The 72,089-nt window shown below is 43.9% G+C and overlaps 1 pseudogene; it reads right to left on the bottom strand.

The window, feature by feature from the left end:
- Positions 1-19,790: 19,790 nt before the first annotated feature.
- LOC130034893 (uncharacterized) lies at positions 19,791-19,869 on the bottom strand (annotated as a pseudogene).
- Between the last annotated feature and the right edge of the window lie 52,220 nt (positions 19,870-72,089).

A 72,089-nucleotide genomic window follows, 5' to 3' on the forward strand; every position in this document is an offset into this window, starting at 1 on the left:
TTTGGAAAGAAAGAGTAATAAAGCTTCTGAATAGGAGCTTTTTTTTTTTAACAACTTCTATAGCTGTATTTTTTTAAACAAATTTTTTATCCTACAGATAGGAATTTGAACTGGAAATTGAAATAATAATGTGTTTCTATGATTTGAGAGTCAAAATGTAACCCCTAAAAGCAATGCTTCAGGCTTCCTTCCCCCTCTATTCTCCATTCCTTCCCTAAACCTCAAGGAAACTTGAACATGTCCCTCTGGCTGTTCTCGGTGGCCCCCTGCCATGTAAAGATTTGGAGAGTTCCTCTGCCTTTGACTGCCTTAGGAAACATAGAGGCTGTTCATGTAAACTATCTGCGAATCAGTTTGCTTCAAGGTTTATCCATTGTTTTCTGCTGTGTAATATGCCACACCATATATGTTAATGGATTTAAATTGCCACTGTTCATTTGATCATAAATCCATAGCCTGAAAATCTCATTAAGGTTGAAGAAAAAAAGAAAATATATGATCAATGAAATAGTCTTTGACAATAGATGCTAAGAAAACACTTGACTTGTTCTGACAAGTTATGATAAAATAACTCTCAATAAAATAACTCAATTAAAATAACTCTCAATAAAATGGGGATAGAAAGCACAAGCCTCGGTGTAAAATTTACAGCTAATGATAGAATGGTGAAAACCGACAGCTTTTGCTTTAGGAACCAGGACTAAGACAAGTTCGTCCATCATTACCAGTTCTATTTAACTTTATATAAAAGGGCTTAGCTAGATGATATAATAATACTTTCAGAAAGTCCTTAAGACGTCATTAAAACATTATTAAAGGAGGCCAGAGCAATAATATAGTGGTAGCGTATTTGCCTTGTATACTGTTGACCCAGGTTTAACCCTTGGCATCCCATATGGTCCCCTGAGCCTATCAGGAGTAGTTCCTGAGTGCACAGCCAGAAGTTACTCACATACCTGAGCATCATTAGGTATGCCCCCTCAAAACAAAACAAAATGATATTACAATGGGGGGCAGGGCACACAGCATAGCTATTGGACAGCAGGGTGTTTGCCTTGCACGTGGCAAACACGGGTTCCACCATGGCATCCCAAATGGTCCTCTAAGCACCACCAGGAGTGGTTCCTGAGTGCAGAGCCAGGAGTAACCCTTGAGCATCACTGGGTATGTGGTATGGCCCCCAAACAATCAAATTGAAAAAATACCATATGATCCCCTGTACCAACCAGGAATGATTCCTGAGCACAGAGCCAGGAGTAATCCCCGAGCACTGCTGATGGGGCACTACAACATGAGATATTAAAGGTCATGAATATAGCTCAACGGTAAAGCCTCCATACTTTGCATAGATCTGTTTGATACATGGGTTTGATCCCTAGCAACACAACAAAAACAAAAAACCCTGGGTTTGATCTTTAGCAATGACAACAACAACAACAATTTTTTTTTAAAAAAAGTAAGATTAGACACACAATAAGGTCAGCAAAATGGCTGGTTACACCATCAATATGCAAAAATTTCTTGCATTCCTATATGCAAATATTGAGCAACAAGAAGAAATTAATTCCATCGACAGTTATATCTCAAAAATGAAATTCTTATGAAAAAGTTTAACAAGAAAGGTGATATATCCACGTAATAATAACTATAAGAAACTGTTAAAAACAAAACAAGAAAACAGAACAAGGGCCACAGAGACAGTACAGCACATAGGGCACTTGCTTTGGGGATTGGGTTCAATTCCCAATATCCATGTGAGCAGCCTAAGTCTGCAAGAAGTGATCCCTGAGTCCCTGAGCACAGAGTACCTCCGGATGTGCTCCACCACAAAAAAACTCAAGAAACAAGCAAACAAGCAAAAAAAAACCAGAATAAGATATTAAGATATTAAGAATAACAGATAATAACATATTAGATATAAGGTATTAAGGTATTAAGATATTAAGAATAACAGATAATAACAGATAACAGGGCTGGAGCGATAGCACAGCGGGTAGGGCGTCTGCCTTGCATGCAGCCAACATGGCCGACCCGAGTTCGATTCCTCCGCCCCTCTCGGAGAGCCCGGCAAGCTACTGAGAGTATTCGATATGCCAGACACAGTAACAACAAAGTCTCTAATGGAGACGTTACTGGGCCCGCTCGAGCAAATCGATGATCAATGGGAGGGCCTTATTTAGGACTCTATTGCTTATAGATAACAGAATAAGATATGAGAAAAGACATGTCATGTACAGGGATGGGAAGAATATAATTAAAATAACCATTTTACCAAAACACATTACAGCAATCACAATGAAAATTCCAATGGTATTTTTCAGGGAAGGAGAATAAAAAATTTTAAGATTTATGCTGTGCTACGAAACCAAGTCTCTGTTCTGGCTTTGAGATACAAAAAAGGAAAGTTAGAAGACAGGCTGCTCACTTGAGTGTATGAATGGACTTGACTTGAATGAAGGAATCTCACTAAGACATGTTTCCACTTCCTGGAGACATTCTAAGGGTTATGCCCAATGGCAGGAGGGTGATTTGTGCCATCCACTGACTTGGAAAATCTCTGTGATTCAAGGTAACTGGAAAAGAGCATCTAAAAGCAATTTGGCAGTAGACAATTTCAACATGTTCTACAAATTCAGAATTTCTCAAGTCATGTCAGGCCAGAAATTAACATCCTTCACTAGTCATGATCTTAGAGCCCAAAACTTTCAAGGTGAAGACCTGGTTCTGCTATAGGTTCTTCCAAATGCCTGTGGAATTTTTTTTGGCTAAAACTCTTAAAGCAAAATAAAAATCAAAACTGCCTTAGCCATGGGCCTGCAATATGAATGAGACATTGGAGGCTGAGATCTCTGAAACCATCATATTTCAAGATACTTGAGAGTGAATATTTTCCGAATAATATTTCAAAAAAAAATTTCAAAACACTTGCAGAATTTGCAGATGCGCTGGCATCTGGGTATTGCTCATCTTCCTTCTTGAGCGCATCCCAGTAAACAGCAAAGAGAGAGAATGAAAACTCCATAGTCAGGCTTTGAGTTCAGCCAAAATGGACACCCCAGACCAACCCAAGCTGCTTCCTTCAGCGAAAAGCCAAACCAAACCCAAATGCTCATTTTCAAAGTTTGTTACTAACTAAACCAAAGCATGTCCAAAAGCCCAGCAAACCTACTTTGAAAAAAAAAAAGAATTGGACTGGGACAAATGTTTAAAAATGAAAATAAAAACCATACCTGGAACGAAAACAAAGCCTAAAAGTGCTCTCCAAATTGGCCAACTCTTTGACTTGGTTCAGGTATCTGCTAAATCTAAGGTCATAGTCTGTGTTAGTGATAGAATTCCGCCAAAGAAAGCCAGTTTTCCTAATAGCAGTTCTGTGACTTACCCTTTTATTCCATTTGCTCTCTCAATACCTTGGAGGGAGGTTTCTCTGTGTCCCTCTCTTACCGGGGACAAAACAAAGATTCAGAGGAGTGAGGAACTCAGTGTCTGACCAGTGAAGTCTTCGGATGTCGCTGACCAGCTTCTCCAGCCCCCTGGGGGACAGAATCAGACAGTTGTGTATTCCTTCACAGAAACTTGGGGACACTTCCACCCTAGGTGGGATCTGAAATGATATTTTTATTACCCAGCCATTGATGTGGGTTTTTACATTTGGCTGCTAAGGAACTAACACCTTATAATTTTGTAGCAAGTGTTTAAACAGATTTGGCACCTCTGGAAGACCCCAGAGCTGCCACAAACAAGGCCCCAGATCCTACTCTGAAGCTCCCAAGAATCCTTGACCCCATGGCTCTACCTCTGTCCCATTACCTGACCATGGTCAGCCCCTTTCCACCACTTTCTGAGAAGGGCTTTAGGAGGACTGTGGTGGGGTCCTTGCCATGATCTTGGATGATGCTACTCAAATCTCTCTTATGGCCTATTGATCTCAGCTGGGTTCAGGTGGTCCCTCTTAGAGGGGTGATCCCAGAAGGTTTCTAAATCCTGGCACTGTGGAGCCTCCAATGCTACTGGTTCCGAGGAACTCCAGTGTGTCGCTATTTCTGTGTCTTCCAAGGCCACCGTCTTCATGTCACTGTCATTGTCATTGTCCTCCCTAGTCATGATCTTAGAGCCCAAAACTTTCAAGGTGAAGACCTGGTTCTGCTATAGGTTCTTCCAAATGCCTGTGGAATTTTTTTTGGCTAAAACTCTTGATTTGCTCAAGCGGGCCCAGTAACGTCTCCATTGGAGACTTTGTTGTTACTGTGTTTGGCATATTGAATACATCACGGGTAGCTTGCCAGGCTCTGCCGTGCGGGCGAGAGACTCTCGGTAGCTTGCCGGGCTCTCCGAGAGGGGCGGAGGAATCGAACTCGGGTTGGCCATGTTGGCTGCGTGCAAGGCAAATGCCCTACCACTATGCTATCGCTCCAGCCCACCGTCTTCATGAGTGATGACAACTGTGCTTTATTCACTTTGCAGAAATAGAGTGTTTTCTGGGCAGCATTGCCACCAAGGGAACACAACTTCCGGTGATAGCACAGTGGACTGTGTGAGCATTACATCCAGGCATGGGCATGGTTTCCGATCATTGAAACAATGACATCAACAGAGAAAAGGCAAAGGAAGGGGAGGGGAAGAAATAAAATCATTGAAAAGTGAACTCTTAATGTTGGTGGAGCTTTATTTGCACTCGCTTTTGTGAATGTGAAATAAATTGTTGGGTCTAAAATAGACTGTCCAAATTATACTGTCACATTACAATGTAAACTGATGTTTCTACTCATAGAAATCAGAAAGTCAAGGGGGTCTCTTTTATGCCATTCAGGAGGCAGCTTGATTCTCTTCAGTGGTTTATGATTTGGGTTCCTCTAAGTCATCGTGCTTTCTTTTGTTGGAAGGAGAAAACTGGGGGATCACACAGTAATACTTGGTGCATAGTCAAGTCCAGAAGTGGGACACTCACTCCCCTTCCTCTCACAGCCAGTTGGCTGAAATTCAACCACTTGACAGCAAGGAAGCTGAGAAAGATAATCCCTTGGCATGGTCAAAGAGAAGGGGGAAGAATTTTGCTGAGCAGCTCTTTGTCTAAGTCACCTTATAGATTGACGAGATCTCCTGCAATCATTTGTTCTTTTATACTGGAAGGGCAGCAAAAGGAGACCCAGGGAGATTTCAAAATGATTACTGGCCATGTGACTGAAACAAATGTGAATTTGAATATTAAAGTGACTAGCCTAACTTAAAGAATCCATCTAGGAGGCCGGAGCGATAGCACAGCGGGTAGGGTGTTTGCTTTGCAAGCGGCTGAGCCGGGTTCGATTCCCAGTATCCTGAGCACTGCCAGGAGTAATTCCTGAGTGCAAAGCCAGTAGTAACCCCTGTGCATCACCGGGTGTGACCAAAAAAAAAAAAAAAAGAATCCAACTAATCTATCCTGAGAAAATCATCCTAAATAAATCTTTCACATAAAAATACTCGTGTGTATGTGTAAATTAGTCAACATAAAGGGGATTCAGAGGAGAAAGGTAAATGGAAATTTAGATATGTCTATCTCTTTAATAATGATAATTCATTGACTAGGTCATGGTCCTCCCATTGTTCATCAATTTGCTCGAGTGGACCCAGTAACGTCTACATTGTGAGACTTGTTACTGTGTTTGGCATATCGAATACGTCACGGAGAGCTTGCCAGGCTTTGCCATGCGGGCGAAATACTCTCGGTAGCTTGCCAGGCTCTCCGAGAGGGGCAGAGGAATTGAACCAGGCTCGGCCGGGCCGGCTGCATGCAAGGCAAATGCCCTACTGCTGTGCTATCGGATTAGGTAATAATCTAAAATTTGTTTAGGCTAAATAGAAAAGGTAGGACATAAAATTGTGCATACAATATAATAGCTGCTGTGTAACACTAAAAAAATAAGAAGGAAGGAAGGGAGGGAGGGAGGGAGGGAGGGAGGGAGGGAGAAAGGAAGGAAGGAAGGAAGGAAGGAAGGAAGGAAGGAAGGAAGGAAGGAAAATGAATTTATTGATCTCAATGAGTCATTTTAAATTAAAAAGAGAGATTGGGAAGAGACCAAAATAATAGCAATAGTTGTCCTTAAATTGGAAACCTTCAAGAGAGTCATTCCTACTGAATCTTAATTTTCTCCAGTGTTTAGCTGTTTCTAGGAAAGCAGGCATTGTTGTATAATAACCGAATAAAGTGGGACTCAAATTCTCTGTCAGAGAGGCACCCACCTCCTTCCTTCCCAGTCCTAAGCCAGCCCTTCCTCCATGCTCTCATGCGCCTCAGGGCTGCTCTGGGTCCTTTCTCCCTGGTCAATGAAATGCTGATATTTTTACTCATCACTCACCCTCAGGGATCCCAGGATCCTCTTCTTACTTGGTCAGGAAAGAGCTGAGAGGCCTTCTTGCTTAGAGGTCTCTCTAATTCCACTACTTCCCTATAGAGTTTCCTGCTGGATTTTTTATTGTAAGAATTTGTTCACGAACCCCATCTTTGCTCCCATCAATTCCTCTTCAACTGCCCGGTGCGTGTGTTGCCAGGGCAGGTATTAATGTATGTGTATAATATATCAGTGCTGACTATCAATGCGTATATGCATGATGCAAACATACAGCCTTGAACTGAAAGCTGCCAGAGATTGAACAGAAGATCTGCAAATAGAAAATGTTTCTATTTTGTATTCTAATTAATGAGTGATTCATGTTAAGATCTTACAGCCTGGCCAGAGACATGGTAGTACAAGGCTTAAGGTGTTGGCCTTGCACGCAGCTAACACTGGGGGTTGATCCCAGATACCACATATGCTTCCCTGAGTCCCACCCAGAATGATCTCTGAGCACAGAGCCAGGAACAAAGTCTGAGCACCGCTGGGTGTGCTCCACCCCTTCAAAAACATGAGATCTCGGGGCTTTGATTTGTTATCATTATTTATGAGCAAATAGGAAGATAGAGCTGAGAACAAAAGGGTGAGAAGGAACCTACGGAGGGCTTATAAGTGTGTGAAGACCTGAGTGTCTGGGAGAAAACTATAAGTCAGGGAGACTGAGGTGGAAAATGGAGGAAATGAAAGGGAGTGGAGCCATGAAAGGGTTAGATCATGCCAAGCTTGAAGATCTCAGCAAGGAGATTGCATTTACTTTTAATTATAAAGGAAAAAACACTAAGACATTTTATGCAGAGAAGTCAAATGATCTGAACAATATATACATTTATACTTTTTATACTTTTGCTGTTTGAGTTATACCTGGTGATGCTCAGGAATTACTCCGGGCTCTGCACTCAGGGATCACTCCTGGAAGGGCTCCAGGGATCATTTGGCCAGGGATCAAATCAAACCCTGCTATGTGCAAGTCAAGCACCTAACCCACTGTATTTTTGCTTTGGCCCTTCGAATTATATTTTGAGGAGAAAAATGGTCTCAGGGCGACTGTTATGGAGGACATGCAGGACAGGTTGGTGGAGAAGTTGGAAAGACAAGAATAGGAGATGGCAGAGGTGATTGAGGTTAGCAAGAGAGAAAATTCTAGAGGCCTGGAGGGATGGCTGCAGTGTGTGGATGAACGAATTTGGAGCCGAGGAGTTACACTTTTGCGGCTTCCTGATGAATTGGATCAGAGCAAGAGGGAGTTCCAGGGGAAGAATCTGCGGTGTCTGGCTTAGGTAGATGAGGTGTCTGTCGGATCTGGAATAAAATACCAAGGGGATGACAGACGTGGGGAGCCCCATTATGCTATGTTTAGCGTGAGCTAATGCATTCATTGGTGTTTTCTAGGAAGGAACACAGCCAGTCCTGTGGTGGAGTGGCTGCAATTTCAGTTGGCCATTAAATTCAGGACCAGGTTCCTAGTCTCTCGTCATATCAGTGTCACTTGAAGAGAACCTCGTTGAAAACTGGACTGTAGACTCCTGAGAGATGGTCACGGAACCGGCACCACAGAACAGACATAAAGGACCCACCAAGAGAGGTGATAGCGACCTCCCTGCTGTACTCACCCTCACCCCCACCCCTCTGGCCATCCCAAGAGAGCCAAGAAACCCCAGCACATGAGCTGGAAGAGGACCACTGCCTCACGGGGACTAGCCCTCATCGCCACCCCCATTTCCATATTGGGCCTCAGTCAAAAAAAAAAGTCTTTGGGCCCCCAGAACCCTTTCTTCTGCATTGGAAGTTCCCACAGATTTCGGGGGAATCTGTAACCGTTTTGTGAGCAATCTGTTTACCCTCGAGCAACTTTGTCACAAAATAGAGTATTTTTGCATTCTTGTTGAAACCACTGATGGGTCCGCCCCTGCCCACCCCTTCCCCCGAAACACACACTCCCACCCCACCAATCACACATGTAACTGTTGCAGAATGAATGCCAAACCCAGCAACCGGTTATCTCTGAAATAATTTCCATCCAACCTGGGGCCAAGGCGCTGGGGGAGTGAGCTGGAGAAGGTACATCTGAGAGGCTCACTTTCAGATGCTACTTTTCAGAAATCTGAGAGTAGCTCTGTGTTCTTGATAACCGAGCACCGCGGAAGGCATGTACGTCCCTTTGGACACACGGGGGCTGACTGCTCTGCCCAGCGTGGCTCAAAGCAACTCTTGCCTGTAGTTTGGACTCAGGGAGACCCAGAAAGCTCCCTGCCCCCACTTTGCACTGGGTTGAGATTCTGTGTATTTCAGATCGGTGTGACCCATCTGTTTCTGAATTCATTTACCCCAACGCATCATGATATTTGTTTTGTGAGAGATATTCAGTGACTGCAAAGTCATTTTCAAGTTGTTCACGAAGAAAGGCCTTCGTTGTCTTGGGTACAACGTGAATAACTAGTTTGGTGAAAATACCTTGGCCCATCCACTTAGTAGAGAAGGTGAAACGGTGGTGAAGAGGTGTTTAATCGTGCTGTATTTTTGCTAAATCCGAGTTGAGAGGAATGGGGGGGGGGTGGTCCCTGGAGAGACCCATTCCCCCAGGCCTCCTTCTCAGAATGGGGGACCAACAGCAGAGGTGGTGTGAAGGGCACGTGGAGGAAAGGGACAGTGTTAGCAGCTGAGGGCAATCCACTGAGAATCTCCCCTCTAGCCTCACAAGCTCCCAGATATGCAATTGCTCCTCCAATTGTCACGAACATGCACCTCATTTCAGAAAGGAGTAGGTTTGGAGGCCACCAGACTGGTGACAGGCAGGAAGGGCTGCGTCTTCTGGAATGACAAGCTGGATACCAAGCCAGGCCCCCTTCTCAGGCAGGCAGGCCTCGAATGGCCCAAAGAACACAGGAGCCAACACAGCTGAGGAAGGTGACCGCAGACAAAGAGAACCCCTGGGGTGCCCTGGGCTCTGTGTTAGAGCCACACTCAGGGTTCAGCACTCTGAGGGGAAGGGACATGGGTGCTGACGTGGGTGCTTGTCATTTCCACCACGGTGACAGGGTTTGTGGTCATCTGTCCTTCCCGTCCGTGGTTACGACCTTCTGCTGCCCTTCTTCTTTGGCTGCAGCCACAGGCAAAGGGACCAGGGTCCAGCTCCTGTCACCCGGGAGTGCACAGCAGCTTGAGGCAAAGGCGTGTGGAAACCCTGAAGCTGAGGCAGACGCAGGCACCATCTGGGAACAATTAGAGGCGGACTTTTATCCCGAAGCCTCTATAAACCATCCATCAGGGCGGGAGGGAATAAAAAACACACACAACCTTCTTTCCCTTTTTATTTATTTATTCTCGGCTTTGTTTATAGTGACAGTGGTCACAGTTTCCCTGAAAGGAAATCACTGAAAATTACAGGGTGTTTGGTTGGACTTCTTAAAAATTAATTTCCTCTCGTTTTGCATGAATTTGATTTGCTCTCGTTCCCTTCCACTAACTCGTGCTTTTAGTGAAAAATTTCTTTTGATTTGTTCTTAATGTGGAAAATGTTGGCAGTTCCACATGGCATTGGAAAAAAAAATCCGAGGAATACAAATCAGGTAGTTTTCTGAGGGGACCCCACGTCTGGGGGTGTGGGGGGAGGTATGGATCCAACCCCACGCCTGAGCCCTCTCCGCAAGTCCACCAAAGTCTCTGACCCCAAGGTTTGCTTTGTTTCTTGCTCTTCTCACTGCTCCCTTCTCCCGTTTCTAGTCAAATGATCTTTCCTAAAGAACAAACCCTGTTGGGTGTACAAGGCTTCTTCCTGACTCTGTGCCCAGGAATCAATCCTGCTGGTACTCACAGAACCCAATGTGGTACCGAGGCTCAAACTGCGGCTGGCGCATGCAAGGCAAGTTCCTTACCCCTGTGCTTTCCCTTCAGCCAAGGGCATCCCCTTTAAAGGCCTCCGTTCTGCAAAAACCCACCCTGGGCCCTGAACAGGAAATTCTCCCTTCTGAAATGGAACCCAAGAAACTTATTCCTGAGCTGGGAATATGGGAGAAATGTTCCACAGGCTAGAGGAATTAGGTCTTCCAGGATGCAAATCGATCCCTGCATCTTACATGAAAATGAAACTCCTATTAATGGGGTTTTCAAGGACTAGGGCATCTAAAGCCAGTGCCAGGCACTGTGGCAAGAACTTCCAGAGGGCATTCTGGGAACCTACTTCTAGCCCCAGTCCTGCTGTATTCTGACTCAGGTGACTGTGGACAGGGCACTTTGCTCTTCACAGCTTGTTTTCCTAAGGGATATCGACATCATCTTGCTTCTGTTTGCACTGTGTGTGTGTGGGGGGGGGGGGGGGGGAGGCATTGGAGGGGTGTGGTCCTGTATCAATTCTGTGTTATATCTTTCTCTCCCCACCTTACCTTACTTCATCCCTCACAATAACCTCAAGAGGTGAGTGTTTTTATACTCAACTCCCAGAGGAGGAAACAAGCTTTTATTTTTTTCTTTCCTATTTATTTGATAGGTGCCGTGTACTGTGAATAACAGTCTCAGGCTTTCAACGTTCCATCTCCTCCACCATCACCAGTGTCAGTGGTACTCTACCACTATGTCCAGGGTCCCACCCCATTGACAGGCATTTTATTTTATTTTAATTATTTTGTTCAGGGGCCACACCCAATTGTGCTCAGGTCTTACTCCTGACTCTGCGCTCAGGGATCACTCCTGGAGGGTTTTGGAGGGTCATATGTGGTGTTAGGGGTTGAGCCAGGGTTGGCTGTGTGCATGACAAATCAAGTGTCTTATCCACTGTACTACCTCTTTTGATGTACACAGTTACCTCACCACCACCAAACTGCCTATGACTCTCCACCAACATTCCTATGTTACATCCAATTCAACTCCTCATACCCTGCTCCATGACACCCATATTTGACATTGCCAGTTCTATAGTCAAGAAACAGAATTTGCCATCATTTGATGATTTTTGAGTGCTTGGAACCTGGGATTCAAACTTGAATTGACTGCCACTAAAGCAGGTTTTTGTCTCATCACTGTCTTATTCTCATCACTTGGTACCACAAGAGCTTACAGTTCCCCTGCATGTACAGAACTCTACATGTCTCATGATGTGTGAGTAACCAAGGCCTGACAAAACCAGGGAGGAAGATATGGGAAGATATGGATATGGGCAGTGGCCCCAGAGTGCATGTTCCAGCTCCCATGCCCAGTGGGAAGGTGTGTAGGGAACTGTGTCCCTCAGATGAAGAGTTGATAAACAAGGATGGTCAAGCCTGAGTGACCCCCTAGGTTCTTAGGGTTTAATTCTTGAGACATGGAGGGCCTTTTCAGTGGCTCTGCGAGAGTCTCATGACTCAGCTTCTCAACTTCCTCTTGGAAACTTGGTCCTGACACCCACAACTCACCCCCTTGACCACTTTACCCATGTCTCCAAATTTCCTCTTTGGCAATTTCAGGCATCCTGTGGAGATGAGCCAGAGACCTCATCGGCTGAAGGAGCCCCACAGCATTGCGTTGGCACCTGCGGAGCTACTTGGGATGGTGGGCTCTGCCCCCTCCCCTAGTGGGCAGCATGCCCCAAGACTTCAGCTGAACTCCCAGCTCATTCTTGGATCGGTCACAGGGCCCACCGCCTGCCCACAAAATTTTTAAGTTTCCTCTGGACAGCACCCTCTCCATGTCATCCAGAGACAGCTCATCTGGTCTAAGTACTTCCTGCCTGAACTTCCTGTTCTGGTCATGATAGGGCTCAGCCCACACTTGTTCCCAAGGCCAAGCCTGGTTTGGTCAATTACGGACACCCCCAGAAAAACCTGAGATGTGTAATAGGACCTACTTTTGGCCTGAGATAATGTTGAACTGGTAGGGTGAATTGGCCTATTTTAGGATGCTGGTTGTCTGGGAGTGCTTGTAAGAGTGTTAGGCCCACAGTGCCAGCCCCAGTCCATTTACTCTGTGACCTCGTGAAAATGAGCAAGACTTTTAGGTCACACGTTTCTTCCCTGAAACATGGTGCTCATGAGAGCCACTGGCTCTTAACCAAAACTGACCGTTGTGCTTGCTTTGTGCCTGGCACCATACCGAGTTCCTCAGATTGTGACTTATTGAGTCTCAGGTCAACCTTATGCGGTAAAGACTCTGATTCTCCCATTCCCAGATGAGAATACTGAGCTTCTAGAGGTTAAGTAGCTTTTCCTCCCACAGTAATTTATTTTTATATTAGTTGTTATGTCTAAATGGCTAATAGAATTATCAAAAATTTTTTTCTGTGAAAGAAAATTTTTGGAAATTGTTGTACCTCAGCGAGGCTGGAGCAATAGCACAGTGGTAGGGTGTTTGCCTTGCACGCAGCCAACATGGCCGAACCGAGTTCGATTCCTCCGCCCCTCTCGGAGAGCCCGGCAAGCTACCGAGAGTATCTCGCCCGCACGGCAGAGCCTGGCAAGCTACCCGTGATGTATTCAATATGCCAAACACAGTAACAACAAAGTCTCCAATGGAGATGTTACTGGGCCCGCTCGAGCAAATCGATGAACAACGGGAGGACCGTGACCGTGACCATGACCGTTGTACCTCAGCATGAAGACATTAAGTCCTTCTTTAGGGATATACCTAGTAGACCTTTGAGGATGGCTAGCAAGTGCCCAGAAGGTCATTGTATGGCCATGTAGAGGTCATCTATGCATGTGGCAGGCAGCAAGTGGCAGGGCAAGAGCAGGCCTGGTTTGAGCACTGAGAACGAGGCAGGGACAAGCTCAGAGTTCGAATTCTCACCTAATCCTCAAACAGTATCCTAGTTGAGTGAGTGAGCAGTAATCTAATCTGCTAGGGGAAAAGCGCTAATTTCCCCCTTGCTTCTCCTAGTTACTTGGATCTGAAAGAGAAGAAGGTTTACTTTTTTCCCAATCCCTCCCACACACTTTATTTAAACACCATCGCTTACAAAGTTGTTCATGACGACTTGTTACTGGCTTTCAATATTTCAACACCAATTCCTCCCCAACCGTTGTCTTCCCTCCACCATTGTCTCCATTTTCCCAACCAACCCTGAAACCTGCCCCCACAGCAGGCTCACAGTCATTTATTTTATATTATTTGTTATCACTCAATGGCTAATAGAATGATCCAAAACACTTTTCTGTAAAAGAAAATTTGTGGAAATTGTTGTATCTCACCATGGAGACATAAAGACCTTGTCTATTGATTTGCTAAGTTTTTGTCTTAAGTCAGACCTTCTGTGTTAATGCCCTTGTTAGTCGAGCTCAGTTGGCTTCTACATTATATTCCCATCAAGTTTGATGTGCTTCTGCTAAGAGGCCAGCCCTGTAAAGTTTACAGATGTCATTTGTGGCCATGTGCTTCAGGAAATCCAGAATCCAAGAGGCAGCTCTTGGGGTGTGAATTTGGCTGTTGGGGCTTTGGTAGAGTGAGAAACTGGTCAGGGCCCTCCCCAAGCCCCACCCTGAGATCGCCCCGGAGGTCTCAACCTGGACTTGGTCTTTGAGAAATTTTTGTGCCTAGTTGATCTCTTTCCAGATTTATTTTACTTATTTATCATAAAATTTATTTCTGAGTCTCTGGAACAAGGCCGGTAGACACGGTTATATGGTGGCAGTGCTAGGATGTCGAGGTTTTACTATTAACATGTCTTAATAGTCACCCCAGGTGTAGAGCCTTCCAGTGGATGGAATCCTGCTTTCTCCTTCACCCTGTCTCTTGAAGAGAGGTGCTGTGGAGTCCTCAGTTTTCCTGCTATGTGTGACACCTGCCCTTTGGAAAGCTACCCATAGCATGCTAACAGCATACCCTCACCTAACAAGGTCACAGCTCAACAGCAGTCCTGCCTTTGCAACAAAACCGGAGATTTAAAAAGCTTTAACTGGGGCTGGAGCAATAGCACAGCGCGTAGGGCGTTTGCCTTCCACGCGGCCAGCCCAGGTTCGATTCCCAGCATCCCATATGGTCCCCTGAGCACTGCCAGGGGTGTTTCCTGAGTGCAGAGCCAGGAATAACCCCTGTGTGTCGCCAGGTGTGACCCAAAAAGCAAAATAAAAAGTAAATAAATAAAAAGCTTTACCTTAGTTCACGATTTTTATCTTTTGTGGTATTACTTTCCAGAATTTATGTTTTTGGTGGGGTTCCTATATGACTTCAAATCAGTTACTACTTTAAAATTAATAATCTCTTGGAAGTCTAAGATTCTGGCTCAAAGTGGTAAAGCATATTCCTAGCATGTGTGAGGTCCTGAGCTTGATCCTCTGCACTGCATGAGTGTCCTGGGCGATGCTTCCAAGCACTGCTGGTCCCATGAAGCATAAAACTGGGTCTAAGCACGAAACTCTCAGGTCTGCACTGCTCAGCCTCTCACCCCAAGGAATGGAGGTTGTAAAAATTGTGTTTCAAAATTGATGAGGCCAGAAAGTATAGTGGGTAGAGTTTTTGCCTTGTACACAGCCAACCCGTGTTTAAATCCTCAACACCCTATATGGTCTCCCACCAGGAGTGATCTCTGAGCCCAGAGCCAGGAATAAACCCTGAGCATTTTACTGGATGTGCCCCCAAAATTAACAAGCAAGCAAATACATAAGTAAGTAAATAAGTACGTAAGTAAGTGAAAGAGATTAGTTCATTGGGCCAGAGATAACTCAGTGGACTGGAGTGCATGCTTTGCATACAGGAAGTTCATGTTCCATTTCCAATACCGTAAGTTCTGCTGAGCACTGGCAGCCAGGAGTGCTTACCAAGCACGGAGTTGCATTTTACCCAGGAGTATTGCTGGGTGTAGCTCCTGTCAAAAGAAAGAGGTTAGTCACTGACTCTCTTGCCTCTCATAGAATGATTATAGATTTTCAAATTAAAGTATACCTGTGTTGAATCTGGAAAAAAACCGGAGTGCCCGAGAACAGATGACTGGTTAAAGAAACTTTGGTACATTTGCACAATGGAGTACTATGTAGCTGTTAGAAAAGATGAAGTCATGAAATTTATATACAAGTGGTACTACATGGAAAGTATCATGCTAAGTGAAATGAGTCAGAAAGAGAGGGATAGACATAGAAAGATTACATTCATCTGGGGGATATAAAGTAACAAAATATGAGATTAATACCCAAGAATAGCTGAGATCAACACCAGGAGGATTACTCCATAGCTTAGAGGGCAGCCGGGTATTCTAGGGGAAAGGGCAGTTCAGATAGAGAAGGGAACACCAAATAAAGGGTGTTTGGAGGATCCTCCCAGGAGAGGAGATGCATGTTGAAAGTAGACTATAGACCGAACATGATTGCCACTCAATGCCTCTTTTGCAAACCACAACACCCAAAAGGAGAGAAAGAACAAAAGGGAATGCCCTGCCATAGAGGCAGGGTGGGATGGGGGGGTGGGGTTGGGGGGGTGGGAGGGATACTGGGATCTGTGATGGTGGAGAATGGGCACTGGTGGAGGGATGGGTATTTGATCATTGTATAATTGAAACCCAAGCACAAAAATGTGTAAGTCTGCAACTGTACCTCATGATGTCTCACTATTAAAAATTTAAAAAAGAAGTGTACCTGTGTTAGATTCACTGCTCCGAAAGACTTCTTTCTGATACCTCCCCATCCTATGAGTGGAGGAAGCTAAGATCCACACCTCCCAGTCTCCCTTTTGGCCAAAGCTCTGGATGGCAGTTCACTTCTTATAATCAGGTACAAAAATAAGACAGAAACGCTGGCCCTTTGATCATTTTTTATTAATTTCATCTTGATAACTGTGGAGAGGCAGTTGAAGTACATATTCCAACCCTACACAGCTTCCCAGTGTTTGGCCACTAACTTCTAGAATGTTTAGAAAAGATATTGGTAATGGTGCCAGTTTTCTGATTGGGGTTTCTGGCTTAACTCCTGAGCTGGTTCCTGACCTACCTGATCCTCACATTTTCCCTCTGCCTTGCTGATTGGCAGGTCATTTCTGAAGGGTTCTGAGAGTATGTGCCACTGTTTCAGGTGAGAGGCCAGTTCCTCCAACCTTTCCAGCAATTTCATGAGCAACTACTTCGTGGCATAAAATCCCACTAATTCAAAGTACAGACTGGTTTTCTATTTCCCTGCACCGAATCCTGCATCCCATACTATAAAGTCAAAAATAGGTCTCTTTACAAGCTCAGTTAAGCTCGAATTCCTTTTAATATATAGTAATAGAAAGAGCAGGTGCTCTCAAGCTGGCGAGCCTTATCTGGATTTAATCCTCCTTTACTTTTTGCCTTCATAGCCCTGGGAAAGTAACTTGTCCTGAGTTTCAACTTTTTCCCCTTTAAAGTAGGGATTATAAGAGCTCATTCACAGGATTGGCAAGGAATGAAATGAATTAGTGTATGAAACAGTTCTTGCACAGAAGGGGGAACTTAGCATTTAGAAATAAATTTTGAGATAAGGTTTCTTCAAGGCAAAATATTCAAAATGAATAAAGATTAAAAAATATAAACTTGAATTAATCTGAATCTATTGCTTCTCAGTTTTGTCTTTTAAACAATCTTTAAAGCGAGGCCTTCTTGAACTCTCTCCAATTTACCTGTCTGGTGTTAAAATGACCATCTCTTGCATGCTGAAAGTAGACTATAGACCGAAAATGATTGCCACTCAATTCCTCTTTTGCAAACCACAGCACCCAAAAGGAGAGAGAGAACAAAAGGGAATGCCCTGCCACAGAGGTAGGGTGGGATGGGGGGGATGGGGGGGTGGGAGGGATACTGGGATCTGTGGTGGTGGAGAATGGGCACTGGTGGAGGGATGGGTACTCGATCATTGTATAATTGAAACCCAAGCACAAAAATTTGTAAGTCTACAACTGTGCCTCATGGTGTTTCACTAATAAAAATTTTAAAAAAAATAAAAAAATTTTAAAAAGGAAAAAAAAATTAAAAATGACCATCTCTTGCTACAAATATTCATGTTTACTGAAGCATTGTTTTCAACTACTGACTCAAATAATCTCAAGCCCTGTTTTTTTTAAGGCATCATGAAAACAAGAAGCAAGTACCTGGAGATGAATTAACCACAACCAGAATCCCTCAGCTTGAAGGTGCTGAGAGCCTACAGACTCACGGAAATTTCTTTAGGAGTCTAAGTCCACGGTGGGCTTCTGCATCATCTCCAGAAGAGATGCCAAGAATGGAACTTTCTTTTCTTTCATTTTTTTAAATTTTTAAACTTTATCTTCATAAAGTTATTCACATTAAATTGATTGCATTCAATAGTTCAACACCAATCCCACCACCATTATAAGTTTCCACCACCATTATTTCGAATTTTCCCACCACCACTCAAGCCTGCCTGCCACAGGCAGATGCCAGATAATTTATTTTATGTTGCTTGTTATGAATAGCATGAGAAGTCACATGGCTGTGAAAGCAGCTGCATGCTCCTGGGATTCTAAAAATTTTAAATAACTGGTGTCTGGAGTCATCTCTGGAGTGAGCTAATCGGTTCCGAGATTCATCCATGAGTCTCTGGATCATGGTCTTTAATGCGCTTAAATGTGGCACCCAGAGGCAGTTCATGGGCATGACAGCCAGGACCCCAAAGGGACGGGGAGATGGGGAGGAACAGTCCATCCCCACTGCTATGTGGCCTGGAGTCTTCAGTCCCTAGTCCTTCGTACCTGGGCTTTTCTTCTGGAAGTTTGTGGCTGCCAGGGGTTCATTTGGGTAGGCAGAGTGAGCACACCTGCTGCATCTGAGGTTCCCCGGGTGAAATCATGGGGCTCAGCATGGGGTCCGGAGAAATCTCTGTGGTGAGCTGCTGTCTTCCGAGATTCATTCTGGAACTTTCTTTTCTAAGCAAGGGATTTCTCTCTCTCACCTGTTAATGAAGCATAGATGCAGAGCAGGCCATTCAGACCACAGTATCTCTCCATGGTCCATGCGCCCATGTACATGAAGTTCAGCTCTTGCCCACGGATTGCCCGTTCCCACCCCATCCCTCTCTCCATAGAGGCTCTAATGTCCTTCAGATGCACCCCTGGACTGTGTATACAACTTGCAAATGCGTAGTAGTATGGGACTTAAATATTTAAATGTGCAAATAGTTACTTTGTCTAAATATGATGGTCCTATGAATCCCATCTTGTTTCTCAGTTTTCCCCTTGGGAAACACACTCCATTTAGAGAAGTAGCCACTTTGTCACACAAAGCTCTGCTCTCTGGGATTCTGTAGCACGTGGGCTCCTTGTTTTATTTGTCCACACGGAGGCTTCCTCTACCTTCTGCTCCACATTGTGGTACGCATGTTCATACATACTACGTGTAGACCGGTGGGATTGATTCACAAGCGTCCAGTGAAGGCAGGGCATGCTGAGATCTGAGACGTGCTTCCTGGACGGCATGTGACCCAGAGCCTTCAGTAGGAGTTCATCTCTACACTTCTTCCAGTGGTATGTGGAACTTCCTTTTCCACAGTCTCTGGAAATAGAAGCTCCAAATACGTAACCAGCTTACAAATTTTGACATCCTAGAGTAGATAGAATGATACAAATTAATTCAACTTGAAATTATTTGGTTTGTGATGAGTTTGGGCATCTCCATAGGCCTTTTGAGTCATTCAAATCTCTTTTCTGTCTGCTTCTATTCTTTGTCCATTTTCCCCCACTATTTGGCTAGTTTTCTTTGTAATATGGATTAATATTTGATAAGGCAAATCTTTGCTTTCTTCTTCTTTTTTGTTGACATGATCATTGGTAAATGTCTATGTTTCAACAAGTTTAGAATAATAGGAATTTCTGAAAACAAAAAAAGAAACTATGGAGTGTTTGATGTTGATATATATTCATGCTAGAAAATAAACTCAAGACCTCTCCCATGCTATGCAAGTGCTCTACCACTTGAGCCATATTTCGGCACCCTGCAAAATGCATCTTTGTTTTAGAACTGTGTTGAATTTGTAGAGCAAGTAAGGGAGTTATTTCAATCTTAGAACGTCAGGTCAGCCTACAGAAGCATATGGAGTTTCCTCCCAGTTCTTCATATTCTTGTTCTGCAGCTCTTAGATGAAATTTTCTTTTCTTCCATGGTGTATTTGTTACCAAAGCCAATATTTTATTTTCGATTATATTTTGATTGTCTATTTCCAGCCTAGAAGAAAACATTCTTCCATTGTTCAGTGATTTGTGTGTGTGTGATAAATTAAATGTGTATTCAGTAACATTGTTTCTAGCCAAACATCCTTACCAGTCCCAGTTTACTTATTATTTGTGGGATTTTTTTTCTTATTTGCAGGTAAGAACAGCTATTCCCCAACCTCCCAAATTATATGCTTTTCCCTCCCTCCCTTCCTCCCTCCCTCCCTCCCTCCCTCCCTCCCTCCCTTCCTTCCTTCCTTCCTTCCTTTGTATGTTTTACTATGTCTTATTCTATATGAATCGGTGGAGGGTGGGAAGATGGGACTGTGCATATGTTTTTAACAGAACTAATTCTTTTGTTTTCAATTAGCAATAATCGCGCCTCGGATAAATCTCATTGGCTACAATACTGCCACTGCTTGGAGTGATAGCACAGCGGGTAAGGTGTTTGCCTTGCACGCGGCTGACATGGCCAACCCCCGTTCGAGTCCTCCACCCCTCTCGGAGAGCCTGGCAAGCTACCAAAAGTATATCGCCCACACGGCAAAGCCTGGCAAGCTCCCTGTGACATATTCAATATGACAAAAACAATAACAACAAGTCTCACAATTTGTTGTGAGATGTTACTGATGCCCGCTCGAGCAAATCGATGAACAGTGGGAGGACAGTGACAATTCTTTTGTAAGTTGGCAGCAACTGTAGTGATATTTCTGTTTGGTTCCAATAGTTAGGGAGTATTAATCTTTAAACTTTCTCCATTCAGTATGATATTTGTCAACTTTGGGATGTAATAGGAACTTTATTAGGCTGAGAAAGTCCCCATTAGAATCTAGTTTGTGAAGAGATTGTTTTTGCTTTTTGCAGTTGTTATAACATACTCCTCATCCCACTCCACCAGTGACTCAGTAGCTCCTACACACCAGAAGTTTCTTTCTCAAAGAAGAAGTTTCTACACACCAGTCATTTCTTTCTAGAAGCTGGAAATGTAAGTCCAGCATGGCTAGGCTTTGGCGAAGGCCCCTTTTGGGCTACAGACTGTTGCCCTCTCACTGGGTCCTTACAGGGCAGGACCAGCCGGGAAACTCTTGGAGCCTCCTCTCATGGGCCCTTAGGACTCTACTCCCTCCCCAAGTCTAACCTCTCTTCTAGCAACCTCTTGAGGGTAAGATTTACACCCACAATTGGGGGAAACACATACATTTTAAACATGAACATTTATCCCATAGCAAGCGCTCTATGTTTTCAGGTTAAAATGTTTACTTGTGGAAAAGACGAAGTCATGAAATTTACATACAAGTGGTACTACATGGAAAGTATCATGTTAAGCGAAATGAGTCAGAAAGAGAGGGATAGACATAGAAAGATTGCATTCATCTGGGGAACATAAAGTAACAAAATAGGAAACTAACACCCAAGAGTGGCTGAGATTAGTACCAGAAGTTTCACTCCATGGCTTGGAGGTCAGCCACACATGCTAGGGGAAAAGGGAGCTCAGATAGAGAAGGGAGCACCAAATAAAGGGTGTTAGGAGGATCCTCCCAGGAAGGGAGAAGCATGCTGAATGTAGACTATAGACCAAACATGATTACCAACCATTGCCTCTTTTGCAAACCACAACACCCAATAGGAGAGAGAGAATAAAAGGGAATGCCCTGCCACAGAGGCAGGGTAGGAAGTGGGGGAGAAGATGGGAGGTGGGAGGGATCTGTGATGGTGGGAAATGGGCACTGGTGGAGGGATGGGTATTTGATCATTGTATAATTGAAACCCAAGCACAAAAATTTGTAAGTCTACAACTGTACCTCATGGTGTCTCACTAATAAAAATTTTATTTTTTTAAATTTTTAATTTTTTTTTTTTTTTGGTTTTTGGGTCACACCCGGCGATGCTCAGTGGTTATTCCTGGCTTATGCACTCAGGAATTGCTCCTGGCGGTGCTTGGGGGACCATATGGGATGCTGGGAATCAAACCTATGTCGGCCATGTTGGCTGCGTGCAAGGCAAACGCCCTACCCGCTGTGCTATCGCTCTAACCCCCACTAATAAAAATTTTTTAAAAATGTTTACCTGTGGAAATATTGAAAATTCTTTGCATATATTTAGGAGAAGGGAAGAATATGAATAATTTTCTCTAAAATTCAAGAAAAGTGTGACATTGTATTGATGAACTTCCTGGTTTTGAACTATCCTTTTCTTCATGAGGTAAATTGCATAACTGGAATGTTGCTGAGTAAAATACTGAGTGTTGTTGAGTAATATTTTACTTGGAATTTTCAAAATTTAACCTCCTTGCAGAAGGATATTTTGCAAGGCCATAGTGGAATTGGCTTCCAGAGAAGATGAAGAAGGAGAAGGAGAAGGAGAAGGGGAAGAAGATGAGGAGGAGGAGGGAAAGGAGGAGGGGGAAGGAGGGGAGGAGGATAAGTAAGAAGAGGTAGAAACAGCAGCAGTAGCTGCCATAGAGGCAGGCTGTGTGGGTGGGGGAGAGTGGTCACCACCACATTGATGATGGGAAATGTGTACCGGTGGAGGGATGGGTGATGGAACATTGTATGACTGAAACCTGATCATGAACAGCTTTGTAAAAAAAATAAATAGTAGATGAGGATCTCACTGGGCTAGAGCGATAGCACAGCGGTAAGGCGTTTGCCTTGCAAGCGGCCGGCCCAGCCGAGCTGGGGAGCTGGGTTCGATTCCTCCGCCCTCTTGGAGAGCCTGGCAAACTACTGAGAATATCTCGCCCACATGGCAAAGCCTGGCAAGCTACCCATGACGTATTCAATATGCCAAACACAGTAACAACAAGTCTCACAATAGAGACGTTACTGGGCCCGCTCGAGCAAATCAATGAACAAAGGGAGGACAGTGCTACAGTGCTACTCTCAAAGAACACTAACATGTTTAAGGAAAATAAAGATGTTTACTATTTAGTTGAACTAGTTGTTCTCTTAGACAAAGAAGCTATTATGATCTGAATGTTTCAGCCCTCTCCCTTTCAAATTCACTTGTGAAGATGAACTGAAATGAGTTCCCAAGGAGAGGGTATTTGGAGGTGGGGCCTTTTAGAAATGACTAAGCCCTGAGAGCAGAGGCATCATGAGAGGGACAGCCTAGGGGAATGTCCTTCCAAGGGAGGCCTCTGGGGGCTGGAGCGATAGCACAGCGGGTAGGACGTTTGTCTTGCACTTGGCCTACCCGGGTTCATTCCCAGCATCCCATAGGTTTCCCCCAAGCACTACCAGGAGTAATTCCTGAGTGCATGAGCCAGGAGTAACCCCTGTGCATCGCCAGGTGTGACCCCCCCCAAAAAAAAAACCGAGGTAAGCCTCTGTGCCCACTCCAGCTCCCTTCCTCTCCTCACCTCTGTGGAAATCATAAAACAGGTTTCCACCAGAAGTCATACCTGCCAGCGTCTTGACTTGAACGTTCTAGTCTCCAGAACTGGTGAAAAATAAATCTGTCATTATCAACCGCCCCATTCGTGGTATTTTTGTGATAGGAAACCGGAAGGACTCAGATAAAGTTCATAAAAGAAAAAAAATCTCTGAATGTGCCACATATCCTTTCTCCCAATGACTTTGAACAATCTCAAGATTTTCTGGGAAGGAATGTGAGTGAAGATAGACTGTCGGCAACTACACCACCTCCGCTTCTCTGATGACATTTTTCTAATAACACCAAACATTAGCCAAGCGGCACAAATGCTATTCAACTTCGACTGTGGGTGTGGAAAGGTCGGACTACAGCTGACCCTCACGAAGATAATGTTTATGAGAAACAGACTCGTTCCTGAAGTTCCATTCACTCTCAACAGAACGACCATCTCTGAATGCAACAGTTATGTGTACCTAGGTCGAGAAGTCAACATGATAAATGACCTGGCACCTGAGTTGCGCAGGAGGAAGGGAGAGACTTGGAATACCTTCAAGGGTGTTGAAGAAATAGCTAAGAGGACGAAGAACCTCCAGCTCTGGGCACATCTCTTCTATTCCATTGTTTTTCCTGCATTAACATACGCCTCAGAGACCTGGGCCCTACGAAAACAGGATGAGAACACTATTTGGGTCTCCCAAAGAGGAATCGAAAGAGCTATGCGTGGAGTAACATGCTTCACTCGAGTGAGAGAAAGAATTCGCAGTTCCGACCTTCATCGACGATTGAGAATCAGGGATGCTGTCTCATTTGCCAAGGCATCGCAAATCAGATGGGCTGGACACATAATATGATTTGGAGATGACCGCTGGACTAGAGTCGTTACCGACTGGATTCCACGGGATGTCAAAAGATCAAGTGGCTGCCCACCTACGAGATGATCAGACTTCTTCATCAAGACCCTGAACAATCAGTTTGAGGCTCTTCATGTTCCTGGAGCGATAGCACAGCGGTAGGGCGTTTGCCTTGCACGCAGCCAACATGGCCGACCCGAGTTCGATTCCTCCGCTCCTCTCGGAGAGCCCGGCAAGCTACCGAGAGTATCTCGCCCGCGCAGCAGAGCCTGGCAAGCTCCCCGTGACGTATTCGATATGCCAAACACAGTAACAACAAAGTCTCCAATGGAGACGTTACTGGGCCCGCTCGAGCAAATCGATGATCAACGGGAGGGCCTTTACCTTTACTTTTACCATGTTCCTGGAGCGAGCAGATGCAATTGGGCTACACTAGCACAGGACAGGGACGAATGGAGACATTACTGGTGCCCACTTGAGCAAATCGATGAATAACGGGATGTCGAGTGATCAAGTGATATAGTATTCCTGAGAGGAAGGAGTCACAGTTCATTACCCTAGCAGCAGGAACACGCAGCACGGTCAGGGGGCTCCTTCCTGAGTGTCAGGCACTGTGCTGAGAGCTTTAAGTCATCATCTCATTTAATTAATTGACCAATGTCACAAGCAGCCCTTAGCCTCTCCACTGTAGAGATGCTTCCAAGACAGCTGGGAGATGTAAATAAACTTAAGCATGGTCTTATGTCCGTTCTGCTGTCTCCCTTACATGTGTAAGCCACATGATGGAGTGTTGCACACATCTCAGAAGAAAGCATACCAGGAAAAAAAGTCAGGAACTCGGAGGTGAGAGCTGTCATTGCCCCAAAGTTTCTAGGAGCTAAAAATAAACAAACAAGCCACTATTTTTTTTTTTTTTAGCTATGAGCCATGATTTCTTCATCTAGTCAGAGAGAAAATGACTTTTATTTATTTGTTGGTTTGCTGTGGTTTGTGGGCCATGCCTGGAAGTGCTCAGGGTTCTTCCTGGATCAGAGCTCAGGGGACCATCTGTGGTACCAGCCATACACTAGGTAAGTGCCTTATCTCCTTATCTCTGGCCCCAGATGATTTCTATTTAAATTATTTCAGGAGGCGGGGGGCACACCCAGAAATGTTCAGCACTTACTCCTGGCTCTGTGCTCAAGGATCACTCCTGGTGGGGCTCAGGGGACCATATGGGATGCTGGCAATCGAATCCAGGCCAGATGCATGCATCTATCTCCCTGGTCCCCCATGACTTTGAAAGGCCTTGCTAGCTGTCCATGTGAGGCCAGGAGAACATCACTTGCCATTTCACACTACTTCTAGCAAGTTCTTCAGACTCAGAACCCAGGGGCCCACAAGGATGAGCCTCCAATTAACAGCTTTGTGGGCCCAGGGTGTGGACGACTGATTTCCCTGGGCAAACAAGCCAAAACCATTCCCACAGGCAAAGACCACCAACACGCTCTCCAAACCTGTGTTCCGAGAGGCTGGTCATGATGGAAATCTGCAATTAGCTGTTTTAATCCCTAAAATAGCTTTGCTACTGTTGTGCACAGTCACGTAGGAAGAGGGGAAAACCAGGGGCCACCACAGTCAGGTCAGGGGGGAGCCGGAGACTTGGGGCTCGGAGCTGCAGCCTTCTATTTGAGTTGTGTGTGGTTGCAGATAATGTTCTGATTTCTAGCGAGCTGACAGCTGGGATGAACGGCTGCTTAACCTGATTAGATATGCCTCAGCCACAGACTCTGGGGCCACAGACAACTGCTCATTTGAAATGCATGCCACTGGCACCCGACTGGAAGAATAAAGGCCAGCCTTAAACAGACAACACATTCTTGGATGCAAACCGTATGGTTTCTACATTGCAAAAAAAAAAAAAATGGTTTATAATCGCCCGGGGTTCCTTTTCACTGAATATTCTTTGTCGAGGAGTATTTAGAAGAACTTGTAACTTTAGCACTTTACTGTAATTGCAGCTTGTCATTTAGGACTTCGTGGTATGTGGAGTTCCCAGGAGGCAGGCCAGGGGGCCCAAAGAGCTACCGAGTTCCCACATTGAATCCATTCTGTGGTTCCTCTTGAGCTGGGGAGGGGGGGGACACTCCTGACCTTTGCCATGCAGACCCCAGAGAAGCTAGGAGCCACAGCTGCTGCCTTCCTGCTACTTGTCTGGGACACACAGCATCCATTTTGCCATCAGCAACTACCATAGGATGTGTCTTTGCCAGTTCTCTGGGCCCCCTGCTCTATCATGGCTCCAGCTGTAGGTTTTGCAGTTCAAGGCCTCTGAGGTGGCCGAGCAGCCAGCCATGTCAGTGTCCTACCGTAGCCAGGGTGGCCCTAAGGGAAGATGGTGGGTCAGCAAATATTCCTTCTTTGATTACTTTCATGGGCTTTTAAAATGTCAGCACCAAGCCAGGGAGCTTGCTCAAGAGGTAGAGCACATGCCTAGTTTGGAGGAAGGTCTGAGGGCAATGCCTGCTACTACATTACCCCGCCTCTGAGCATTGCTCTGTGTAGCGCTGGTGTTCCCCAAGCACCCAGACATCAGCCCACACTGCCAGGTCATGCAGCTCAGGGAATGATGCCTACAAAGAGGACATGGGTATAGGCCTGGGAGATGACTCTAGGACTGGAGTCTTTGCAGTTGCTCTGAGGAGGCCAGGTCTGAGAGTTAACCCAGCAAGGACCCCTGATCACCACTGGAAGAGGCCTCTAATTCCACCCAGTATGACCCAAAAGGAAGACAATGTCAGCACAACATATTATGGAATTAGCACGCACTATTGGCCTGGCTTTGAGGATATTTCTGTAGAACTCCCCTCTGAGAGGAGAATCCTGCTTGAGACGTCCCTTTCTCGAGCAAGTTCTGTGAGCTTAGCTCCTGTGTAAGCTGTGGTGACGTGTTTCCCCCACAGGTACAGCTGGGAATCTGATCTCTCATACTCCACAAAAGCGAATCAAGAGAATCTACTGAGCATCATCAGTTACCTTTGCACACCCCAAGTTGTTTTTTTTATCAAAAATTGGAAATGACTCAAATATTAAGTATAAGGGCTGGAACAATAGCACAGCGGGTAGGGCATTTGCCTGGCATGCAGCTAACCCAGGTTTGATTCCTCTGTCCCTCTCGGAGAGCCCAGCAAGCTACCAAGAGTATCCCATCCCACAGCAAAGCCTGGCAATCTCCCCGTGGCGTATTCGATATGCCAAAAACAGTAACAACAAATCTCACAATGGAGAGGTTACTGGTGCCTGCTCGAGCAAATCGATATAACAATGGGATGACAGTGCTACACTGCTACAGTAGTTGGTTAATTACTGGAGACTTTTAAGTAGCACTGCAGCACTCTCCTCCCGTTGTTCATCAATTTGCTCGAGCGGGCACCAGTAACGCCTCACAACAAATTAAGTAGAGAGATAATATGCTAAATCTCATTAAGTATAAACTATGAATCCTACACCTCCTGTTTCTCTCCAAGTGACAAAATTTTAAAAAAAAATTTTTTTTTAATCACACCTAGTGATGCGCAGGGGTTTACTCTTGGCTCTGCACTCAGGAATTATTCCTGGCAGTGCTGGAGGAACCATATGGGATGCTGGGAATCGAACCCGGGTCAGCTGCATGCAAGGCGAACGCCCTATCCACTGTGCTGTCACTTCAGCCCCAAGTAATAGACTTTTAAATTTTATTTATTTATTTATTTATCGAATTGGAGCGATAGCACAGCGGGTAGGGCGTTTGCCTTACAAGCGGCCAACATGGCCGACCCGAGTTCGATTCCTCCGCCCCTCTCGGAGAGCCCGGCAAGCTACCGAGAGTATTCGATATGTCAGACACAGTAACAACAAAGTCTCCAATGGAGACGTTACTGGGCCCGCTCGAGCAAATCGACGATCAACGGGAGGGCCTTATTGAATTGTATTGAATCACTGTGAGATAGTTACAAGCTTTCATGTTTGAGTGACAATCACACAATGATCAAACACCCATCCCTCCACCGGTGCACATTCCCCACCACCAACTTCTTCGGTATACCCCCTCTTTCCCACCCTCCCCCTGCCTCCATGGCAGATAATATTCCCCATAATCTCTCTCTACTTCCGGGCATTATGGTTTGCAATACAGACACCGATAGGTTATCATGTGATAGACTTTTGACCTTACTAGGCCTTACTGCTTCCCATCTTCTCGCTATAGTGATTAAGAGCTTGAATGGTAGAATCAACTTGAGTGGTTCAGGGTGAGAGATTTTAACTTGGATGTATGAAGTATGGGAAAATAGTACGTGAATCTATGGAATATATACGATAGAACTTGAATATATAGAATATGGCGAATATAATCTTTCCTCCAAAAATGGGGGTACTGATATTTAGAAATGAATTCCCCCTCCTTTTTATTGAGGTAAATGTTGATTTATGGGACTGTACACGTTTTAGGGAACAACTTCATACCTATTCAAAATGTATAGTACCACACTATGCCTGCCACTCAAGTATCTATATGACTTTGCCACCATCCATTGAATCCCTTCCACACGTTCAACCACTTTTCCCTTGTCTCCTTGGTAATGTCAGTTTTGTGGTCAGCATCCAAGGGTTTGTTTTTGCTTGGCCTCATCTAGTCCCTGCTTTGTTTCTTTATATTTTACATATGCATGCGATCATCTGGTTTTTGTCTTTCTCCTCATGATTTATTTCACTTAGCATGACCCCTCCAATTCTATCCATGTTGTAGCAAAATGAAAGATTTCATCTTTTCTTACAGCTGAGTGGTTTTCCATTGTGTATCTATACCACATCATTCTCATCCTGCCATGTGTTGTTGGGCACTTATATCCATAGATTGACTCCAAATAGCATTGTAATGTGTTTGTACGTATATGCATACTACATACTCTATATGAATATACATATATATATATAGTGCTTTTTAGTTCTTTGGATGTATACCTAGGAGTGAAGTTGCTGGATCATTTTAGACATATTTTAAATATTTTGAAAAATCTTCATATTATACTCCATAGAGTCTAGACTGCTTCGCATTTCTCCATATCCTTATCACAACACTTTGTCTTTTTGGTATTTTTTTTTTATTTAGGCCATTTTTATAGGTGTGAAATAATATTTCTGTTGACTTGATTCTCATTTCCCTTATAATTAGTGATAATGAGAATTTTGTTCATGTGCCTGTTGACCATTTTGTTTGTCTTGAGGACACACCCTATGGTGCCTCGGGTCTAGTCTGATTTTGTGGTCGGGATGACTACTGGAAGTGCTCAATAAACATATGTGATACCAGGGATCTAACAGGAGTCACCAGTATTGCAAGCCAAGTAGCTTGTCTCCTGTTCTCTCTCTCTCTCTCTCTCTCTCTCTCTCTCTCTCTGCCCCACTCCCTCTCCCTCCCTCCCCCTCCCCCTCTGTTCCTCCCCCCCCCTTTCTGGTGATATGTCTTCTTTGGTGACACTCTTGTCCCTATTTTATTTTTTTACTTAGGTTTTGCTGTTGTTTGGTTTGTGAGTTCCTCATATATCTTTGACTATTAGTCCTCTGTCAGATGTATGGTGTGTCAGTATTTTTTCCCCATTCAGCGGGATGTCTTTTCCTTTTAATGATAGTTTCTTCTGCTGTGCAGAAGTTTTTTGTTTAATGTAATTCCATTTGTTTATTTTTGCTTTTCCTGGCTGTTGGAGTCAAATCTGCAAAGATATCACTAAAGCCAATATTACAGAGTGTTTTGCCAATGTTTTCTTCAATGTGTTTTACAATTTGAGGTCCAACATCCAAATATTTAATCCATTTTAAGTTAATCTTTGTGCCTGATGTGAGGCAGAGATCCAATTTTATTCTTTTGTATGAGCCTATTCAGTTTTCCCAATACCAAATTATTGAAGAGTATTTTCTTTCTCCATTTTATATTCTTAGCTCATTGGTTATGAATTAATTGTCCATATATTAGGATTTAATTCTGGACTCTCAATATGGTCTCATTGATCCATGCATATAATTTTTGTCCTTATTATTTAGTTTTTTGGTTATAACTTTGTAATGTAGTTTAAAGCTGGGGTGAGCAAAAGGGTAGAGAGAGTAAGAGGGATTGTGCCTGCCACAGAGGCAGGAGGTGGGAAGGGGTGGGAGTTGAGGGAGGGATACTGAGAACACTGGGGGTAGGGAATGGGCACTGGTGGAGGGGTGGGTACTTGTACATTGTCTGAATAAGACACAATCATGAAAGTCTATAAGTCTGTAAATGTGTCTCACGATGATTCATTAAAAGAAAAAAATTTTTAAAAGAAAGTTTAGAGTAAAAAATTAAAAAAATAAGGGATATGAAATATCCCCATCCCCAAAACCATCCATGAAGAGTTGAACAAAACAAAACAAAATCTAAAAAAAAATAAAAACAATTCACTTAAAAAAAATTAAAATTTTTTTTTAAAAAGTTGGGGTGATAATAAGTAAAGTAAAGTAAAGTAAAGGCCCTCCCGTTGATCGTCGATTTGCTCAAGCGGGCCCAGTAACGTCTCCATTGGAGACTTTGTTGTTACTGTGTCTGGCATATTGAATACTCTCGGTAGCTTGCCGGGCTCTCTGAGAGGGGTGGAGGAATCGAACTCGGGTCGGCCATGTTGGCTACATGCAAGGCAGACGCCCTACCCGCTGTGCTATCGCTCCTCCTCGAGGGGTGATAATAATGCCCTCATTTTCTTTTTCTCTGGATTTCTCTGATATTCAGGGTCTTCTGTAGTTAAGTAAAGTTTGTTCCATTTCCTCCAAGAATTCCATAGGAATTTTAATAGGGTTTGCACTGAGCTTTTACAATACCGAATAGTAGGATGGTCATTTAAAAATGTTAATTCTTGAAGTAGCGTTTTGTAGTTTTCTTTGTACAGGTCCTTTACTTCCTTAGTTAAGCTGATTCCTAGGTACTTGATTTTCTGGGGCACAATTGTGAACGGGATTGTTTTTTTCATGTTGCTTTCTTCTCTCTCACTGTTTGCGTATAGGAAAGCCATGGACTTTTGGGTATTGATTTTGTAGCCTGCAACTTTACTATACAAGTCTATTGTTTCTAGGAGTTTTTTGGTGGAGGTTATTGGGTTCTCTAAGTATAGTATCATATCATCTGCGAATAGTGAGAGCTTGATTTCTTCCTTTCCTACCTGAATGCCCTTAATATCTTTTTCTTGCCTAATCGCTATTGCAAGTACTTCCAGTACTATATTGAACAGCAGTGGAGACAGTGGGCATCCTTGTCTCGTCCCTGATCTTAGAGGGAAGGCTCTCAGTTTTTCCCCATTGAGGATGATGCTTGCTGTAGGCTTGTGGTAGATGGCTTTAACTATGTTGAGGAAAGTCCCCTCTATACCCATTTTGGCTAGGGTTTTCATCATAAAGGGGTGCTGGATCTTGTCAAATGCTTTCTCTGCATCTATTGATATGATCATATGCTTTTTATCTTTTCTTTTGTTGATATGATGGATTATGCTGATTGATTTCCGAACGTTAAACCATCCTTGCATCCCTGGGATGAATCCTACTTGGTCATGGTGTATGACCTTTTTGATGAGTAGTTGGATTCTATTTGCTAGTAGTTTGTTGAGGATCTTTGCAACTGTGTTCATCAGGAACATTGGCCTGTAATTCTCTTTCTTTGTGGTATCTCTGTCTGCTTTTGGTATCAGTGTGATATTTGCTTCGTAGAAACTGTTCGGAAGTGTTTTTGATAAAAATTTAAAAAAATTTAAAAAATTAAAGAAATGTTAATTCTCCCAATCAATATTTTTTTTATCTCCTAATGTTTTCTGCTTTTGAAACAATGGCATTCAATTTAGTATGTACAAGTCCTTCACCTCCTTTTTAAAGCTTATTCCCATGGGCTTCTGATTTTTATGCAGTGCAAGTAGGTTTGTCTCTTTTTTAGCTTTACTAGTCTGCTGCATACTTATAGAAATGCAACCAATTTTTTTGTATGTTTATTTCGTAACCTGCCATCCACTTGCTTTGGCTTATTGATTTTAATAGTTCTTAATGGTCTTATGATTTTTTTAAGTATTTCATGTCATCTGCAAATAATGACATCTTTACTCTTTCTTTTCCAATTTGATATTATTCCAATATTTATAAATTTATTAACATTTGTATTTTGCCCCAGAATTTGGTCTATCTTTGAGAATATTTCATATGAACTAGAGAATAGTGTATATTTGGGGTGGAGTGCACTGTAACTGTCATTAAGCTCATCAGGTTTACATATACATTTGAGGCTCTTGTTCATTTCCTTATTGACATTTTTGTCTAACTGATATGTCATGTGGTAAGTGTGGGGTTTTAAAGCCCCCTGCTACTACTTTGCTGTCGTGGATATCTCTCTTCAGAGATGACTTTGTTTAACGTGTATATATTAATGAGTATTAAGTCCTCTTGATGGATTGATCCATTAAGACTTTCATAATGTTTTATGAAACATAAAACTTGTTACTGCTTTAGCTTGAAGTTTACTTTATCTGACAGAAGTAAGGCATTTGCCTATTTGATTGTTCGCCAATCTTTTACTTTGACTCCGTGTTTATCATTGAAGCTTTAGTGCATTTCCTATAGACAACATAAAATTGAATTTTATTTATTTATTTATTTTTTTAAAAAGTTTTATTAGTGAAACACCATGAGGTACAGTTGCATACTTACAAATTTTAGTGCTTAGGTTTCAATTATACAATGTTCAAGTACCCATCCCTCCACCAGTGTCCATTTTCCACCACCACTGATCCCAGTATCCCTCCCACCCCCCTTCCCCCCATCCCACCCTGCCTCTGTGGCATTCCCTTTTGTTCTTTCTCTCCTTTTGGGTGCTGTGGTTTGCAAAAGAGGCATTGAGTGGAAATCATATTTGGTCTATAGTCTACTTTCAGCATGCATCTTCCATCCTGGGAGGATCCTCCCAACACCCTTTATTTGGTGCTCCCTTCTCTGTCTGAGCTGCCTTTTCTCCAAGCATGTGTGGCTGGCCTCCAAGTCATGGAGTGAACCTCTTGGTACTTATCTCGGTTATTCTTATGTGTTAGTCTCCTATTTTGTTACTTTATGTTCCCCAGATGAATGCAATCTTTCTATGTCTGTCCCTCTCTTTCTGACTCATTTTGCTTAGCATGATACTTTCCATGTATATCACTTGTATGTAAATTTCATGACTTCATTTTTTCCTAACAGCTACATAGTACTCCATTGTATATATATACCAAAGTTTCTTTAACCAGTCATCTGTTCTCAGGCACTCAGGTTTTTTCCAGATTCTGGCTATTGTAAACAGTGCTGCAATGAACAAACAAGTGCAGATGTCACTTTGACTATACTTTTTTAACTCTCTGGGATATATTCCCAGGAGTGGTTTAGCTGGGTCAAATGGGAGCTCAATTTCTAATTTTTTGAGAATCGTCCATATTGTTTTCCATAAGGAAGTAAAGGACCTGTACAAAGAAAACTACAAAATCTACTTCAGGAAATAAAAGAGGACACGAGAAAATGGAAAGATATCTCCTGCTCATGAATCGGGAGAACTGACATTGTCAAAATGGCAATACTTCCCAAAGCATTGTACAAATTCAATGCAATCCCTATAACAATACCCATAACATTCTTCAAAGAAATGGAGCAAACACTCCTGAAATTCATATGGAACAATGCTCGAGCGGGCCCAGTAACGTCTCCATTGGAGACTTTGTTGTTACTGTGTTTGGCATATTGAATACATCACAGGGAGCTTGCCAGGCTCTGCCGTGCAGGCGAGATATTCTCGGTAGCTTGCCGGGCTCTCCGAGAGGGGCAGAGGAATCAAACTCAGGTCGGCCATGTTGGCTGCGTGCAAGGCAAATGCCCTACCGCTGTGCCCCCACAAATAGCTAAAGCAATTATTGGGAAAAAGAAAATGGGAGGAATCAACCTCCCTAACTTCAAACTCTACTACAAAGCAGTAATAATTAAAAAAGCATGGTACTGCAACAGAGGCAGAGCTGCAGACCAATGGAACTGGGTTGAATATACTGACATCTCCCCACAAACATATGATCATCTAATCTTAGACAAGGGAGCAAGAAATGTGAAGTGGAGCAAGGAAAGCCTCTTTAACAAATTGTGCTGGCCAAAATGGACGGCTACATGCAAAAAAATGGGCTCAGATCTCTGCCTAACACCATGTACAAAAGTAAGATCAAAATGGATTAAAGACCTCAACATCAGACCAGAATCCATAAGGTACATTGAAGACAAAGTTGGCAAAACCCTCCATGACATTGAAGCTAATGGTATCTTCAAAGATGTCACGCCACTTGCTAAGCAAGTGAAAACAGAGATAGACAAACAGGGCTATCTTAAACTAAGAAGCTTCTGCACCTCCAAAGAAACAGTGACCAAAATACAAAGACAGTCTACAGAATGGGAAAGGATATTCAACCAGTACACATTGGAATTTTATTTTCTAATCCATTCTTCCCACCCCTGCCCCTTCCTACCTCTGTGACAGTGAGTTCAGGTCATTGAGGTTCAGAGAAGTTATTTAGATAAAATAATTTATTGTTGTTTTCCTATGTGGAGTGCAGATGTTATTACAGTTTACTTCTGTTTTTTAGTCCTCTTTTCTCATCCTTTATTCTCTAGTACCTGCCCTTTTTCTTAATAGCTATTAAGTTTTACTTGTCCCATTTTGTTTTCTTATAAATATTTTAGGAATTTATTTTGTTGTTTAATTTTCTTTTAAATTTGAAGCACTGGATTTTATACATACATTGTTCCAACACCACATCCCCACCGAAGTGCCTACTTCCTCCCACCAATGTCCAGAGGACTCCTCACACCACCACCGCCAGGTCAGTTAATTTTGTAGACAAGTCCCTGGTTCTGTTGCCTTTGGTTCTTTGTTGCTCCTCTGCAATGTTCCTTTATGTCTCACATATGAGGAAGACCATTCTGTGCCTGCCCCTCTCTTTCTCACCGACTTCACTCAGCATGATATAGTTCCAACCACCTAGCAGAAAATTACATGATTTTCTTTTTCCTTCCTGCCAAGAAGTATTCCATCGTGTGTGTTGAACCTATAGCATTTATATCTATTCTAAGATTACAACCTATTTTAAATTGAAAGCAATTCATTTTCATGTTTGTGTTAAAGTTCCCATTATGCAGGCTGACAAGATAGTACAATCTGTTCAGAGTAGAGCACTTGAATTGCATGAAGCTGACCTGTGTTTGATCCCCAGCACCCCATTCAATTCCCTGAACCTTGCCAGGAGTTATCTCTGAGTGAAGAACCAGGATTAAGCACAGAGCAAAACTGGGTACTCTCTTTTGCTCTGATTTCTATGTTTTTAAAGTTAGCTGTCCCTTTAAGGTGGGATTTATTTTCCTTTTATAGAAGTTTCTTTAGTATTTCTTGCAAACGGTTTTAAGGTTGATGAATTCCTTTAACGGTTGTTTGTCTGGGAAGCTCTTTTTTGCTTCTTCAAATATTGAGTGAAAACTTATCTGGGTAAAATATTCTTGCTTGGAAGTATTTTCCAAACTCAGTATGTATTTATCATGACACCTCTCTCTCATCTAATTTCTGTTGAGAAATCTGCTGATAGTTTTATGAAAGCTCATAAATATGTGAGTCTTTCCTTTTTCCTTGCTGCCATTAGATTTCTCTTTTCACTTTTGATTTTTGCTATTTTAGTTATAATACTCCTTGATGTGCATCTGTTTGGATTTATATCGTTAGAATTTCCTTCAGTTACCTGAATCGGAGTGTCTCTCTCCTTTCTCAGTTTGAGAAAGTTTCAGCTATTATCAAATAAAAATTCTGTTCCTACTTCCCACTATCTTCCCACTAAAATTGCTATTAAATAAATGTTTTTCCTATGTTGGTGTCCCTTAAATATCTTATATTACCTGTACATTTTAATTCTTTTTTTTCTATTTTTGTGGGGATAGTTTTTATTACATCATCTTCGATCTCACTCATTCAATATTCAGCTTCTATTTTTCAACTGTGAGCTCCACTTGTAATTTTAGCGAGGCTACTGTGATATCTGCTTGGAATTTTCTCATAATTCTCTCATTCTTTCTGTGTCTCGTTGAATTTCCTTTCTATAAATATCCTAATGTCACTCTTACTTTGATGTGTTCCTGGGGTAGTTTACATAGCTCTGTTGTGTTAGGACTTATTTCTAGCCTCTGTCTTCTCATGCCTGAGGCTCTGGGATGACCTGAGCGAGTTCTGGGGAATCTTGTTTAGTAGGACTAGGCAGAAATTAGGGGTTCACAAACATGAATGCCTGCTACTGCCTTGTGGCACTGCAGCTAAAGTGGGCTTGATTGGTGACAGCAGTTGCAACTGCTGGAGCTGTTAAGGTTCTGTTGTTATATAGAACTGGACAGAGGCTGGAGAACCTAGGTTGAGGCAGACTTGAAAGAAACTGAAATTTCAGTCCCATCTAGTGATAATGTGGGGCTGGAGTGATAGTATAGTGGGTAGCACACTTGCCTTGCATGCTGCTAACCTGGGTTCGATCCCCAGCATCCCATATAATCACCTACACACCACCTGGAGTAATTTCTGAGTCCAGAGTCAGAAGCAACCCTGAGCATTGCCAGGTATGGCCCCCCAAAAAACCTTAACAATATAAAAGCCCTCCCCCAAAACCAACTGGTGATAAGTACTGATGAATCACTGGCTAGATTCATGAGTCTGGCTAGAGATGGGCTGGGAAGAGGACACACTTAGCAGTGGAACCCCAGTGCTAGCTAACTAAGCTTTGGGAGATCTGTGGGGTACTTGAGCTGTAGATATGTGACTTGCTTGTTAGAAGTTGTGTAAACACTGGGAGGGCCTGGAATAATCAGTTTTGGTAGCTGTCTCTCTGCTCCCAGACAGTTCATCTCTTTGAGAGGGGCAGGTGGAGCTCTTGTCAGGGACTTTTACTTCAGGGTCTGTTAGTACAGAAGAATGGGCTCTGTTATGATGTCCTACACTACTATCAGCAATGTTGCAAGAGACCACCAACGTGGCAACTGATGTACCTACCCTACCCTAAATTTTTTCTCTCACATCCCAGTGTTGTAAATACAGGATTATAGAATTGGGTGCTGGCTTTGTGACTTGATCTTTCTTGCTTTTTCAGGTATATATCTCTTCTCCGTTGCCCCACTGTACGATCCCTTTCTTAATTAGGGTGTCTCTCTGCTGGGTTGCTGTACCATTGCTGTGGAAGTTATGTGAACATCTAGATTCCAAGTCATTTCCTGAATAGATTAAACTGCACTGTGCAGAATTGCTGTGATCAAGGGTGAGACAAATTCAGAGTCTCTTAACTCAGCTATCTTACCCATTTTCTCTCTCTGCTGGAACCTACCTTGGGCTTCAATCCTGACTCACTCTTTGCCTTGATTTATTATTAGCTATATGGGACCAAAGTCACTATCACTTCACAGAGAGATTATGAGTATAAATGAGGTGCAGTGTGCAAAGTATTAGTAGAAGACATGATTCATACTATAGACTCAGTAAATTTCAACAATCATGATTATTATTAATAATAATCTCTTCTCCACCCAATTATTAACTTTCATTTCGCTCAACCCCTCTTTGATCACTTTTCTGGGTTAGGTTTCTCCCATTGAGACATTATTCTGCCTGGTACCATAATTGCATGGCCTGCAGGCTATAGTTTGCCATTTTTTTTGCCCCAGTCCATGCTCTTCAAAGCCTGTCTTTTGATTTACGGTTATTTAAGGTCAAATATCCTCTCAACTTCCATAAGAAAAATTCCCCAAGGAAGGCAAATATTTCTGCTGCCATCATTCATAACAGTTCCATAGAAAATAGTTATCATATATTTGAATGAAATCTGGTAAAATGGGATGGCTGGGGAGTCTTGGGGTGAGGGTAAGGAGAGAAACACTCAGAAGACACACAGAGTGGAGGTTACAATGTCATAAAGACACAACAGTATGAAGAGAGAAGCAAAGACCAACAGACTAAACAAAGAAACAGACAAAAGAACCCACAGTAGAATTATTTCAGTGCAAAGGTATACAGAGATTAAGAACAGCCTGCTAGGGATTGACTTGTACCCTCCCCCTACATACATATGTTGGAGTCCTAATTTCCAGTACCTCAGAATGTGACTATATTTGGAAATTGGGGCTTTAAAAAGGTGGTTAAGTTAAAATGAGGCTCTTAGGGTGGGACTTAATCCAATCTGACTAATCCAATTTGGACACACAAAGAAACACGCATGCATAGAAAGATGACCAAATGCAGACGCAGGAGAGCTTGCATGCAAGCCAAGGAAAGAGGCCTCCGGAGAAACCAGATCTGCCAACACCTTGATCTTGGACTTGTAGCCTCCAGAATTGTGATAAAATAAAATTCTGATGTTTAAGTGAACCAGTGCTTTTTTTTTTTTAATGGCAGCCCTAGCAAAAACGAATGCACCCAGAAAGGCCAATTAGAAAAACAGAGAAGGAAGGCCCCCATAAATGCTAATGATTCCAAATATTTTACCTGGAATTTCTCAAGAGCTATTGCTTCCTGAAGACTTTTGATTTTTGTTCTGTGGGGAGGTAATGTAAGGGGGAGTTAAGAGTGGATTTGGTTTCTGAGACCTGAGTTTCAAGTTTGTAGCTTCAGGCGTGCATTTCTAATATTGTCAAATTCTGAAGATTCTGATGCATGCTGTCCCAGTCAGTTGCCCCACAATTTTCCAGAAACAGTTCTTGCATGTCCACTCACACTTAATCACCAACATACCTGCTGTTCCTAATGGACTTTTGAAAGGTTTTGTTTGCTCTTTAGAATTTTTAAGAAAGCGTTTGATTTTTCTCCACTTTATAAAAACTCTAGTTGGAAGAAACTATTTTATTTTCCCCTCTAGGTTTATTTTTCTTAGTTAAAGCCGTTAGAAATAGTTTCAGTTTTACATTTTTCTTGTCTGTTTGCAAAGTGTACTGACACGGTGGTTGAATTTTAATGGTTTGGATTGTTTTGAATAACTTCTGTGTTTTTGTTCCCAGTTCCTCAAATACTGGTTTCTCTTTTGGGTGACCAGGTGAATGAATTAATTGATAATAGATATTTCACCTAGTGTCGATTTTAATGCGTACATTGAACTTGAAACTCCGAGGTTCCCAATAGAACTAGACTTGCAAGAGATGCTAAGTCGATGTTTCCTTTCTGTAATGATGACTCTGAGATTTCACAAAGTCATGTGTTTGGGGCACAAATGTTATTCCCCATTCCCAAAGAGAAAATTCTCTGCTCCATTAATAACTAAAACTATGTAGAATGATCTATCAAGGTTCTTTTCCATGGCTTTCGTCTTTTTTATTGAAGAGGGGCTCCCAAGCAGTGCTCAGCAGGTCTAAGGACCCCAATGTTGATTCCCAGATAACCCAGATGCTGGTTGAAGGGCCCACGATGATGCTCAAGTCCTATGGTGCCAGAGGTACACCAGCCTCCCCGGCGGTGCTTGAGACATCCAAGGACATACCCAGTGATGTTTGGGGATCATGTGATGCCAGGGATTGGAATCCAATCTCAGACATGTTAGGCACTAACCACTCCACCAAATTTTCCCCCTATGGTGCAAAAGGAAGCATCCTCTTGATTTGCATGATGTTGATTACTGAATTTTATGACATTTTCTTAGCAATTTTTGCCTGTGAGGTGCTCTCTTCCCCCTCCCCCCTTTTAAATTGTCATCCCTATTTCATAGGTAAAGAAATGGAGTCAAAAAAGCTTCTTAAAATCAGCTTTAGATTAGTTATAAATAATCTAAATTTGTGGTTGAGCCCTGCTGATCAGGAGTCTGCTGGTAGGGTTATGGGCGGAAAAACTCATGTTCCTTGATGCCTCTTCTTGGTTCCCTGTGACTTCAGAAACAGCATCCTGGGCCAGAGAGAGGGTATAGGAGAAAGAAAATTAAGAGCTCTTATATTTTCTAAGACTGATCCCAGTTTGAAGCCCCAGCACCACATATGGTCCCCTGAGCATCACCAGGGTTCACTCCTGAGCACAGAGTCAGGAATAGTCTCTGAGCACTGCCGGATGTGGCCCTGAACTAAATGAGAATAAGAAAAAACAAGAGGAAGGAAGGAAGGGAGGGAGGGAAGGGGGAGGGAGGGAAGGAGGGAGGGAGGGAGGGAGGAAGGGAGCAGTATCTTATACTATGATTCACAATATTACTTGCCTTGAGGAAGATAAGCTTACCAAAATTCCTGGCTTAGGGGTTTCAAGGATCAGTGACCAAAACTCAGTAGCACTGTTATTCCGTTGTTCATTGATTTGCTCAAGCGGGCACCAGTAACATCTCTATTGTGAGACTTGTTGTTACTGTTTTTGGCATATAGAATACACCACGCGTAACTTGTCAAGCTCTGCCGTGCGGGCGGGATACTCTTGGTAGCCCGCCAGGCTCTCCGAGAAGGACAGAGGAATTGAACCCAGGTCACTGCATGCAAGGCAAAGACCCTACCTGCTGTGCTATCTCTCCAGCCCAAACTCAGTATTTGAGAAAATTTTCTTTGTTTGTTTTGGGGTCACACCTGGCAGATCTTAGGTCTTACTCCTGGCTCTGAGTTCAAGGGTGACTCCTGGTGAGTTAGTGGTACCATAGAGGTACCAGGGATTGAACCCAGGTTGGCCGTGTGCTAGGTCAATACTCTATCCAACTATACTATCACTCCTGCCCAAGAGAGAAAATTTATTGACCTCAAACATTCCGACAGACACAGCAAAAATCATACAACTACAGAGGAAGCTAATTCTGACCTCCCTTACCCTATCCCTACCCCCATCTCACATTAACCAGCTCCTTTGTGAGATAACCATGACCCGAGTCACACTCATTACTGTAGTAAGACTCTGGGGTATTCTGGGAGAGAGAATTCTCTAGAAGATCCACTGTCCCAGGAGAGAAGCCCTCTTCAGACTATCCATGACCCCCAGGCATAGTGGCAGTGCTGAGGGCAGGGGTGAGGGATGGAGAAAGGAGGATATTTACTGTCAAGCCTGTCTCTAGAAGCCCCTACACAGAACACAGAGGTTAGTTAGGATTAATCCCTAAGAGGAAAATGAGTCTTAAGAAATTGAGTGACGGGGGCTGGAGTGATAGCACAGCAGGTCCGGGCATTTGCCTCACACGCAGCTGACCCGGGTTCAATTCCTAGCATCCCATATGGTCCCCTGAGCACCGCCAGGAATAATTCCTGACTGCAGAGCTAGGAGTAACCCCTGTGCATTGCCAGATGTGATCCAAAAAGAAAAAAAATAACCAAGAAGTTGAGTCATGCCTGGGAGAGGTAAGAACTCCCTATCCATGTACCAGAGCCATAATACAAAGGATGGGACACTTGCCTTACATTTGGCTGACCTGGGTTAGATCCCCAGCATCCCATAGGGTCCCCCTGAGCACTGCCAGGAGTGCTTCCCAAGCAGGATTAATACCTGAGCATCTCCAGGTGTGACCCACCCCGAAACAAAACAAAACCAAAAAAGAACTTCCTGTCCACCAGAAACTGTAGCTCACTCTTGCCAGTTAGGGGAAATCCGGAGTTCGATTTTATTAAAGAAATCAAGCATTTATATACACACAGCAAATCAAGAGACTAGCTCCTGAATTCTTGCCATAAAAATATTTCTGCCTTAAGCCTTCATTCGAAATTGGCACTGTTCCCTTGCTCACTTGGAAAGCTGCCCTGTCCTGACAAGGTCCCTCAGCTGACAGCGCACCGGTCCTTAGGCCCTGTGGACGGCCCCTGCCCGCAGCAGCCTTCACACCTGCAGTCCCCTGATTTAATGAGGGCTGTCAGGGATTATCAAGTCATGAACTTGCCTGCATCCGCCAGATTCTCATGAATGAGGCATTTTGTTCAGTTACCTCTGGCTGGGTGCTTCTTGGAGCTGGCACAGAGGCAAAAGGCAGAGAGTGGTTATGGGGGGCCGGGATCTGATGATTGAATATTGCATGAGGAAACACTGGGCCTCTGGAGCCTGATTTTTTTCAAACTTCTTTTTTTCCTTCCTGTGCTTCCTCCCACCTCAACGCACCCCCCTCTCCCACCCTCTGCCAGGCCTTCGAAGCTCTGGGGTGCCCTGGCTGGTCGGCCGCTCACTCTGCAGCTGGTGAGTCATTGCTCAGTAACCAACCTGGAAAGTAGCCGCCACCCAGGCAAATCCCCTGGTGAAGAGTCACCGGAAGGCAGAGTTGTGAGGTAGCAGCTGCTGGCCAATGTATGAGCTCCCTGAGGAGGAGGATTTAGAGTCTGACCCACATGGAATCCTCCTTGATCCAAGTTAATTTTCTGAGGGAAATCTGATGGGGAAAGGCCTTATAATTTAGTGGTGGTCTGAAGCTTTAAAAATATTGGTCAATTAAAAAGGAAAGAAAGAAAACAATTTGGGGCTGTTCGGTTGCTTTGGGTTGACAACATTTTGATGCCAAGGAATTAGAAATGTTCAATGAGAGTGAGGCCCTGCTCCAGGGAGAAGCACACACAGGGCCTCTTGTTTCCAACCATTGTAATTACTGTTATTAACAATAATTATAAGAAATTGTTCTTGCCTCCTTTTTCTACCTATCACCCCCAGAGACACCCACAGGCATTGACTGCTGTTGAGAAGAGCACAATGAGATCTCTCCTTCACCGCCTTCCTCCAGGCCCTCTGCACACACCTGTTTGCCATTTCACAGGATTTCTTCACATGTATTCTAGGCCAAAGGGAAAACCTACCTGGGGTTGAAAACTGTTCTCCAGCATGAATGTTATTTCTCTCTCCCCTCCATGAGGAAACGTGGTAGGGAGAGAGAGAAGTACAGCTGGACGGACACCTGTAGGGGCAGAGTGACAGTACAGCTGGCAGAGCACTTGCCTTGAGCGTGGTAGACCCAGGTTCGATCTCCATCACCCTTGTGGTCCCCTGAGCCCACCAGGAGTGAACCCTTAGTGCAGAGCCAGGAGTAAGCCCTGAGCATAGCCAGGTATGATCCCCCAGTCCACCCCTGCCCCCCAAACAAAGCAAAACTAAAAACACCTACACTTCAACCCTTTAAAAACAAATCTGTAGCTGAAAGTTCACTGGAAGGAAAGTGACCCCAGAGGTTCAGAAGGAAGAAATTCTGGGACTGGAACGATAAGACACTGGGCAGGGTGTTTGCTTTGCATGCGGCCGACCTGGGTTCGACTCCCAGCATCCTATATGGTTCCCTGAGCACCAGTAGGAGTAATTTATGAGTGCAGAAAGAGTCAGGAGTAACCCCTGAGCATTGCCAGGTGTGACCCAAAATGAAAAAAAAAAGTGAGAGATTCTGTGGAGGGAAGAAGTTGAGTTGGATCAACTTAACTAAAACAGGGTCAGAGAAGACAGAAGAAGCCCTTTGTACTAGAAGGAACTGTTCTGAACGGAGATCATCACAAACCTTAGGGATTTTCAGCTCAACCTCTGGGAAGGATTCAAAAAAGACCCCTAGACTCTGATGTTCTCTGCCATGTAACACATCACATCTGACCCTGGTAACAACCAGAAGAGGCCGACTTCCTAGCATGGGCTCTGCATGTCCAGGGTAAGAAAGAGTGTGGCCGCTCACAGCTGCACATTGTGGCTTTGGATTCTTACGACTGCAAAAGATGGAGTGGAGTTTACTGTGGTGTCCTGTAACCAAGATTGGTCAGCCGTTCCGGAAATCTCAGGGTAAAAATAGCTGCAGAGCTACCAGCCCAGGCCAGTGCCACCCTGGTGTGGAGGGATGGTGAGCTGCAAAGTGCTGAATTTCATGATCTTTTCTTCCTTCCGGTGGTGAAGCTTCTCAGAATCGGGTCTGGGCCCTGGATTTCCCCCAAAGGCTTTCTCGGTTTTTCCCGGGCCTGCTGATTCAGTGTTGTTGGGCTTGGGCAAGCTCTCAGGGAGAGCTGTGTTTTAGATGGGGGCCCATGGATGTCTCACAGCTAGGGCAGGTCACCAGCGAGGACACCCACAGTTTCTGACCTCCAACATCTTGTTCGAGAGAGTTCATACCCACTTTCCAAAATGGGCCCCTCTGGCCAAAGCTACCTCTTACTCCATTTTCCCTCTTGCTAATTCCACCTCTGACTATTGCGTTTTCTTGATTTGCCCTTTACCCCATGTTCTTCCTCTTCTTCTTCTCCAGAAAATATGGTTAAACATCAACTCCATGATACTATTCCTCACCCTATGGTGCCATTCCCATTGGCTCTAACCCTGAGTCCCTCTGAATCACAGTTCCTGCCATTGCCAGATTCATTGGGGAAAATGCTCTATGATTCTCTGAGAAATGGAACAAATCACGTTCCTGCTTATAACCCACAAAGAAGCTGGATTAACTTGCACTGAGAGAATGATGCATCTGTACAAATCATTTATACAAATCCTAGAATGTTGGTCTGGAGAGATAGGGTAGGGGGTTAATGCACTTGCTTTGCATATGGCAGACTCTGGTTTGGTCCCAATATTGTATGACTGAGCCCGGAGTAGCTCCTGAGCACTGCCGAGTACATCCCCTGACCCCCGAATCACAGTATATCTCTAGAAAGGGGGAGGGAACCAGAGTACTTTAAAGTTCATACAGTAGTTTTAACCAGATTTTATCAAAAAAAATCCTGCTTTAATAACTTGGTAGGAATGATTCTAATCACTAAATTAAATTTCAAATTAACGGTGCTTCTGAAGGGAAGGGGTTTCTCAAAATAGTTACTGAGCTTTGTGTTTTCTTGGACCTTGCCAAACCCAATTCATCCCTCTTGTCACTGTGCTGAGGCAGAAGTTGCTTTCTTTACCCTTCCCACTCCAAAATATGATTTGTGTAAGAAGATTGCTTCTCAGTTGGGCTGTGAGCCGCCTTTGAGAGGCAGGGATGCATTCAGTTCTCTACCTCCAGCAGTGTGACAAAGTATTTACTGAATTAAATATGATTACTCAAAATGCAGAGTCTTCATGGAAATCATTTATGCTATCACTTGCTTGACAAGCTCTTATAGCAATAAGACCATTCATGTCCAGAGTCTGTGCAAATGGAAACTTCCACTATAGTGAGGTTCCCTCATCTGTGGTCATAGATGTGTCAAATCAGGCCTTTATCGACTCCCAACATATTCCCGGAAGAATTCTACCATTCTGGTCACAGAGAGGGGATGTGATGTCCCTGTGGCCTGAATCAAGTCTTTGGCTATCTGGTCCCCCAAATCTCCAGCCCCCCTTCCTGAGAACTTGGCCCCAATCTGCCAGAGTGCAGTTGGTTTCGGAGGGCAAAGCAAGTTGAAAGGACACATTTGGTACCAAGAAGGGCAAGATGTTCTGGGAACTTTGGCACCTGACCTACCTGGCACAGAGTCTGGTTCTAGTACTTACTGGTTTTTTATTTGTTTGTTTTTGGGTCATATACGGTGATGCTCAAGGCTTACTCCTGACACTGAATGAAGGAATCACTCCTGGTGGTGCTTGGGGGACCTATATGTAATGTCAGAGGTCAAACTTGAGTCAACTGTGTGCAAGGCAAGCACCTTACTTGCTGTCCTGTCCCTCTGGTCCCTCCAGCACTTTCTAAATGTATGGCCGTGGTCAGTTCAGTTACCCTCACTGAGACTTTAGATTTTTGCAAAGCAAAGAAAATAATGCCTTAATAGTGATAATTTCAGAAATGGCATGCAAAACATGCCCGTTTGCTCTTAATTAGAGCAAATTCTTTTAAAAATGTTCCTTCCTCACCATGGGTGGCTCACATCATCTTTTCCAAGGTCAGTACTTTGAGTGTCATAGCTGGAGGTCCAGGAGATGCCAGTGAACCCAGAGGCCAGTCTTGTTTGCTGTAGGGAGACCAGGCCCAAGAAGAAGAGGAGGGAGAGGGAAAATGAGAACTCACTTTGTATTAAAAACTATGCTAAGCATTTTACATGAACATTTTATTTAATCCTTACTACTTTCTTCCCCCTACCAGCTTTATGGCAATATAAATGACAAATGAAATAGTAATATACTTAATATATTTTATGATGATTTGTTATATACACACCATATGAAGAGATTCCTTCCATCTAGTTAGTAATATCTATAACCATATATAACTTCATATATGTAGATAGATAAGTTCTACTCTCAGCAAATATCAAGTAAATGATGCACTCTTATCATCATGGTATGTCTTAGATTCTCAGACCTTATCCATCTGGTTTCCAGTCTCTCGCTATTTCTTCATCCCTTAGACTATGGCAACCACTTTCCTATGAGTTTGACTTCCTTTTTCTTTAGATTCCACATACAAATGATATCAGGGGACCTGTCTTTGTCTGGCTTATCTCATTTAACATAATGCCATCAAGTTCCATCCAGGTCACTGCAAATGGCAGGACCCACAACACCTGTCTTGCAGTTGAGGAAAGATCTAAGGTAAAAAGGTAAAGGCCCTCCCGTTGATCATCGATTTGCTCGAGCGGGCCCAGTAACGTCTCCATTGGAGACTTTGTTGTTACTGTGTCTGGCATACTGAATACACCACGGGGAGCTTGCCAGGCTCTGCCGTGCGGGCGAGATACTCTCGGTAGCTTGCCGGGCTCTCCGAGAGGGGCGGAGGAATCGAACTCGGGTCGGCCATGTTGGCTGCGTGCAAGGCAGACGCCCTACCGCTGTGCTATTGCTCTAGAGCACCAAAAAGGTCAAGAGCATGTTCAAGTTGACCCCCTAGCTGTAGTCTGATCTGGCCCAGATGAAAGCTGGGCATTACCTTGTGGACGAGCTCCTGCAGCCACCCTGCCCACCCGCCCTGGTTCTCAGATTCTCAGAGAGACCCCAGGCCTTCTGGGCTGGCTCCTTCCCTTAGTCACAGCTGTGTGACTGGGCTCCAGCATGGAGCAGGGGTGTATGGTGGTGAGAGGCTCAGGCAGTGGGAAGAACAAGGCCGCAGGGATGGGTGAACCACACTTCCGACAGAGACCAAACCTGCAGAGGCGAAGGGGAAACTTGGTTTTGTTCCAGGGACTGAGAGGCCAATCGGCCCTCCTACATGAGGCTTCACTGAAGGGAAGGGAATAAACACCCCCATTCCCCCCATTCTCTCCGCCCTCTTCCTGACTCAGACCTCCTAACAAACAGGCTTGCAAGGCAGGGGTGGGAAGGGAGCAGAGAAAGGAGTGAGAGAAACCCCCTATTGGGACACGGAGCTTCCTTCACGACTAATATAAACCACCCACTGCCTGCCAAGCCCCAACCGTCCTCCCTCCGGAGGCAGAGTCCCTTAGTCACCGTCTGCTCCTCCAGATCGTAAAACAATCACAAGCATTCCCGCGATAATCTCTCCCTATTTACATCTTTCAGGTTTTTATTTCCCGGGTTTCCCAGGATTTGGTCTCATTAAGCATCAGAGCAGCAAGGGTGAAGAAGCTTCCTAGCATCTGCTACCGGCTCCTTCTGCCAGATTCTGTTACTTGGATCAAAATCCTCGTATGGCACCCCAGGTTTTTGTACCACAGAAAGATCCAGCAAGAGGAAAATTAAGATCTGGACATGGCCGACCCGAGTTCGATTCCTCCACCTCTCTCGGAGAGCCCGGCAAGCTACCGAGAGTATCTCGCCCGCACGGCAAAGCCTGGCAAGCTCCCCGTGACGTATTAGATATGCCAAACACAGTAACAAGTGTCACAATGGAGATGTTACTGGGCCCGCTCGAGCGAATCAATGAACAACAGGAGGACAGTGACAGTGACAGTGAATGTGAGGGAGCATGAGCACTGGAGAGTGAGCCAAAACCTTTCAGAATGGAGTCAGAGCTAGAAGTTCTGGACCCACAAGTGGGACAGTTTAATGGACAAAGGAGAAACGACTCCAAGCATGGGGCAGCACCCAGTGACAGCTGCACCTGAGGCGTGAGGCAAGTATCAAGTCTCCCATGAGGGCCACGGTTTAGTCCAGCTACAGGGCTGCCACAATTGGCAGAATGGAAGTCAGAGTGTGGCAGGGGGTGGGGCTTGTTTAAAATCCTCAACCCACTCCATGCCTCTTTTGCAGACCACAACACCCAAAGGGAGAGAGAGAACAAAAGGGAATGCCCTGCCACAGAGGCAGGGTGGGATGGGGGGGATGGGGGTGGAAGGGATACTGGGATCTGTGGTGGTGGAAAATGGGCACTGGTGGAGGGATGGGTATTTGATCATTGTATAATAGAAACCTAAGCACAAAAATTTGTAAATCTACAACTGTACCTCATGGTGTTTCACTAATAAAAATTAATTTAAAAAAATCCTCAACCCCCATTTATCCTTAGAGAGCCCTCACCTCACGCACACACGCTCACAAGCACACGCGCATACACACTCACACACATGCACACAACTATTCTGCAAGAGGGGAGATAGGGCAGAGCGATGGCCTAGCAGGGTAGGAATTTGCCTTGCATGACATTCCGGCTCCCCATATGATCCTCATTCACCATAAATGAACCCTCAGCTCAGAGCCAGGAGTAAGACCTGAGTGAGCACTGCCAGGTGCGGCTCAAAAGTAAAACAAAACAAGAAGAGGAAAGACTTGAAAATCCACGGGCAGAGGCAAGTCCTGGGATGATGAGGACTTGAAGACACCTTTGAAAAGTCACCCTGCTCAGCTGAGGACAGAGCTGATGCGGTCTGAGGTTGAGCGGCCAGCCTTCAGGCACGTGGATGGTCCTGGAGACCTGGCCTCCGAGCACAGCACCCCTGAAAGAACACCGCCCCCCCCTCCTGGCAGTTCCTTACACGGGCTCCTGCTCTGCGTGTGTGCAGGGCTGGGTCCACAGGGCAAGGGCCCTCAACTTCCCCTTTGGGTATCACACCACACCCACATCTCGACCTTTTATAGTTTTAGCCAACGGCAGCACCCTCTGCTGTAGTGAGCGTGACTCAGGATGACATCCCAGTTTGGCTCAGTGGTGAGGATGGGGGCTGTATGTGCAGCTGAAACAGAGACCCCCCACATACCCTCAGGTGACACTGACCTTGCGTTTATTTCATCCCCTTTGCCAAGTTCTTTTTAGAAGCCAGGTGCTGTGCTGGGTGCTGAGACATAAGACGTGGAAAGCAAGGGGTTAGAGAGATAGTGTGGAGTTAAGGCAACTGCCTTGTACAGAGCTGACCCTGGGTTGAATCCTGGTACTACACATGAGCCCCTGAATACTGCCAGGAGTGATCCTGAGCATAGAGTGAGAAATAAATCTTGAACACTGCTGAATGTGGGAAGGGAAAAAGAAGGAAACAGAGAAAGAAAAAGAAAGGAAGGAAGAGAAAGAAAGAAAAGGAGTAAAGAAAGAAAGAAGGAAAGAGAGAGAAAGGGAGCAAAAGAAAGGAAAGAGAAAATTAAGAAAGAAGAAAGAGAAAGAGGGGAAGGAAGGAAGGAAGGAAGGAAGGAAGGAAGGAAGGAAGGAAGGAAGGAAGAAAAGAGAGCGAGAAAAGAAGTAAAACGCAAGTTCCACATCTCTGAGTAATCCTGTTTTCTTCTAAATTTAACAATTCACCCTATTGTTTAGTGACAGAAATGGGTGAACTTGTTTTCAAACAGACCTCAAATGATGATTCCTAACCTTTCTATATAATTGAGGGGTATCCTAAGATTGCAAGCTAATTATAAACTATTACCATTTACACCTACTTATCTTCTTAATGATCTGCAACAACAACAAATACAGAAATAAACTGGCCGCTGATGTTGAGTGCTGGTGGCCTAATCCTTCATGTTCAGATTAGGGATCTATCAAAGCACTCTCACTCTGCTTGCTCTACTGGCTCAAAGGGAAGCTGATGTGATAAACATCAGCTTTAAAATGCCCACTTTGGGCAATTTCACTGTCATTTGACACAACTCCTGGAGATATGGTAGGAACAGTGGAATCAAGTTTCTCTCGATTCTTCCAACACACAGGCCCTAAGGCTCCCTGATTCTCTGTGATGCCCCAGGGGGTTGGACACATTGAGGAGCCACAAAGCCAAATAGCACCAAACAGGCCAAAGAGGTCGAGAAGGGTCTGAGCATGGCAGCTGTGGAGGGGAGTTTTCCAAAGAGTGCCCGGCCCAGGAGTAGGTGAATCCCCTTTTCCGACTGGTCCTTACCAAAGCACATGGGGTGGGAACCAGAAGTCAGACAAGACTCACAACCCCCATAGTGCCAGAAATCCATGACTCCTCCAACTGCCAGCCTTTCTGTTGAAGAAAGATGGTTTTGCTCTCAAATATGTGCTTGCAACTCCACAGCTGCCTTGCACATGGGTCGGAGTGATGGCCTGGGCAGCCCCCCAACCCTCCCTTGCCACCCCCATGGTGATCACCAAGACAGCCTAGCTGAAAGCCGCCAACTGTTGACACTGTCAACAGATCGTCACTCTCTGAAGCCTCCAGTGCTGGAGTAGGTTTGCTGCACGCCAAAGTCTTTAGTATCTGCTCATAGTCATCAACCTGCCACCCACGCGGGATGTGACACATTACCAAGTGTAGGCTCTGGTTTTGCAGAGCAGGCCATGAGATCCGCAGAGTCACATGGCAAGTTTGTGGCGGTGTCCCAGTTTACACCCGAGACGCCAGCATGTCCTGTATGTACTTCCCACCACCGTCACGATGTCGGTTAACACAAATGTCTGTGTGGTTTCATGAGCAGTCATAATAACAGTGGCAGCCCCTGTTGCCAAAGCTTGTCAACCCTCCTTTCATTTTAATTGTGCCTCAATGATGCCTCTGCTCCTGCCAACACCCTCACAGGGCCATGGGAGCTAGGAGGAGCTGCCCCAGGTCAGAGGCAGCAGGATTGGATGTGGCAAGGGTAAAAGCCATAGAAGGACCACATGTGGTTTGAACCAGACCTCCTGACTCCATCCCATGTGCTCCCCACACCCTCACTCAGCTTCCCTTTGGCCAGGTGCCACCTCTTCAGATCTTGGTTTGCTCATTTGCTGACAAAAGAGAGACAATCAATAAATCTCAATGAACAGTGACTACCTCTCCAAAGATACCTACAGCTCTAAGGCTTATAGCCTGGGAGCATCCCAGGTGAAGACACGTGGATTATGGCTGCACCTGACTCCTCCCCCAGGCCACACCTGGGCTCTCTTGCCCCATATTTGCAGGGTTCTCACAGAGTGCTAGGTGCCGTGAGGCCCTTGGGGAGGAAAGACAGAGCCAAGAGAAGCCAGAGTAGAAGCCAGAGTAGTAGTTGCCTCTGTGCCAAGCACTCGACAAGCCTGATTCCCTTCCCATCACCATTTGCCAAGGCACTGTCATTGTCCCCTGTTTGGGAAATCTAAGACTCAGAAAAATTGGGTAACGCCTGAGGTTGTGTAACTTGTCAGTGACCAAACTGAAATCCAGACCACCTGCGTTGATAAACACTCCAGGCTTGGCACTGGGTCTGCAGAAACCACCAATGGATGCTCAGTTGACAGCAATCGGACATGAGTGGGGAGACAGAGGTTAGACCAGGCAGAAGAGACAAGTGTAGATCAGTGAGTTCTGGGGCAATAGTTGGTGGTGGTGCTGGTGGCCTCAGGAAGAAGGAAGCTGCAGTGGAAAGAGAAGACGCAGGGGTCACTTTTCACAGACACCAAGAGCTGTGGCTTTGGCAGGTGAGGTTTCTTTCTGTTCTTGGCCTGACCTCTGTGGCCCCCAGGCCACACACCCACTTCCTCCCATTGGGCATCACCTGAGGAGAAAGTCATGGGTGACTCTTGAAGAGCAGAACCTGCCCCATAGACTGGCAGCCCTCAGGCCACCCTGCACTCTGCCTTCAACTGTGTCTCTCCAGAGAAGATGTGAGAGTCAGCCACCTGAGGCAAGGAGGCCCACGCGCTGGCCCACCTTCAAGGCAGCTGGAAGCTCAGGGCTGGGCGCCGACAGCCGGCTTAGCTCAGACACATCTCCAAACCGCGGGCTCAGCCACTGTGCCGTGAACTGTCTCTGAGCCTCCTCTGGGGGCAGCCCCGGCCTGACACTGTGGTTCCTAAATGGCTGACAGATTCCTCTGTGTGTGCTGGAGAGTCGCGAGAGGATTAGCACCGTCTGCTCGTCCTGCTGCAACCCCTCCGCCCCCCTCCCACCTCCAGCTGACTCTGCCCCTGGAGAAACTCCTTCTAGTGTGTCAGCATCACAGCTACATTAATAAAATGTGTGACACTTTCAAAACCCAACCGTGACTGAAGAGTGTGTGTGTGTGTGTGTGTGTGTGTGTGTGTGTGTGTGAGAGAGAGAGAGAGAGAGAGAGAGAGAGAGAGAGAGAGTGACTCAAGCCACAAATAAATCAAATAATTTTTTTCTGCCTTCCAGAGTGCATTTTTAGAGCATGGGAGAAAGGATTGAAGCAATGAATGGAACATGTGTAAAGGCCTGGCCATGGGGACTGTATTCTTTCTCAAAGCCCCTTGACACCGACTGTCCTCCCAGTAAGAGAGAACCTGTGGTTCCAAGGAGTCTTTGAGAAAGGCACATGTGGAGACCAGCTTTGCAGCTCCTCAGGGCCTGACAGCCAGTGCCCCCGGGCCAGGCCAGACAGGTCTGGGGGGCCAGGAGAGCTGCCCATCCTGTTCCCCCTCCCAAGCCCCACTTCCCATACTGGTTGTGTGTCTGAAGCATCCATGTGTGGAAAGTCCCTTATTTCCCTCAAAAACTTCTTTAGACCTGACAGGTCATGCTTCATGAGGGGGCCACTGAGCAGACTTGGGACCAGTGTCCAGGCTTATGGGGATACTTATTCATACTGGGAGTCCTCTCCCATGAGACTACTGGATGGCCCACAGAGCTAATAGCAGTAAGAGGAGAGAGCTGGCCGCATTGTCAGGGCTTACATCCTTCTCCCTCCAAAGTGTGCACCCCATATTACAGGAGGTGTCACCCCTCAGGAGTACCCACCCCCACCCAGGGTGGTCACCATGGAGTCAGAAGGTGGGGAAGCCCCTTATCACCTTTGGGGAGGTGTTTTCTTTTCCAGAGACTTGGTGAGGAGTCTAGGAGTGTTTCCTAGGCTTTCCCTCTGCCTCCACTCACAGGTAGAATGTGGAATTCATTTCTCTCTTTTCTGGTCTGTGCCTAAGGAAGACAAGTGCAAAGAAAAACATACAGACCACGGTCCTTAACTATTTTCTAAGTGCTTTGGAAAACAGCAGTCATGAAGCAACCTCAATGACCCAAAGAAATCAAAAGACGAATGGGTATTTGGTCGTTGCATAATTGAAACCCAAGCACAAAAATTTGTAAATCTACAACTGTACCTCATGGTGTCTCACTAATAAAAATTTTTAAAAAAGATTGCCTTGTTAATAAACAAAACAGAAAGTCTGGGGGCCAGAGAGATGGCTCAGTGAGTTGGTACATGCTTTGCAGGCAGGATGTCTGAGTTCCATCCCCAGTACCCCGTGGTTCTCTGAACACAACCGGAAGTGACCCCTGAGCATCCATCTATGTGTAACACCCTCCCCACAGCACCACCGGGTGTAGCTCTGAAACAAAAAACAAACAAGCAAACAATGGGTCACTATTAAAAACATGCACCCGCTCACTAGATATGTATCATAGGTCATGATAGTGGCTTTTATATGTTCCACATCTCCTATATTAAAGGACAACCACACATTACCTATTGTAATGTTACACTTAATTGTTCTAACTGTGTTAATTTTGATCACCTTCAAAATAAATATCATTCAGTCACACTTCAGAATTCAACATATTTACAGATAAAAAATTCATTATTATTTTTATTTTTTGTTATCAAAAAATAAGCATAATTTTTAATTGTTCTCTATTTTTGGAGAGGGATTAGTTGGGGCAGCAGAATTGGAGTTTAGGGCTTACTCCTCCCTCTGCCTCAGGGGTCACTCCTGAGAAGCTCCAGGGAACATATCGAGTTCCAGGAATTGGGTTAGCTGTGTGCAAGGCAAGTGCCTTACCTGTTGTACTATCTCTCCAGCCCTAGCATAATTTCTTTCAAAAAAAAAAATCTAGGGACTAGAGAAATACTACTTTGTGAGCCCAACCCTGGCTTGATCACCAGCATCTGGAGATCATGTGGCTGGCCTAGGCTTGATCCCCAAAACTTCCTACAGTCCTCTGAGCCCCACTGAGAGTGAGCACAGAGCAAGCAATAAGCCCTGAACACTACTGGGTGTGGCCCAAAAACAACAACAAACTAAGAAACATAAAACAAATTTCCAAACTAGCTTTGCTGTTCCTATATTACAGCAAAGGGCTGTTTGGAGAAGTTTGTTTATTCTTCCAGTTTTTATTATTTAAGTTCTAAGCTCTTCCGTTAAGTTAGTCAGTTCCTAAGAATGTTTTACTTAGAGGGTGGTAGTAAATATAAGTTTATGAAAGAATTATTTTTACAAAATTTATTTTAGTTACAGCTCTTACTGTGTCTTTCAAAGATAACTGAACAAAGTGACTTAGACTAGACCAAGTTAAAACATCTGGAAATTTTTCTAAAATTTTGGCTGAAATCTCAAATATTCTCTATAGCATTGTACTTGTTCTCTGTACTAAATCCAACAAGATGTTCCTGCAATAGTGTGCAGTAAAAATTATTTTTCTCAGGCATTGGGGACAAACTTAGATATATTATTTCAAGATGTTGCTACTCCCAGTTCCATAAAATAAACAAAATCTATTAAAGTATCTTCAAGGTCTTGACTTTTACATATCACTAAACTATTTACAACACTTTAATATGAAATGGTTGAAACTTTGTCAATAATGGTTGACATTTTATTGTCTTGATGTCTAAGTTTTCCAAAAAATAATTTTTATATTTTAGTAGCTTAACATTTTATAATATGTAGGACTATAAATCTAGGCTATCCAAATATGCTATGTTGAAATGTCTGTTTTTATCTAACATATAAAATATATCTATGTTGAAATGGCTGATTTTTGCAGTAAAGTAGTCCATGTCAGAAGTCAGATTTTTTTTAAAGCAAGATCTTTTCTTGTGGCAACCATGCCTGTCTTTATCATACTTCGTTTGCCTTACAAGTGGCCAACATGGCCGACCCGAGTTCGATTCCTCCGCCCCTCTCAGAGAGCCCAGCAAGCTACCGAGAGTATCTCGCCCGCACGGCAGAGCCTGGCAAGCTACCCGTGACGTATTGGATATGCCAAACACAGTAACAACAAGTCTCATGATGGAGACGTTACTGGGCCCGCTCGAGGAAATCAATGAACAACAGGAGGACCGTGAGTCATTGTGCTTTATAATTTTACAATACAGTCAATGGTAGCATTTCATGCGCACGACATTCCAATACCACATTCCCCACCACTGTGTTCATTTCTCTCTACCATGTTCCCAGTTCTCCCTTCCCCCACTCTCCCCTATCTCTACCTCACTAGCATGATTAACTTCCTTCTGTAGACCAGTTCTTATTCCCTTATTATGCTTCTTTATATGCCACACATGAGAGAGATCATTCTGTATCTTTATTCTACATGGTACTCTCTAGTTCCATCCATGTAATGACAAGTTACACAATTTTGTTCTTTCTTATAGACAAGTAGTATTCCATTGTGCATATGCAACATAGTTTCTTTATCTAGTAATCTATTCTTGAACACTTGGGTTGTTTCCAGATCTTAACTATTTTGAACTAGGCTGTGATACATATAGGAGCACAAACGTCTTTTCTGAGTAGAGTGTTTGAGCCCTGGGGACAGATGTACAGAACAGGAATTGATGGGTCATATGGAAGCTCTCAATTCTTAGTTTCTTAGAAGTGTCCACATTGTTTTCCCCAAAGGTTCAACATTCACACCAACAGTGGAATGAGGGCTCCCGTTGAAACATTCCTGAACATATCTATGTTCTAGTGATTTGTGAGCTTGGAGGTATTTCGGGAGACCAAGTGGACCAACAAGATCTGTTAAGCATCTTCCAGGGAACAAAGAGGTAGACCTGTGGGGTTGGGATTTTCCAATGGACATTATAGAGAGCAGATGTTCATCACAAAGGAAAATTACCTCCCACACTGCCCTGTAGAACCTTTCTTGCTAATGAGATTAAATTAGCCTGTCTGGACAGGAATACCAAGGTGGTGCCCTTTCCCAGTGTCTACATACCTCAGAAAAGCACTGAGAACTGTCTCTGTTTTTATATCCTCTTACTTAGGCACATATGCAGGAAAGTTTAGCCTGACCACCAGGACTAACCCCTTGGCACTACTTTTGTTGAACTAACGGCTTGGTATTGTTACAAAGTCAAATAGAAAACTTTCTAAAGGTTTTTTATTTCTCTACTAATAATCAATGATGAACTTTCCCCCAGAAATGTTGATGATTTCAAATGCTGTATTTTTGAGAAATTGGTTCATGATCATCTTTTGGCGCCTGATGATTGAAAACTTTTTTATTTTGGAGAATGAGCTCCACTGGGATGCGACTGCCATTCTGAGAACATATTTAAGTGTTTAGCACATTCAGCTTTTAACGATACAGTGTCTGAGTTCTCTTTGCATCTCACATTTCCATTTCTAGCACAATAAGCCAACCATGTTTTTGTTGAAATAATCAAGTTGTAAATTGTTTTTCTATCCAGAAATATGTTATTTGGTTTATTTTGTGCCAATGCTTCTACGGTATCCCAACACATACTTTTGGGGTTTGTTGCATGGAGTTGCAAACTATTCGAAGCTACAGTTGATGATTAATATGGCACCTTCTTTGTTTTCCTTCAGGGTAAGAAGATTAGTACCTGTGATACTTTAAAAAGACCATTCAGAAACTTAACTCAGCTTTGATGTTTCTTCACTGGGAGTACTCAAAATTTTGTTTGTTTTTAAATGAGCATGTATGATTAATGGGCCAGCAAGATGGTGAAGGCTGATTCAAAGAAAAACTGGAGTGAGCAAACTATTTAAACTGACAAAAGAAATAAGGATTGCTTACTTAGATGCATAACTGATTTTGTTCCACAAAGCAATCACATTGCAATCTTTGGGGCTATATTTCCTCTAGGCAGACGTAGTTGCATCTCTTCTGAGCAAAATTATTTTGCATTGCTATTAGACAAAAGTCATTGGCATCACCCTCACCTTTCTAAGAGTTAACACCTATTTTTATGAATCTATAAAATATTTCAAATCAGCATTAAGTAGAAAAATTAAAGAAGTACATTCTTGGCAAAAAAGCACATGAGAAAATGCTCTACATCATTAATCATCAGGGAGATGCAGATCAAAACCACAATGAGATACCATCTCACACCTCAGAGACTGGCCCAAATTCAAAAGAACAAAAGCAACCGATGCTGGCGTGGATGTGGCGAGAAAGGGACACTCCTTCACTGTTGGTGGGAATGTCCACTGGTTCAGCCCTTCTGGAAAACAGTATGGACGATTCTCAAAAAATTAGAAATTGAGCTCCCATTTGACCCAGCAATACCACTCCTGGGAATATATCCCAGAGAGGCAAAAATGTATAGTCGAAGTGACATCTGCACTTGTTTGTTCATTGCAGCACTCTTTACAATAGCCAGAAACTGGAAGAAACCTGAATGCCCAAGAACAGATGACTGGTTAAAGAAACTTTGGTACATCTACACAATGGAGTACTATGTAGCTCTTAGAAAAGATGAAGTCATGAAATTTACATACAAGTGGTACAATATGGAAAGTGTCATGCTAAGCGAAATGAGTCAGAAAGAGAGGGATAGACATAGAAAGATTGCATTCATCTGGGGGATATAAAGTAACAAAGTATGAGATTAATACCCAAGAATAGCTGAGATCAGCACCAGGAGGATTACTCTATAACTTAGAGGCCAGCCGGGTATCCTAGAGGAAAGGGCTATTCAGATAGAGAAGGGAGCACCAAATAAAGGATGTTTGGAGGATCCTCCCAGGAGGGGAGATGCATGTCGAAAGTAGACTATGGACTGAACATGTTTGCCACTCAATGCCTCTTTTGCAGACCACAACACCCAAAAGGAGAGAGAGAACACAGGGGATTGCCCTGCCACAGAGACGGGGGGATGAGGGGATGGGGGTGGGAGGGATATTATCCATGGTGGTGGAAAATGGGCACTGGTGGAGGGATGGGTATCTGATCATTGTATAATTGAAACCAAAGCACAAAAAATTGTAAATCTACAACTTTAAAAAAAATAAAATAAAATAAAGGGGGAAAAAAAAAAAAAAAAAAAAAAAAAAGAAGTACATTCTTAAAGAATGTGCTAATTCTTAATCTGCCTGCTAGGCAGTACTTAACATTGAAAGGATATATAATTATACCTTTGCCTATATTTTCTCTGAATAGACTTTCCTTAGAAGATAAATAATCTCCAAGTATTATTCTTAACCATACTGTTTCAGCCTGATTAATTTACAAACATACCTCCAGGAGTACAAATGAACATACATAAACTTGTTTGCAGTATGATCAACAGATCTCGACCTATACTGAATGGACCATTATTATGCCCAGAAAGTTGATTCTGTTTGAAGATTTTGTAAGGAATTATATTTTAAATCACTGTACCACTGTCGTCACTGTCATCCTGTTGTTCATTGAGTTGCTCGAGAGGGCACCAGCAACGTCTCTATTTGTCCCAGCCCTGAGATTTTAGCAGCCTCTCCTTATTCGTCTTTCCCAACGATGCTGGTGCTGTATTAGAGGCTCTTTCAGGGTCAGGGGAATGAGATCCGTTATTGTTACTGTTTTTGGTATATTTAATATGCCATGGAGAGCTTGCCAGGTTCTACTGTGCAGGCAAGATACTCTAGGGAGTGTGCCGGGCTCTCTGAGAGGGACGGAAAATGTATATAAGAGAATACAAGCAAGTGTGTTAAAACCAACACATGTATGTTGCTTTAGGTACATCAGTGAGCTAGACTATAAGAGATCGCACAGTCGCAAATGACATCGCCCGCTTCTGGGAACTTTGTTTTATAGTCTCTGGATCTTGGCTGTTGATGGGATTACATGACGCCGGGGCAGTTTGTGGGTGTGACTGCCAAGCTACTGAAAAATCTGGGATCTGGGTGGAGGAGGCCCAGTCCCGATCCGAGCAGGCTTGGAGATCTCAGCCCCAGGTCTTGTATATCTGGGTTCCTCTGCCAGTTTTAGATGTTATCTTAAATGACATCTAATATCTCCCTATTATAAAACTGTTCTTGTTTTTGCTCTTCTTTTCTGAAATAAGAAACTCTCTAAGATTTGCCAATTTTCCTTACTATTTCTATAAATTTGGCAGATTCCTTTCTTCTAGCACTGTAGCTCTGTCCTCCCGTTGTTCATCGATTTGCTCGGGCAGGCACCAGTATCGTCTCACAACAAATTGTGAGACTTGTTGTAACTGTTTTTGGCATATAGAATACATCACAGGTAGCTTGCCAGGCTTTGCCGTGTGGGTGGGATACTCTCGGTAGCTTGCCAGGCTCTCTGAGAGGGGCGGAGGAATCGAACTCGGGTTGGCCGCATGAAAGGCAAATGTCCTACCCACTAAGCTATCACTCCAGCCCTTTCTTCTAGAAGTCCTCCAAATCTGCTGGGGTTCCTGGGCTACCAGAAAGTGCCACAATGGGAATAAGACTGGTTTCCTTGTGGGCTACGATGACATTGGGGTCCACACATTACCTTCAACTCTTTTTCTTACCTGTGGGCTTGTCAGATCAGAAAAATGAAGTTTAAAGTTAAGACATTTCAGCATGCCTTTGATTGCTCAATAAAGTTTCCAATTATATCCTGGTAAATAAAAAAAAACTGAAGAGAGATTTGAATTGCACCTAATACTTATTGTCATTCAAAGGAAAGAGACTTAGAAAACTATTTTTGTTTCCATGTTTTGAAGACTTGGTGAAAACAAGATGCTATTTAAAGACTATTGACTAAAAGGGTAAAAGTAGAATAAGAGGAATAAGGGCTTCATTGTGAATCTGTAGTAAAATATTACATTAAGCATGGAAAAGAAAGCAAATAACCATAATTAGATTCTCTTCACCAGGTTACTGAGGTTGAAGTAATGTTTTCCTGTTCTGCTGGACATTTGTCACCAGTTTGCTTTTAGGAAGTCATCTGTACTTGGAACAAAAAGAGTCCTGGAAATCCTCACTCAATATAGTGAAAAGTGATATTAGCTCAGAATCCAGAAGTCACCCACATCTTGAAGAAGTTGTATTTGATGCTGTATTTTCATTGAGGTTCTGAGACTCAAAAACCTTGTTGAAGACTCGATTTCTAGATACTAGTTTATAATAAAGCCTTAAGACAGTCATGAAAAAAATTGAAAATGACTTGTTAATAGATATACTACTGTCCTGTCTTCCCATTGTTTATCGATTTGCTCGAGCGGGCCCAGTAAAGTCTCCATTGTGAAACTTCTTGTTACTGTGTTTGGCATATTGAATACTCTCGGTAGCTTGCCAGACTCTCCGAGAGGGGCGGAGGAATTGAACCCAGCTCAGCTGGGCTGGCTGCGTGCAAGGCATGCACCCTACCGGAGCGATAGCACAGCGATATACTACTAATTAGTAAAATTAGTTTTGCTTATTTATATTTAAAATATATCTACATAAATTCATCATTTTTTATTGATAACACTAAAACAGGGCTGGAGCGATAGTATAGCAGGTAAAGTGTTTGCTTTGCATGCGGCCAACCTGGGTTCAATTCCTCCACCCCTCTCGGAGAGCCCGGCAAGCTACCGAGAGTATCTCGCCTGCACGGCAAGGCCTGGAAAGCTCCCCTTGACATATTCAATATGCCAGAAACAGTAACAAAAAATCTCACAATTTATTGAGACGTTACTGGTGCCAGCTCGAGCAAATCTATGAACAACAGGAGGACAGTGCTACAATGGAATAATAAAACAATAGAACAAAGGAGAGCTGCCTGTTGGGTCACGATCTGTTCCTTAAGGGTTAGATCAGCATTTCTCATGAGAAATGTTTGTTTGCAAGCCTCCCTAGACTGCCTCTAGGCTGCCTCTTGTATATACAGATTTCAGAAACATATTTATGCTGATAATATTTACCAGAACGAAAATAATCCAAAAAATTACACAACACTTTGCATGCAGCATTCAAGACAGTATCAGACTATTGGAGAAATGTGGAACACACACGACAAACTAATCACTCACAACCCATTGTTCATCTGGAACAATAGGAAGGCATTGTCTTCATTGGAAAATCTCAATGAGCTCTGTAGGCACAAAAGGCACAAGGAAAAATATGTTTGTTTTTGATTCAGGATGAGAATCCAATGAGCTGTTAGGGAATTTTTGGTCACTTGGTTAAAGTATAATAAATGTTTGAATAATTGATGACTGTAGCTTTTTCACCTGTTGATTAAAAAAAAACAGTGTCATGTAGTATATTCATGTTTAAAACACAGAAACAAATTAACAAGCATTCATATCAAGAAAGCGTTAACACAGCAAGTTTGGTTGTTTCTGTTGACATGTCCCCATAGAAAACTGAAACCATCTCTGGTATGTGACCCCCAGAGGTTCTTTATGTTAATTATTGGCACCTTTGTTGTACAGACTTGAAAGGATGGACTGGCACACACCAGCTATTAGTATCCTTGCTTGGCACACACACTAGGATCAATGAGGTGTTCCGGTTTCCTTGGCGTCCTGAGTTTGGGTTATCTTATAGCACCACGTAAACACTTGAGATGAAATGGGTTTCCCAAGGCAGAAATTCATTATTACATGTTCCCACAATTCATAGCCAGAAACCAGGTCCTGCCTGGCTGTCACAGGAGAACTCAGAAGCTTGTGCTTAACTGAAGTCTGTGCACATCTTTTCCTGCTCTATGTCTTTTACTCTATGGCAGTTTCTCCTTGATTATGACCTGCTGATAGGATCTGAAAGTTCTAGCAAGACAGCAAATTTGAAGTTGTTTTGAGGCCCCTGAAACAACTCTTTCAAAGAACCTCAGCTCTTTCAACAGTAAAGCAGTTTTGTAATTTACTATGTCAAAAATAATCAAATGCCTATTAAGTCAGCACAAAGCACAGAAAGTCATCCCAAAGGACCATTTCTCTGCTATCTAGGTGAGGAAAATTCTTTTATTGCTGCTTATTAAGAACAGGCCATGTGCTCTAAGGTCAATTTGTCACTTTAGTAGAGAGAAAACAAAATTATGACTTTTGCATTGAAGGAGCATTTGGCTCTAAATGCTGAACAAGTTTCTTTTTTAAAGTCTATGAATAAACTCATAAAACCTGAGCCGGGTTTGGCAAAATTGTACATTTCATTGCCCCTCCACCCTTTTAAAATCTTTCTTTGTGGGTATTAGAATTCAAAGAAAATAATGTTTTTTTAAAAATATGCTCTACTTCTGATATTCAAAAAGGTTTTATTCCTCGCCATCCTCTTTGACATTCTTGAATAAACTATTTTAGAACAAAGAATCGTTTTCCTCCTTAAAAAGCAGAAACATCATCTATTGCCTTGAAAACACAGATTTCTAAATTAATACTGCTTCTAGTATAGACTCAATTACTCACGCTAATTCTATTTTTTCCAAAGTAAGTACTTTTCCTTTGTGAAACCCATTTTTCCTCCTCTCTGTCCTATCCTTCCTTCTTCCTTTCCTTCTTCCTTCTTTTTTAATATTTCTTTCCTCCCCTCTCCTCCTCCTATTCCATGTCATCCCTTCTTCATCTACTTGCTTGAATTTGTGGCCTTTGATTTATATATATATACACACACATGCATATGAAACATATATAAAATATATATAAACATATGCGAACATATATACATATAAAATATACATATATATAAAACAGAGTATTGGGACAGATTATATATGACAGATTAATCAGTATACCTTGCGAAGATGGAAGAGACATGTTTTGTTTTAGTGCTGAGTTTGTTTCATTAAGAGATTCTAGACAAATTCCATACCTGTTTTAATAATACTGGAAGCTGTGTCTAAGATGTCTATAACTTGTGGATTCAGACAAGCCTGAGCAGGTATGGGAGCTATTGAAGCAAATGGCTAGGACTATTTTCTCCTAAGGAACAAGGAGCCTCTGGAAGGAACTCTCCATACAGAGTCTATCTGAAGCCTGTTTTCTATCTCAGCACACCTGCAGCTATTTTGGTTCCATAAACACTGGTCGCAGAAGAGGTGAGGTATGGCTCGGTGGCTGTCATCCTTCAGAGGCCATTGGACAGTCAGATTTGGGCCAACAGTGATGAGACACGCAGGGCCTCATGGGATAGGGGAGGAGCCGGTCCTGTCCTCCCCAACCCAACGAGACCCCAAGTCATCGCCCACAAACGGCATCTCTGGCTCCTGATCAAGCTGCTTAACGGCCATGATCCCATAGACTCAGAAACAAATCTGGAAACCCAGCGACTTTTGGCAGAAATCCGTCACACCCCACAGTAGGTTACTGTTGCCAGGCCACCCTAGGGAGTAAAGGGTGCTGTCCCTCTGCCTGCTACCCCTTGGCGGCTTGGTGGCCATCATCCTTCAGAGGCCATTGGACAGTCAGGTTTGGACCCACAGTGACGAGACATTTTGGGCCTCACAGGAGCCGGTCCTGTCCTCCCCAACCCAATGAGATCCCAAGTCATTGCTCATGAATGGCCTTTCTGGCTCCTGATCAAGCTGCTTAACGGCCATGATCCCAGAGACTCAGGAGCAAAGCTTGGAATCCAGCAGGTTTTGGCAGAAATCCCTCCAGATTTAAGTGTTAAAATTTTGAAATTTCAAAATCATGCGGCCACAACTGCAGCCATGCGACATCATATGTTATTCATAACAAGCAATAGAAAACAAACTGTCTACTGTCGCCTTTTCAGCAGATCTGAGTATTAGGGTAAAATCTCAAATAATAATGGTGGGTCTGGTGTCAAAATATTGAATGTGATCAAAGTAGAGAGAGAGAGTAATGTGGAAATCATCTGCCCCACAGGTAGGGGGAGGGTGTGGGATGGGGGTATACTGGGGTTGTTGGGGTTGGAGAATGGACACTGGTGAAGGTATGGGTGTTTCATTGTATGACCAAGACTTAGACCCGAAAGCTTTGTAACTGCTCTCACATTGATTCAATAAATAAAATTTTAAAAAAAAAGTAAGGTGGAGTTCATGCACAGTTCAATCAGCTAACCAGTGGCTGAATAAATAGCAGTACTCCTACATAAAAAAAATTTTTTTAAAAATTAAAAAAAGAGGTGAGGTAGATGGGCATCTTAGTTAGAACACACTTCACTAAAAGTATTGGAAATCGTGATTTAGCTGTACTTATTAGGCCTGGATGGTGGCTCAAAGGACTGAGCCTTTACATATGGGGGCTCAGATCATTCAATACCATACTATGGGCTCTCAAACACTGTCAGGTTCAGCCCCTAGCAATGCACAGGAAGGACCCCGCCCCAGGACTTCTGGGTGTGGCTCAAGCCCCAGAATAAAAGTAAATGCAGCAGTTAACATAGCTAAAGGAGAATTTCCCTGCAGTCCCCCCTGACCCCCTGCACACACCCCCACACACACCCAGCAAGAAATTCAGAAAAGGCAATTTCTAGTACTATCATTATTTTTTAATTAAATCACCATAATTTGCAAAGTTATTCATAGCTGGATTTTAGATATACTATGATTCCACACCAGTCCCAACACCAGTTTCTTTTTTCTTTTTTTAATTTTTTCTTTTAACTGAATCGCCATGAGATACTCAGTTACAAAGCTTTTTCATGGTCGGGTTTCAATCGTATAATATTCCAACACCCATACCTCCACCAGTGCACGTTTTCCACCCCAATTGTCCCCATTTTCCCTCCCGTGCCCCCCCCCCAGCCTGTCTCTATGACAGGCATTTAAAACCAAAACATATATCAATCAATCAATAAATAAAAGTATAGGGGAAAACAAGGAGAAAGGAAGAGGTAGATGGGTGCTAGTATCGAGGAAATGATTCACAGGGGAAAAAGTAAGGGTGGCTCCCAAAGTCCACATTCCCACCCCCCAAACAGTGTGTCTGCCCCAAATAAACTATGGTTTATATCAATAGATGCAGAGAAAGCATTTGATAAGATCCAGCACCCCTTTATGATGAAAACCCTAGCCAAAATGGGTATAGAGGGGACCTTCCTCAACATAATTAAAGCCATCTACCACAAGCCTACAGCAAGCATCATCCTCAATGGGGAAAAACTGAGAGCCTTCCCTCTAAGATCAGGGACGAGACAGGGATGCCCACTCTCTCCACTGCTGTTCAATATAGTACTGGAAGTACTTGCAATAGCGATTAGGCAGGAAAAAGATATTAAGGGCATTCAGGTAGGAAAGGAAGAAATCAAGCTCTCACTATTCGCAGATGATATGATACTCTACTTAGAGAACCCAATAACTTCCACCAAAAAACTCCTAGAAACCATAGACTCGTATAGTAAAGTTGCAGGTTATAAAATCAATACCCAAAAGTCCATGGCTTTCCTATACGCAAACAGTGAGAGAGAAGAAAGCAACATGAAAAAAACAATCCCATTCACAATTGTGCCCCAGAAAATCAAGTACCTAGGAATCAGCTTAACTAAGGAAGTAAAGGACCTGTACAAAGAAAACTACAAAACGCTACTTCAGGAAATAAAAGAGGACATGAGGAAATGGAAAGATATCCCCTGCTCATGGGTCGGGAGACTTAACATTGTCAAAATGGCAATACTACCGAAAGCATTGTATAAATTCAATGCAATCCCTATAAGGATACCCATGACATTCTTCAAAGAAATGGAGCAAACACTCTTGAAATTTATATGGAACAATAAGCCCCCACGAATAGCGAAAGCAATTCTTGGGAAAAAGAAAATGGGAGGAATCAACCTCCCGAACTTCAAACTGTACTACAAAGCAGTAATAATTAAAACAGCATGGTACTGGAACAAAGGCAGAACTGCAGACCAATGGAACAGGGTTGAATACACTGACATCTCTCCTCAATCATATGCTCATCTAATCTTTGATAAAGGTGCAAGAAATGTGAAGTGGAGTAAGGAAAGCCTCTTTAATAAATTGTGTTGGCATCACTGGACGGCTACATGCAAAAAAATAGGCTCAGAACTCTGCCTAACACCATGTACAAAAGTAAGATCAAAATGGATTAAAGACCTCAACATCAGACCAGAAACCATAAGGTACATTGAAGATAAAGTTGGCAAAACCCTCCATGAAATTGAAGCTAATGGTATCTTCAAAGATGCCACGCCACTGGCCGAGCAAGTGAAAACAGAGATAGATAAATGGGACTATCTTAAACTAAGAAGCTTCTGCACCTCCAAAGAAACAGTGACCAAAATACAAAGACAGTCTACAGAATGGGAAAGGATATTCACCGAATACACATCTGACAAGGGGTTGATATCCAGGATATACAAAATACTGGTTAAACTCCACAAGAAGAAAACATCCAACCCCATCCAAAAATGGGGCAATGAAATGAACAGAAACTTTCTCAAAGAAGAAATCCGAATGGCAAAAAAGCACATGAGAAAATGCTCTACATCATTAATCATCAGGGAGATGCAGATCAAAACCACAATGAGATACCATCTCACACCTCAGAGACTGGCCCAAATTCAAAAGAACAAAAGCAACCGATGCTGGCGTGGATGTGGCGAGAAAGGGACACTCCTTCACTGTTGGTGGGAATGTCCACTGGTTCAGCCCTTCTGGAAAACAGTATGGACGATTCTCAAAAAATTAGAAATTGAGCTCCCATTTGACCCAGCAATACCACTCCTGGGAATATATCCCAGAGAGGCAAAAATGTATAGTCGAAGTGACATCTGCACTTGTTTGTTCATTGCAGCCCTCTTTACAATAGCCAGAAACTGGAAGAAACCTGAATGCCCAAGAACAGATGACTGGTTAAAGAAACTTTGGTACATCTACACAATGGAGTACTATGTAGCTCTTAGAAAAGATGAAGTCATGAAATTTACATACAAGTGGTACAATATGGAAAGTATCATGCTAAGCGAAATGAGTCAGAAAGAGAGGGATAGACATAGAAAGATTGCATTCATCTGGGGGATATAAAGTAACAAAGTATGAGATTAATACCCAAGAATAGCTGAGATCAGCACCAGGAGGATTACTCCATAACTTAGAGGCCAGCCGGGTATCCTAGAGGAAAGGGCTATTCAGATAGAGAAGGGAGCACCAAATAAAGGATGTTTGGAGGATCCTCCCAGGAGGGGAGATGCATGTCGAAAGTAGACTATGGACTGAACATGTTTGCCACTCAATGCCTCTTTTGCAGACCACAACACCCAAAAGGAGAGAGAGAACACAGGGGATTGCCCTGCCACAGAGACGGGGGGATGGGGGGATGGGGGTGGGAGGGATATTATCCATGGTGGTGGAAAATGGGCACTGGTGGAGGGATGGGTATCTGATCATTGTATAATTGAAACCAAAGCACAAAAAATTGTAAATCTACAACTTTAAAAAAAATAAAATAAAATAAAGGGAAAAAAAAAAAAAAAACCTATGGTTTGATTTTTTTCTTTCTTGTTTTACAATTTCAGTTGTTAAAGATGAAGTCATAAAATTTACATACTAGTGGTACGACATGGAAAGTATCATTTTAAGCGAAATGAGTCAGAAAGAGAGAGATAGACATAGAAATATTGCATTCATCTGGGGAACATAAAGTAACAAAATAGGAGACTAACTCCCCAAAATGGCCAAGATTAGTACCAGGAATTTTACTCCATGGCTTGGAGGCCAACCACACATGCTAGGAGAAAAGGGCACCCAGATAGAGAAGGGAACACCAAATAAAGGTGTTGGGAGGATCCTCCCAGGATGGGAGAAGCATGCTGAAAGTATACTATGGACCAAACATGATTGTCACCCATTGCCTCTTTTTCAAACCACAACACCCAAAAGGAGAGAGAGAACAAAAGGGAATGCCCTGCCACAGAGGCAGGGTAGGATGGGGGGATGAGGGGTGGGAGGGATACTGGGACCTGTGGGTGGAGAACGGGCACTGGTGGAGGGATGGGTGTTTGGGCATTGTACAATTGAAACCCAAGCACAAAAATTTGTAAATCTACAACTGTACCTCATGGTGTTTCACTAACAAAAATTAAAAAAGAAATGTAAATGATGGAGAATGGGCACTGGTGGAGGGATGGGTACTGGATCACTGTATAACTGAAACCCAAGCACAAAAATTTGTAAGTCTACAACTGTACCTCATAGTGTTTCACTAATAAAAATTTTAAGAAATAATAACATTTCAATTGTTCAGATGATGCTTCTCCTGGGGGTTAACAGAAACCCGGCACTGGATTCTAGAAAATGCCATACCCAGGTTTCCCATCTTCTCACTTGAAGGAGAGGATTCGGTTGGTATTGTGTGGCTAGAGTCGACTCAGCACCATAGGCAGTTAGCAGTGTCCACCTATGCCCAAGGGCAGCTCAGACTCTCTCTGCATGTGTGCGGAAAGGCTGTACATCCTCCCGCTCTGCTCCTACTATGAGCTTCCCTTTCAAAGTCATTTCTCTAAGGAAAGAGAGGTAGAAATCCACGGGTGTGGTGTAAGGACAATGAGACAGGGAAATCCTTTCTTAGGAAAAGATTCTGTTGTTGAGCTATATTGCTGCCTTAGGGCAGGGAAATCCTTAAAAAGTTTCTGTGCAATTCTGGTGGTCCTTGTCTTTGCATGCTGCTGTCAACTCAAGCTACCTGGACCTGTATGTGTGTGCGTGTGTGTGTGTGTGTGTGTGTGTGTGTGTGTGTGAGAGAGAGAGAGAGAGAGAGAGAGAGAGAGAGAGAGAAAGAAAGAAAGAAAGAAAGAAAGAAAGAAAGAAAGAAAGAAAGAAAGAAAGAAGAGGGATTTTGTCTTAGGGTCAAGGCTGAGCAACTTGGAGGGAGAGGATAGAAGGTGTTTTGCTCACACTCAGCCCTCAGTGCTCAGAGACACAGGCTGAGAGGGTGATGGAATCTGCAGCAAGCAGGGTCTCCGGGCCAAGGTCAGGAGGAGAAAGGGGCGCATAAGAGAGAGAGAGTGGTGGACACAACACACCTGAAGCCCAGAGAGCTTACCTGGTCAAGAGGGTGTCACCAGGCATCCAGGATGACCATTTGAGGGGCTGGATGGGGGCCCAAAATACATGTTGTGACCATAAGGATGGATTCCAGGGGTCCCTTCCCCATGAGAAGGGGGAGCAGGTCCCACCAGGCAAAACCTGGTGAGGGACTTCATTCCCCAGAGAGTGATGCTTAGGCAGGAAGCTGCCTCAGGTGCGGTTGGGGTGGTGGGAGGAGGTGAGCAGAGAAACGGGGGAGCCCTGCCCCTCACCCACTTTTTATTGTGGCCTTTGAGGAGCTGAACTGCACTATACTTTGTCATGCCTTGGGAGCTGGCGGCATTGAAGGGAATTTCAGAAGCCTGTGGGTTGCAACGATTTCTTCAGGAGGGTTGCTTGCCTCGGGACCTCTGACCTCTCCTTCAGAACATCCCAACAACCTCCTGCATGCTCCGGTGCACCCAGCAGGGCACTCTTGCAGAGCATAAGTAGCTCTTTTGACGTCATGGGGAAAAAGATGGGCCGCATTAGAGCCAACCCCTAAAGTGGTTGTGAAGCTGTGAATTCACAGAGAAGCAGAAGTGGAGGTTTCTGGTTTGGGGTTAAAAAAACCTTTTTCATTTTATTGATTTGGTTTGGGGGCCACACCCAGCTAGGCTCAGGGATTACTCCCGGCTCTGTGCTCAGGAATCGTGCATGGTGGGTTTGGGGGTCCACATGCAGTCCCATGCCGGGCAAGAGTCCAGCCAGCTATACTATCACTCTGGCCCAAAGTGAAAGATTTTGGTACAAGCCCGATGGCACCACTGTTGGGTGTCACCTCCATTCCAGGCATGGAGGGAGTGTAGAGAGAGAATAAGGTGGGAAAGGGAAGAGACCACAAGAAAGCCAAGAAGAGACACAGAGGGTCAACCAAAATTCTGGACTGCCTTGGTTCGCAGGCCACTGGGGCCTTTGGAGGGGAGAGAGTGCATGTCGATGGGCAGTGAACCGTGATTGATTGATGACAATATCCTGCACCCCATCTGGTCCTCTGAGCCTTGTCAGGAGTGATTCCTGAGCACAGAGCTAGGAGTATGCCCTGAGCACTGATGAACATGGCCAGAGGAAGAGGAAGCAAAAGGAGGAGAGGAAGAGGAGGAGAAAGAGAAGGAGGGGGAGGAGGAGGAGGCGGAGGTGGAGGAGGAGGAGGAAGAAGAGGAGGAGGATGAGGAGGAGGAGGAGAAGAAGAAGGAGGAGGAGGATGATGAAAAGAAGAAGAAGAAGAAGAAGAAGAAGAAGGAGGAGGAGGAGGAGGAGGAGGAAGAGGAGGAGGAAGAGGAGGAGGAGGAGGAGGACGATGACGACAACGACGACGACGACGAGGACCAGGAGGACCAGGAGGACCAGGAGGACCAGGTGGAGGAGGAAACGGAGGAGAAGGAAAAGGAGAAGGAGAAGGAGAAGGAGAAGGAGAAGGAGGAGGAGGAGGAGGAGGAGGAAGAGGAGGAGGAGGAGGAGGAGGAGGAGGAGGAGGAGAAAGGAGAGGAGGCAACTTGGGTACTAGATCCCTCTCAGATCTATGGTGGGTTGAATGGAGAGATGCAACTCACACATGCACACATGCAGTGTTGGGTGCAGTTGATAGAAGGAACATGAGCTGGGCTGGAAGTAATTACCCCTCTGCTGGTGGCATCTGGATTCAACTTAAAAATTGGAGGTGTCATGAAGGTCAGGGTCATTCTTAGCATAGGTCCTGGAGAGCAGAGCTGAGGCAGAAGAGGAAGGAATATTTTGGAAAGGAACTTAGCCCACTTTTGCTCTTTGCTAAAAGAGCTTGGTGGGGAAGATGGCAGAGTTGGCGCTGACATCCAGGTAGGAGTCAGATTCTGCAGACAACTGGATCCTCCCCGCCCCGCCCCCACACCCCCCACCCCGGGTTTGGAGACGAGTGTAGATGAGTTGATGCCTGGATTTGTCCTTGTAAGACCCTGAATATACAGAGTCGAGAAGGATATGGAAGGAGAGGCTGATAAAACACCAAGGCAGACATAGGCTGCCAAAACGCAGAAAAACAAAAATGATTGTCTGTACTTTTAATGCTCGTACGCTGGCATCTGCTGCATCCATTGAAGACCTTATGGTACAAGCGCGAAAGATCAAGTACGACATCATTGGTCTGACCGAAACGAGAAGACATCAATCCCATCATGCTGTTTTCGACACTGGAGAAGAACTGTTCCTTGGAACATGTGATAAAAGAGGCGTCGGTGGTGTCGGTATCCTTGTCAACACAAATTTAGTCACGAGCATTGATTCATTCGAATGCCTAACAACCCGAATCGGACAATTACACTTGAATAAATGTGGCTCACTACTGGCAGTTTCTATCTTTGTTGTCTATGCACCAATATCCAGTTATGGTGAAAGAGAAACTGAGAAATTCTACATGGAGCTGGAGAAGTTCTATAAAGAAGATCACACCTTCTACAAGATCATTGTCGGTGATTTTAATGCCAAGATAGGACCAAGAAGATCAGTCGATGAACTCCACATCGGAACCCATGGCCTGGAATGGAACGAACAGGGTGACAGACTATCTGAGTTCATCATGTCAACCAAAACCTTCCATGGTAACTCACAATTTCAAAAGGCTGAATCTAAACGTTGGACATGGGAGTCTCCCGATGGACGGTTCCACAATGAAATAGACCACATCATATTCAATCGGCGGTTTTGCCTAACCGATGTTGCTGTTGTCCCAAAATTCCAAATGGGATCAGACCACCGTCTTCTTCGTGCAAAATTCTACCTCACAGAACGAGGAGAAAAGAATGCAAGGTTTAAGAAGAGGACTCCCAGAACAACCACCAACTGGGAGCTCTTTGGCTCTATTGCGACAACATGGGAAGATGCCGTCATTGACAACATTGATGAGGAATACGATCGAATGATTCAGCACCTCCATGATTGTGCAAGGAATGCCAAGAGAGAGATAACAACAAAAAACCGTCTTTCTTCGAACACTCTTGAACTTATTCGCCAACGTGGCTTGGCACATGCGAACAGGCAACCACAAGCGAACATCCGAACTGGCAAAACAGTGCAGAGAAGCCATCAAGGATGACCTCAAAAACAGGAGAGCAGCAGTACTGGTAGATGCAGCAGAAGCTGGGAAAAACATTCGTAATGCTAGCCTGTCCTTCACCAACTACAAAACCAAGATGACTGCCCTCCGACATCATGATGGATCTATCACATCTTCCAGAAGGGCAATGGAGAAGATTATTCATGACTTCTACTCAGATCACTTTAATAGCCACATCCACTTGCCCACATACCACATACCACATGATGGATATGTCGTTCCCAATGTTCT

This window comes from Sorex fumeus, unplaced genomic scaffold (assembly GCF_029834395.1).
Source record: "Sorex fumeus unplaced genomic scaffold, SorFum_2.1 ptg000061l, whole genome shotgun sequence".
In the NCBI taxonomy this organism is placed as follows: domain Eukaryota; kingdom Metazoa; phylum Chordata; class Mammalia; order Eulipotyphla; family Soricidae; genus Sorex; species Sorex fumeus.